At 34.5% G+C, this 72,089-nt stretch overlaps 3 protein-coding genes across 6 annotated transcripts in view; 1 reads left to right on the forward strand and 2 right to left on the reverse strand.

The window, feature by feature from the left end:
• Positions 1-3,438: 3,438 nt before the first annotated feature.
• LOC142336819 (uncharacterized) lies at positions 3,439-22,941 on the forward strand. Its single transcript, XM_075385758.1, has 5 exons — positions 3,439-3,563; positions 12,155-12,321; positions 14,731-14,918; positions 16,238-16,436; positions 22,686-22,941. Exons 2-5 carry the CDS (start codon positions 12,163-12,165, stop codon positions 22,797-22,799), a joined length of 660 nt encoding a protein of 219 aa, XP_075241873.1. The 5' UTR covers positions 3,439-3,563; positions 12,155-12,162; the 3' UTR covers positions 22,800-22,941.
• A 20,810-nt stretch (positions 22,942-43,751) lies between these two features.
• LOC142336818 (chymotrypsin-2-like) lies at positions 43,752-55,046 on the reverse strand. Of its 4 annotated transcripts, XM_075385755.1 has the most exons (5): positions 55,010-55,046; positions 54,420-54,756; positions 51,688-51,904; positions 47,903-48,326; positions 43,752-43,888 (listed from the first exon to the last, which is right to left on the reverse strand). In XM_075385755.1, the coding sequence occupies exons 2-4, from the start codon at positions 54,676-54,678 to the stop codon at positions 47,933-47,935; spliced, it is 870 nt and encodes a 289-aa protein (XP_075241870.1). In that variant the 5' UTR covers positions 54,679-54,756; positions 55,010-55,046; the 3' UTR covers positions 43,752-43,888; positions 47,903-47,932. The 4 variants fall into 4 exon arrangements, with proteins under 4 accessions (XP_075241870.1, XP_075241869.1, XP_075241871.1 ...); XM_075385754.1 differs by lacking the exon at positions 55,010-55,046 and having other exon boundaries at positions 54,420-54,771; XM_075385756.1 differs by lacking the exon at positions 55,010-55,046 and having other exon boundaries at positions 47,890-48,326; positions 54,420-54,771.
• Positions 55,047-61,230: 6,184 nt separating this feature from the next.
• The window catches only part of LOC142336127 (uncharacterized), an 18,423-nt gene continuing 7,564 nt past the window's right edge, over positions 61,231-72,089 (reverse strand). Inside the window, exon 3 of the mRNA XM_075384677.1 lies at positions 61,231-61,715. Coding sequence (XP_075240792.1) covers positions 61,231-61,715 — 485 coding nt within the window. The remainder of the gene's footprint in view (positions 61,716-72,089) is intronic.

The following is a 72,089-nucleotide window of genomic DNA, read 5'->3' on the forward strand; positions in this document are numbered from 1 at the left end:
AAATAGTACTAATAAATTTTTTTTTTTAAATTTTAATTAAATTGGTTGAATTCAAATAAAACAAGAAAGTTATTAGAGTGCATGCAACAAATTTAAGCTATTAAGACAATCAGTTTACCCTCTATTACAAACAGCGTAGTATGGAGTGTTATTCTTCTAAGTAATAGCAGAAGGAGTAGTGTATTTAGGTAAGATTTCTCTGCAGTTGGGATTGCTAATTTTTTTCAGACCTTTATATAATGCTATGCATTTATCTTTAAAATATTTTTTTCAAATATCCAATAAAGGAGTTAATTGAAATAGAAAATGCGTGTTACCTGACATGTCATTGTTTCAATTCCTACGAATATAGATATATCAATGAATTTTTTAACGTCTAGTTCACTTTTTTCTCAAAAAAATTGATTTCATAAAAAAGGCTGAGCCGTGTCCTAAAAATCACTGTGGTATAATCACTATCTTAAAAAATATGTAATCTATTTATTTGTAAGATCTACATGACAACAAATCTCAGAAAGTACTGAAAAGAAGTCATTAAAACATTGCTTTTTAATTTTTACCCTGGCCAGCATATTGATATCCACCTAACAATGATTTGGCGAATTTTTTATTTGCAGGATTGCAATCTCTTCTAAGAAATAGTCAAATAAATTTGAAATTTGGGGGTAAATTTTTTCCGTAGTTTTGTGAGTGAGTACAAATTGCACAATATGTTCACGTTTGGTTTGGAAACTCAAAATTTTACTCGAACAAAGTGTTCTACACGGCTTTGTAAGTCTTTTAAACAGTTATTTCTACGACTGGATAAAATAAAAAATAAGCTTTTTCTGATTAGCTTTTAAATATTTTTTGCGAAAAATAAATCTGTTTTTTTTTCTGATCAGAAAGTGGATGTCAAAATATTAGATTTCTTCCTTAGAAAGTATATTCACTGCGCTGCTCATTCAATTCTTTGTTTCTTTGTCATTCTTCCTATCCTCGGAATACACAAACTTTCATCACGAACACTTATGCCCTTTTACTTTGTTTAAAATGAAATATTTATTCATATATATATATATATATATATATATATATATATATATATATATATATATATATATATATATACATACATATATATATATATACATATATATATATATATATATATATATATAAAATTATATTCATATATATATATATATATATATATATATATATATATATAAATATATATATGTATATATGTATATATATAATATAAATGTAAGTACAAACACACATATATATGTATATATATATATATATATATATATATATATATATATATATACTTTTTTCGATATAAAGTTCAATTCATTCATTTTTCTGAAATTTTTTTATTTAAAAGTATGTATAAGTGTATTTTTTTTCTTTAATTTTTTTCAAATAGTATATGAAATTCTGATCTGAATTCAACTTATTGACTTTCACATTTCTTGGCAAAATGAGGAAACCTAAATAGTTCAATAGTTGTATCTCGATATTTATACCGCTCAAAAGATTACTTTTTTCCTCATAAACAAAAATTGGAAAGTTAGGTTGAATAAGTGGCAAAAGCAATTGGCAATAATCTCTAAAACGTAATATGGTTGATGGATTTGGTTTGATGAGGCCAGGGCACTTACCGTAACTGTTGTCAACTTCAGATTTTCTTTCTGGTCTTTAAATTTTTTCCTTTAAAATTGCTTCAGATATTTAAAACGATAACAAAGACACCTATGTTCAGACTCTGCGTGTTCAATGTGCCAATCTCAAGAGTTTCCTTCGTCCAAAATGCATATGTCCAGACTTTCGTGCGTTCAAAGTTACAGATGTCGAGACTCTTGTGTGTTAAAAATTACTTAAAAAATGTTTTAAGAAATGCCTATTTTTTTTCTTAAGTTCATAGCTGTTTCCAGACTGCATAATTTTGAACACACGATGCCCCTTTGTGCCTTCAATTTGGTCTGGTTATAAAACTTGTTGTCTACGACCTCAGCTTGGGATTGTTAGGGCAATTTAAGAACGGAAGAATAACATAACAGAAGAAAATCTGTTTTCATACATACGCCACAGATAGCAAGTTACTTCATAAGTATGAAAATCATATAGCAGAAATATTTCTAGCTGAAATTAATTTTTGCCACTCTTTTCTTTATTTGTTTTAAATGAAGAAGATTTACCTGCCTGAAAATCTTCAACATGAAAACAAGAAAAATTTACAAAAACTTTTGGCTTTGTTGTCTAGAACAGTTATTTTTGCAAACACAACTAATAAATTATAATGCCCCTAATAAATAACACAGCTCGAATAAGTTTTTCGAATTTTCAGCATCATTTGATCTTCATTTCACCAGGAACTTCAGCATAAATATTGACTTTTATGAAAAATTGTTCAAAAAAGTCTTTTTTTTTGGTGATTCAATCGAAGAATCATCTTCAAGATCAACTAATTTTAAATTATGGTGTTTCAGTTATGATTCGATTTAAGACATTTTAAAGAACTCAATTTGAAAATTTTCCTTTACATTTAGCCGCAAGTGAAATTTAAACATAGAACTCGTAATCTTGTGTAAACTTTTAAGTCGATGTTAGATATGATAAATTCCCTAATTCTACTGTCAAAGTGACTTGCTAACCGATGACCTATTACAGTTGCCATGGCGAGATAGCTTGAACTTTGCTAAAAGAAACAATTACAAAATCGGCACTTAGTGTAGCTAGCAAAAAGACCTAAAATTTTTTTAAGTCTTGATTTTTGTTGTGACAACTTTGTTGCATATTGAAGTCAGTTTGAAATAATTTCTCTCCCATAAACTTGAAACAATCAAACGTTTGAAAAACACAAAAACTTGCAATTGAGCTTGTAAATGAGCTCTGTGGACTCCCAGGCTTAGTTTTGCGACCCTAGACCGCCCTGATCAGACCATTTGGGTCGCACACCGGTGGCATGATGCGACCCAAATTACATGGTCTGGGAAACGCTTGAGCCGCACGGTGGTCTGGACAATGGCCGCGCTACGGTCTGAGCAGAGGGCAAATGGCCTGTGAAATGGTCTGATGAGAGCGGTACACGGTCACACAACTAAATTTGGGCTGCATTTTTGAAACGTACATTATTTCAATTTCATTGGAACACTCTATATGGTCGAATGACGCAATCAGGAATTTAACACTATGTGTATGTAATGATTCGTTCTTCGTCGTCCTGAAATTTTAGGTAATTAACGACACAATTCTGGTCACCGATGACCCCGACAGTATTATAGCAGACTACTACTCGACAGGCACCCGGGCTATCAATGGTGTCTCAGCATTCATCGCTATTTTTGGGTTCGTTGGCAACATTCTCACCTACGCCACAGCTACCAAAATGGGAGAAAAGGACGGTTCTTCGGGCAATTTGTTCATGCGTAGCTTGGCAATTGCTGATTTGGTAAACCTCGTGAGGTCAGGAGTTGTGGTGTCGGCTTTGTCTCTTTTCGGAATTGACTGGGTGCATGTCTATCGTGTCGTCTGTAAGGTTCAGGGGTTCTCTGCCTGGTTCGGAACTATTTCAGGTGACACAAAATTTCATGCAGTTCATTCCAGTGATCTAGTATTAACAAAGGTTAACCTTTTGGCGTTAAGAAGTTCATAACAACCTTGCGAGCTATTCTGCCCCCTCCCCTAAAAAATGGTTATTATGCTCCCCCCGATACAAACTATGTGTTGTTATATAGCACTTTACTATGTAAATAGCATGTGCGGGGGGGGGGGGGGGGGGGTTAAAACTTGTGTGATTCTCGCGTTCGGGTATCGGGTAACTTCTGCGACAAACTGTTTCTAAATTAAGACAAGAAATTACATTTTTTAAACAGATTAATGCAAAAGTTTCGGAATTTTTGTAAAAATTTCTTAAAATAATGGATCTTTTTTGGAAATATTTATAAATTTTTCAATATTTAGAAACTTTATTATTTTTCAACTAGAGTAGCGGTTAATCCAATTGAGTAGTTTTTTTTCTCGCAGCTTAAACGGCGTTCACTGTATTCAAACTATTTCACAAAACATTTTAACCAACTTCTCAATCTTTCAGCACCCTTACCACAGTTCAAGCGCTTTGCAGCCATTATGCTCACTGTAATTTTTGATATTTTGCTTACTAAGAAGAAAAACGATTCGCCACTCAAAGGACACCACCTTGTAGGGAACACTGGACATCAAGTTCCGATTCATTTCGTGTTTTGAGATCTACTCTTATTCTAACGATGAGAAAAACATAGTTGTTTGTTTTCCGTTTCAAATTCAAAAATGAGAATAGAGAGTACATTGTATTAACCCCGAGCCAACTTTATACCCTCAATTATACCCTTAAAAAGTCAATCCTGGATGATCGTTTTCTTTTGCTGAGAAACATAAACGTGACACATCTACAAAAGCCTTGAAACTTTGAAACAATTGTTGAAAAGAAGTTTACAATTATTTGAAATCTCGAAAAAAAAGTTGGTGCAAAATTTCACGCAATGCGGTTATATAATTAATTTCCAACTTTTCTTCTCGTGCTTCAAAATTTATTCGGCCATTTTTTGTGCTTGTTTTAGATAATTATATGAAATGAAAGGATACAAAGTTTCAAAAAATTTTAATCACCTATTATTTTAGATCCACACAAGGAGGCTCGGTAATGTGCGTACTCACATAATGTTCTGACCCGCTCATCCACATTCTTGACTTATTTGGCTACCAAATGATGAAGAGATTGAAAACTTTCTATAAAAATACACATCTTTCAATAAACAACCAATGAAATACGATAATGCCGGGCCATAGCCGATAAAAAAAGTGTTGATAATAGAAAGGACAAAAAAATCAAACAACAAACATTATTTACGACCTGAAAATCAAACTAGCCTCAGATAAAAATCAAAACAATTTAAGTTATTCGTCATTGGAAAAAATATGGGACCTGTCCCCAATGCCACTGTTTAACAGATCGACAAAAACAGCAAATAGGTGTGAAGTTCAAAAAATACTTTTCCATTTTTGAAAACAATTAATTTCACAGTTATTAATGTCAATAAATATCAACTGAAACCACTAAAATGTTCTTTTATAGCCACATAGGAAGCAACTTAGACCTGCCATTATGCAAAGTTCGATTGCGCAAAATTTCAAAGCCAATAGGATCAACGATTTTTGTTATAACTGAAAAAAGAAACCAAAAATCTTTTGAATTGCAAAAAAAACTAAACTTTTATGAAATCTCAAATCAAAATTTGTAATAAAGCCGAGAAAAATGTGTTTGAAGCTAAAACCGTTAAAAAAATAGTTCACTAGAAACGGGTTGTGACCTCTATTTACAGATACTTAGCTACAAACCGACCGAAAAACTATTTTAAAAAGACGAAGCTCGCAAACCCAAATTTATATTTGAAAACAGATTTTTTCAAAAATTACAACAGACTTAGCATCAAAACCAAAAATTGATAGACTACATTTCAACACCTCAGGAAGCTAGTTGACTTATTCATAAGGAGACTATGTCACGAGCACACAAGAGAACAAATTCATAAAGAAGCCAAAACTTCAAACAATTTTACAACATGACACTGTTCAAGGCGCTATAATTATAAGATTTTACCTTCAAAAACTGCAAGTTATTATTCTCATTTCATCTTTTCATCGACAAGTCTTCCTTATAAAAGGACTACTTATACATGACAACAGAAAGAAACCCCAAAAATTGAACAGTATATAAATCTCGATAACGGATAACCAGTCACAACGGATAACCAAACGGGGAAAAGATTTGAATCAACAAAAATAAATAAGACTTCCAATGAGTGAGATTGAGTTACATGGTGACGAAAATAAAAGCAAAAATGAGACAGATGAAAAAAAAATTTCAAAAAATTTAGTTTGAAAGTCGTTAAAACAAACAGCTATAGACAGAAATCTTCATTTCGGTTGAATTGTACGTCTTGAAAAAGCAATTAAAATCTAGCGTTATCAGATATATGGCGTATAACAACGAAAAGAAAGACAAAACTTACGGAAATCCAAGAACCCACAAAATTTTGCGAAAAAACTGTGTCTAAGCCCAAAAAGCATAAACTAATGAACAAAAACAATTAACGTATACATATATGCTTTTTTCCAACGTTGTGCAGTTTCACTACAATGCCTTTTTTTATTGAGCTTGTCATTAATGTGATAGTGGGACAAGGAAACAAAATGTACACATAAAGTATGCATTTATGATAAAAAAAGTAAAAGAAAAATTGAAAACACGTAGTACCAAAATATAGAAACCATTAGTTTAATATAAATTCGTTAACGAAATTAATTTATACATCAAAGGAAGTTGTTTTCCGGCTGTTTTTACTGAGACTGTGTCCAAAATTGGGAGAAATAATAGAAAAATAGAAGCAAAGGTCAGAAATTCACCGATCTTTTCTCAAAGAAAAATATATTCGAAGTCTTAACAAACCTTAGATATCAACTAGAAAAAAATGTCTAGATTATTTTAAGCTTTCAAAGAAAACTCGATCTTTGATTGGAGACACTAAGCCATTGATCAAAAAACCATAAGAAATGAAAAGAAAAAGCAAGAAGTCCATAAAATTTTTACTAAAACAACTGGTCAGAGGTATCAAAAGCCATGGGCTTAACTCTGAGACTGAAATACAATCTCTTTGGGTCTCGTTAATTGTGAACAGTATATGTCATTAATAGAGCCTTGGTTTGAATTTCATGTCCTTAAAAGCAAACCAAAATCCTTTGAAATGTTAAAAAAAAAATCATATCGTCTTATGAAATCTTGTAGTTACAGTTGTCACAAAGCCGAAAAAAATGTTTGAAGCTTAATCTGTAATAAATTATAGCTCCCTGGAAACAGGTTTTGACCTGTGTTTACAGAGACTGAGCTAAAAATTGATCGAAGAGCAATTTTAAAAAGACGAATCTAAAAAACCCAAAATTATTTTTGAAAACAGATTTTTTCAAGTATTACAATAGACTTAGGATTACAACAAAAAAGGTCGAATTAAATTTCAACACCTCAGGAAGCCAACTGGACCTTTTATTAAGGAAACTAATTCACGAGACCACAAAAGAACAAAATCATAAAGAAGCCAAAACTTCAAACAGTTTTACAATATGAAACGTTCAAGGCACTATAATTATAAAATGTTACCTTCAAAAACTTTAAATCATTGTTCTCCTTCCATCTTATCATCACAAGTCTTCTTTATAAAAGGACTACTTATACATGACAACAGAAAGAAACCCAAAAATTGAACAATATATAAATCTCGATATTCTTTTTTATGAAACTAAAATGTCGAAGCACTCAGTCAAAACGGATAACCAAACGGGGAAAAGATTTGAGTCAACAAAAATAAATAAGACTTCTAATGAGTGAGGTTGAGTTACATGGTGACGAAAATAAAAGCAAAAATGAGACAGATGAAAAAATTTTTTTTTCATCTGAGAGAGACAAGAGAGACAATTTTACGGAAATCCAAGAAACCATAGAATTTTGAGAGATCACTGTGTCTAAGCCCAAAAAGCACAAACTAAAGAACAAAAACAATTAACGTATACAGATATGCTTTTTTCCAACGTTGTGCAGTTTCACAACAATGCCTTTCTTTTATTAGGCTCGACAATAATGATATTGGGACAAGGAAACAAAATGTACTCATAAGGTATGCTTTTATGATAAAAAAAAATAAAAGAAAAATTGAAAATACGTAGAATCAAAATATAGAAGCCATTAGATCAAAAAAAGATCGTTACCGACATTAATTTATACATCACAGGAAGTTGTTTTTTGCCTGTTTTTACTGAGACTGCGTCCGAAGTTGGGAGAAATAATAGAAAAATTGTTTCAAAGTTCAGAAATTCACCAATATTTTCTCAAAGATAAATATATTCGAAGTCTTAACAGGCCTTAGATATCAACTTAAAAAATCTCTAGATTATTTCAAGCCTTATAATAAAAAACTCGATCTTCGATTGGAGACACTAAGCCATTGAACTACAAAAACCACAAGAAATGAAAAGAAAAAGCAAGAAGTCCATAAAATTTTTACAAAAACATTCGGTCAGAGGCATGAAAAACCATGAGCTTTATTCTGAAACCGAAATACAACCTTTTTGGGTCGTGTTAATTGCGAACAGTATCTGTCATTAATTGAGTCGTGGTTTGAAATTCTTCTCCTTAAAAGGAAACCAAAATTTAAAAAAACCATAACGTGTTGTGAAATCTAGTTGTTACAGTTGTCACAAAGCCGAAAAAAATGTTTCAAGCTTAATCTGTAATAAATTATAGCTCCCTGGAAACAGGTTTTGACCTGTGTTTACAGAGACTGAGCTAAAATTTAACCGAAAAACAATTTTAAATAGACGAATCTAAAAAACCCTAAATTATTTTTGAAAACAGATTTTTTCAAATATTACAATAGATTTAGGTTACAACAAAAAGCGTTGAATTAAGCGTTTCAACATTTCAGGAAGCCAATTGGACCTGTTAATAAGGAAACTAAGTCACGAGCACACAAAAAACAAAATCATGAATTAGCCAAAACTTCAAACAATTTTACAACATGACACGTTCAAGGCACTATAACTATAAGATGTTACATACAAAAACTGTAAATCATCAATTTCACTACATTTTATCATCAGCGAGTCTTCCCTATAAAAGGAATACTTACAGACGACAGAAATAGCAACCCAAAAAATGAACAGTATAGAAATCTCAAAATTATTTTTAAAAAACTAAATGGTCGAAGCACTCAGTCACAACAGATAACCAAGCGGGCAAAAAATTTGAACAACAAAAGTAATTAGGATTTTTAGTGATTGAGATTGAGTTACATAGTGACAAAAATAAAAGCAAAAAAAGACCGATAAATTTTTTTTAATTTAGTTTGAATGTCAGTAAAACAAACAGCTATGGACTGGAATCCTCACTACGGTTGAGTTGTACGTCTTGGGGAAGCAATTAAGATCTATTGTTATCAAGTATATGGCGTATAACAACGAAAAGAAAGACAAACTTAGGCAAAACCAAGCACCCACAAAGTTTTGCGAGATAACTGTGTCTAATCCCAAAAAGCATAAACTATTGAATAAAAACAAATAACATACCCAGTTATGTCTTTTTCCTACGTCGTGTAACTACACTATGATGCCTTTCTTTAATTGGGTTCGTCATTAATGAGATAGTGGGTCAAGGAAACAAAATGAACTCGTAAAACTTTCAATTATGATAAAAACTAAAAGAAAATTTGAAAACGCGTAGTAACAAAATAAAGAAACCATTAGTTGAATATATAATCGTTACCGACATTAATTTATACATCACAGGAAGTTGGTTTCCGCCTGTTTTTACTGAGACTGCGCCCGTAGTTGAGAGAAATAAGAAAAAGTAGTGGCAAAAAAGAAAAATGTACCGAAATTTTCTTTAGGATAAATATATTAAAAGCCTTAAGAGACCTTAGATATCAACTGGAAAAATGATCTAGGTTCTTTCAAACCTTTTAAAAAATACCTGGGTCTTTGATTGGAGACACTAATTGATTGAACTACAAAAACCATAGAAAATGAAAAGAGAATGCATGAAATTCATAAAATTTTTACGAAAACAATTGGTCAGAGCCATGACAAACCATGAGCTTGATTCTGATATCATAATATAATCTATTTTATTTCTCGTTTATTGTAAACAGTATCCGTCAGTAATTGAGCCTCGATTTAAAACTTTTGTCCGTAATTTATACAAAAAACATTTACGCAGCGGAATTTTTCTTTTGAAAAGAAGGTCGCGCCTCCTTAAAATCTAAAAACTTTTTATCATAAGGATTCATCGTGAGATCAAGATATATCCAGATATTGCTGAACGTCTAAAAAACCCTCAATTGTTGAAATGGTTGGGAAGTGGATCAATTATATTCAAAATTTTTGAGTTCATCAAAAATAAATAATATATTTTGTATAATTATTTCAGTTGAGTTGACATTTAAGAACAACTGTCCAAATTTTCGACGGTTGTTTCCAAAAGTATTACATGGCATAGGTAAAAATTTTCAAAAATTTCAAGAAAATTTTTTGTTTTCGATCTTAGTAGACTTGTAAAGAAGTGACATATGAAGCGTGTTCAGCAATATTGATGATAACAGTGGGCTTTTCAGTAATACGAAAAGTATTATACAGTCATCCTTGAGGTATGCAAATCTAAATATGTATAATATCTCACGTTTTGGTTTTCTGCCAATGACGGCCTTGTAGTAGGCGCTTTCCTTAAAGTCCATGTCTTGGTTGAATTTATTCGGTTAAATGGTTGACAAACATTCATCTGAATGCAGAGCAAAAAATAATTGTTTTTTAAATAGGATTCCATTGATAAAAGAACCATGGGTTGATGTCATCTGTAAGAAATTTTCCAAATCTGATTTCTTCTGGCGTGGATGAGAAGGTTTTAAAAACAACCAATTTTTAATTACGACAAAGGAGTCAGTTTGGTTCAATTATTCAGATTACTTCCTAAGACTGTTATCAAGTCAAGAGATCAATTATTATTTTATTGATCTTTTCTGTAAAAAAAAAACAGTTTTTTCAAGTCGCATTTTATCCACAATTTTTGAATATTTAAGCCTTTTTTCAATGAGTTAGTTCTAAAAAGTAACTGAAGACAAGATGCGCACACACAAACACATATATAGCTAGCAAAAAATATAGCTATATAGCTATATAGCTACTCATTCAATGCAAAAATATCTTTCAGTTTTCACACATTGTGTATAATAGATAACTTAAACTGAGTTGAAATTTTTTGTGCGGTCAGCCACAATACTTTTTTTCAAAAAAATAAGCCTAATTTTTCACGTACGAGATTTCGAAATTCCACTGGAATATCCAATAGTTACTGGACCGTATATAAATGGTTCCAATAGTGGAAATCTTAGAAAATCGCTCAAGATCTTGAATGAACAAAATATTGGTAAGAAACTACTTGAAAATTGATAGTGAACTTATAGCATTTCTGACTTTCTACATATTAAATTTTTTAGAACTTGTCAATTTGAAGTTTATTGTAGGCAAACAGCTGAAATATGCAGTCGAGCTTGGCAGTTTTGCAACAAAGTTGCAACTTTTTTGCAATAAATTTGTTTTGACATGCCACTCTTTATTTTTTTTTTCATTAACTGTGAGTAATTTCTCTTTGTGTAGAGAAAGAGTAGCTGTGGGAAGTAATCTTGATTTTATCAAAACATTTGTGATTAACCAATTCAAATCGAGTGCTGTGCTTTATATGTTACAAATAAAGATTAATAAAATTTCATCGTGTATATATCTGCATTTTTTTAATCAAGACTCAATGATAACAACGTCCTGTGTCACTTTATATCACATTATCCATTAGCTGTCTTTTTAGTTGTTTACTCTGATGAATATTGTTCATATTATTCATTTTTATCAGCGCATACCAATTTTAGTTATAATACAAAATTCACATAGAGTTCTTAATTCCTAAATTCACCATGGCGAAAATCAGAGCTTCATAGGATGAATTTTGAATGTGTAAGGTGGAACCATTAATGGCCTTCAGTTGGTTGCTAAGAATCTTCATTCCAGTTGATTTTGAAGGCTGTTAATGAAATCTGTACGGTTCATCGGCTTCAATAATTAGATTGTTTTGTACTGGCGTATTAGAAATCTAAAAGTTAATTCGCTTAAAAATCGATTAAACTTATTCGACTCTGCATTTGTTATTTTTTGGGTGGTCCATCTTCGATGATTTTATTCAACTGAACTTTTGCTTACTTCGATCTTTGGGAAAAATTCCGAGGTGACGTAATTTGAATTTCCCCACTTAAACGAGACTAAGAGTTCATAAAAGGATCCATATTCGCATTGATTTCAAGATTTTTTTTCAAGAAAACGACTGAAAAACAGCATGCAAAAATTCCTATAAATATCGATAGCTCTCCTCTTACGATCATTCACGTTAAAAATCATGTAGTGTTCATTCACACGAGTGAAATCTCACGAAAAGCATTGTTCACGAAAAAGGTGTGATTTTTTTAGCGCAAGAGAAAATCGTGTGAATTCAGCAGAGAGGGTTTTAGACACTAACACATTCACCCCCATTGTTTTTCAGCCAACTTCATGCTTGTGGCTCTCTCCATGGATAGAGTGGTAGCTGTTTGGGCTCCCATTGCTTACTTTCAGAGGGCAAAGCGGTCATACGCACTGGTTGTATCAATCGCGATTCCAATCGTTGCATTCATAATCTCATCGCCAACTGCTCTCATTGTTGATATTGAGGTAATTAATAATCAACACAAACAAAAAGTAGGACTTGAACAGGCATCATGGAAAACAAACACATTATTCTTCTGAACTGACACCGAATTGATAAAGAACAATTTTCTCCCAAAATTATATCCTTAAAATTAATCCTAATACACTATAAAAGTCAGATGCAGCGGATTTTATCACCTGAAAAATTCGTCAATTCAATAGCAATAGTAGCAGTTGAACAATTGTAATCTTAGTTGAGAAAAAATCGTTTTTAAACATAGGAAGTAGTTGGTTTCGTCGTTTTTTTTCTCGCCAAAAACGACAAAATTTCCTGCAATTTTTTGTCGGTATCGTCGGTTTTCTTTGGTATTTAACATAACAAAAGATTTGGTATCGTCGTTTTTAAACGCAAGACACATTCGTTATTGTCGCTTTTCAACCTAAGAGAAATTCGGTATCATTTAGAGAGATACCAGGACTTTTCAAGCTCCGGGTCTGAAAAGCAGATTAGTCCAGCCGACCGAACAATAAAAACTATCGGCATTGGGCGTTTTGAAACGCAACCAACCGTCAAAACTTTGTTGCAAATTTACAAGAACGTATGACAAAGCTGAGTTAATGCGAATTAATTAACAAAATTCTCATCAATGTTCAACAAGCATGTTTTATTTTTGAAATCAAAATTAATCAAGAAGTCTATACTGGTTTACCGACAATTTCTCATGGCAATTTCTTACGTCTTAAACAGAAGATACCGAGGATCTCTCAAGTTTACATACCGAATATACCGCCGAATTTTTTCTACGTTCGAAGCGTACAATACCAAAACAAACCATTACAGAAGCTTTATTACGTTTGAAAGTTTTCGTTTGAAAATGAAGGCTTCTTACAAATTTGTAGTTTTCGTTCGGTCTTCTCAACTAGGGAAGTAAAATTTGCTGTGACTGAACTCACGAATTGGAGGACCCTCAGACAAGAACGGATGATCTTGCACCAATCTGTCAGATTCTGACAGATAAATTGTTATTTTCAAAAATCTGAGAGCTTGGTAAAAGCTGTATCCTGCCAAGCTTAATAGAAAGCTTAATAGTATTTAATTCCTTCTCTAATTGAATAATTATGTAATTTTTCAGAACTTAGGATTAAAAAGATATTAAAATTGTTGCTGATAATCATACCATTACATCGGATATTAGGCAGAGCTTTTATGAAATATAATCTTCGGTTTTTTATAACATTTTTGACGCCTTGTGCAATCAATCTTAGGCAAACGATTTTACTTTCATGATTTTATTAATTTATTTGTAATAATTCAAAGGAAAAATTGTTGAGTTAAAACAGATTGCGATTAAGGAAAGGTTCTGCAGCGGTTTGTTCAATTTAATTTCATTTTTCGTTCTTTTCTGATGATCCGATTTTGTCTCAGAAGAACTAACAGATCTTACAAAATGTCATCAGATCCCATGAGGTCCTTTGACTTGTTGCAAATCTCATGTAATACTGCACGATATACTTTTTCGCCTTGTTTTTAGTCGGGTTGAACTTTATAAAAAACTTATTATTGAGCAAAACTCTCTAAGGCATGTTTTTTCTGCTAAAATCAAAAAATATTTTGAATATTTATTTGAATCAATTCATTCTTTTTTTAAATATAATTAAACCTGGGTGCAAAAATTTCGGTCTGGACATATTCTGGTTTCGGTCTGGGACATCAGCCTGGGTAGTATTTTTGGTTGCAAAAATGCAAAAATGGAGAACTTTACGATAAATCCGAATAATTTAATTGACTTCAGATATCTTTTCGAAAGTTGCTTTTTGCTTGAATCCAAAGTGAATTTTTTCAACGTCCAATAGCATACGATGATCCATTTATGATCGTAGTTTTTTTCTATAATTTTGTATTTTTTAAGCATATCAACATACCTGTTCGTCTTATGTCCAGAGATTTTGCAGGCTTAATGCCAGACGTCTTAGAAAGACCTCTCAGACACATGCACAGACAACTTCCAACCAACCCCCCCCCCATCGCAGCAGTCAGCCCGCTTGCAATCTGAAACTATATCGGACTGAGGACCTCAATCGGGGTATCAATTATCCACTGCAATTTTCGCTGCAAATGATAAATTTAGAATTTTAATTACAATCATCAAGAGTATTTACCTCTACATTTTTGTTTACAGGAAATTAAAAATTTATGAAAGATCGTGGTTTAGAAGTAACCGAATCATGGTCACTCATCAAATATATCATTATATTTTTTAACACAAAAAAATTATCACGATAATATATTATATATTACCATAATATATTACCACATAGATACATATATATGATGTCTAGTCGCAAAATTTAATGAACAAATTTTCTTTTGTTTTTTTTGTAGGGTTTGAAGTAGTAAACAAATTCAAATGGGCAATATAATTGGGTTTTCAGGACAACTACTGCATTGCGAGGGGCTCAGAGGCTTACATTGGACTGTTGACTCTAGTTGTGATGCTTCTTTTACCATTAGTGACAGTTATGGTCACAACTTTGGCCATATTATGCAAAATGAGATCGGTGGCAAACTCGATGGCCGCGAATGATGACAAGAATGAAAACACTACCAACAATAACGCTGGGTCGATTTTTAGGTGCTTCCTCAGTCAGGCGAATGAATTTCAACGATTACATTGTAAGATCTTCTAAGAATCTTGCATAGAACGTTTACCTTGCAATATCTTGCAAAACTCCTGCAAGATCTTGCAAGATGATGCGTAATCTTGCAAGATTCTTCCAAGAGTCTTGCAAGATCTTGCAAGATAAGGGTCCGATTTTGACTAGGGTTAGAGAACAAGGAAAAACTTACTAAAGAGTCGTAAACATAGTCACGATAATAATAGGTACTGAAGCGGATATAAGAGTTTTGTAAAAAAAAATGTTTGTTTACACCCGGTTTATCGGTTCATACTTATCTCACTGGGATTCCCAATTATCTTACTGAAGCCCGAACTTCCGTATTTTCTTGTTAGGAAAAGTGATTTCACATGCATTTCCAACACATCATACTAGGAAACCTTACAATTACATCTCTTTCCTGAGTTCTCTGATCGAATTTTTTTTTTAATCAATTTAATCTTTTCCTTATGGGATAATTATTTCAAAATTAGGGGTCAGCTATTTTTCTAGTGGCTGTATATCTCTTTACGGAGATACATTTGTGCTACAGAATCGATTGAAGAGGGCCAAATTTTAATTTGGCAAGGGAAGTTGTCTCGAGCTGTTGTCGAAATTGATACTCTGAAGATATTGAATATTCTGACGATAAATGTTTCAGAAGAGGTGATGTGAAAAAATGTTAAATAATTATGCAAAAATGTCAAACTATAGCGAAACTAATTGATTTTTCCAAATTAAAGTTTCCCAAATTAGAGTTTGAAACAACTTAAGGGTGAAGATTAATACTGAACATTGAGCATAAAAGATACTTGAGCTACAAAGATCTTGCAAAAAAACTTTTTTTTTATTTGCTCGTAGACAAACATTAACAAAGAATACTATATCAACAACTAATAACTCAGCTCTAAAGTGTTTAAGATGTCTAGGAAACTTTAAGTGCTGACTGTATGATAATTTTCTAGTTGCCGCTAAAAGAGTTTCCCTAATCTTCAACAATTTTTTTACTTGTTTATTATTTATGAATGAGTTGCAGGATACATTTTTGTCAAAATTGAGAGCAATATATGTATACAAAAATTTTGAATTTGAAAAAAAAATTTAGCCAATTATAGTCTTCTCCGCATCATAAATTAATCGCATATCTTCGTGGGTGTATATTTTTTCTGAGTCCACTGGATTGTTTCAGAACAATGTCTCGGTAATAAAAAGTCTTTCTCCATTGCATTTTTTTTAAAAAGTACTCTGATTGAAAACTTCGACCGGTATTTCGACCCCGGCAAAGAAATTCGGTGGCCGTGAGGAACAAACAAGCAGAGAAAGAACTTCAAAGGAAGAAACGGGAGAGAGACATGACCATGTCTCTTCTGTTTCTCTCTGTTGCTTTTCTCCTCAACATGAGTGTGGCTTCTGCTCTGGTGATATTGGGAACTGGCAGTTATGGATTCGAGCCAGATGTGAACAACTTGCTGATCGTTTCTGTGGTAAGGCTCAATCGCTATCAAAATAATTTCAAAAACTCCAAATTTCTTTGATATACGAGACCAAAATACTCTGCACAACGTCCTGGGTCGGGGTCTTAACGCTAAAAAACGCCAATAAAAAAATTGGTGAATGCGTGGAAAAAAAATGTCGGCACTAGAAAACGCATATCTTTCTTTGCTTTCACGGCATTCACCGCTAAAAGACGCGGGTGCTTTGTGTTGAAATTAATTTCAGCCCAATTCACCTCAGTTCCCGCAAATTGTGTTCAAAAAAACCTTGAACCGTGCTGCAGAATGAAGAAAGACTTGTAGCTCTACAAAACCCCAACTCTTGAAGCTTTTTGGGAACCAATCGTCGATAGATTGAAAAATAAAAATTATAATTTTTGCAATGTTTTTTTTTCCAATAGCATTCTCAATAGCAAACTGATATTTAAAACCGAAGTGATTCCTCTTCGCCGCATTTGAAAATTTTGTCCACATTGATAAAAATTTGTCGTTTTTGACTAGTATTTTAGGGAAAACACTCAAAAGTAATTTTGTTTTCGAGCTGAAATGTATTTTTTGACAGTTTATAAAACTTAGAAAATAACTGCTGGTTGTCAATATCGTTACAAATGACTGTTTTAAAGATCATGAAAAAATATTAGCGCGGAAAGTGTAGAGATTGAGTTGTATTCATTTTTAGTTGATTTTTACCAATAGCAGGCTGCTTTTTGAAACCCGCAAACGATAAAATTTGCAACCCCGTACCTAACCTCCAGAGAGAATATCAGTACTGAATCAGAACAATTTCAGAGAAATTTAGGTTTACAGTACTGCATCACAGATAATTCAGAACAAATTCTGAATTTCGATGATTCAGAGAAAAATTCAGAATCAACTTTCGCTGAAAATCTTTGAATCAGAGCAAAATCAGAATAACAATTTCTGAATCAATTTCTGATTCAGAAGAGAAATCAGAATTTTTCAACGTAGCAAAACAAGCAAAAACTTTTAAGAACCAGCTTTGAATTAGGTCTTTGCAACAACAGCAGTGATAAAAATACGCCTTTCTTGTTGGATACATTTTTTTCTTTTTATGTACTGGTTAATATTTTGCAGTTTGAATGGGTTGAAATGAAATAAATTCTCACAATTGATCGGTTACAGACCCTGGCTTTAGACTTATAGTAACAAACAGTAAAACTATTGACATCTGATTTAAATTAGTCGTGTAAAGATGGAATGGCTAAACTTGCCTTTCATCGGGTGTTTTAAAACCCAATGAATATAATTATGCTTTTCAAAAATGCTTAAATGGTTTTTTGAAAACATGATGAATAAACTTACTAAAAACTAGGAAGCGCAGTGATTGATTGATAAAAAGTACTGAAACATTATCTATTTTTCCTACTTTTACACAATCGCTTCCTCGTAAAATTATGTTAAGATATAACAAATATAGATTTTTCTTTTCAAAACATTTTTATTTGAAAATAGAAAATTTATGTTAAAATGGTGCTATTAAGATGGAGAACATTTGGTCACTTACCGCCATTCGCAGCCTAAAGTTTCTTAGATTGTCACCAGACATCGCCTTTTAAATTGTTTCTTCAATTCGAACTCAGCTGAAAATTTTCAAAAATTTTTTTCAAAATTTTTGGGTGAAACAAAAACTTTTCCACGGAAGTAAGTAGAAGGCTCGTTGATGTGCGTTTGCAAATGATGTTCCGACCCGTCCTCATCTAGTTTTTTTACTTGTCTGTCTTTTGACTAACATTTTTGCAAAGAATAGATGTTTGAGTTTAAAAAAATCGCTACATAACCAAACTAAACACTGAATTAAATAAAGCCATGCTTCATTACAACGAGATCTGTCATTGAACAGACTACAAGAAACAACAACAACAGAAAAAGAGCAAAAACCAAAAACTTCTTGGCACGGCAAAAACTCAATATCTTAATTTAAAAGCACCCAGTAACAACGCCAAATTACAATCAGGCAAAACCCTAACTACCTAACTACACAAATTTAAATTTTTCTAACTACACATCAGATTGGTTTTTTTAAAAATGAGGCTAGGTATAAAGTCGACAAAAAAGAGAAATAATCAGGTGAAATTCAAAAATCAATCAGCATTTTCAAACAAATAATTTCAAATGTCTGAAAAATAATTGACTTTTGACCAAATATTTCTTAATATATTTACTAAAAAGTCATAGTGAAACCAATAAGAACTGTCTCTGGTTATACTAAGCCACAGGAATGGACTAATGACGGAAGAGTACGAACAAAAGTTAAAAATTTTGCAAATTTACGAATTAGTGAAGCCGTTAAAATGATTAGCTGTAATATAGATATTATGTAATTTTATGATGAATATATAATGAATAAATGAATATATTCATTTGGGCCACCTTTGAAAATCATTTCGATCTGTGATTACGCGATTGTGTCAAAGGAAGAGAAAAAGAAACAAAACTATAGCACTCACATAACTTTTATGAAAACGCATACTGTCCGACAAACAGAACATTAGTTACGTCACAGTATCAGTAGGCATATGGATTTTTAAAATACAAGCAATTAAATTGGACCTCTCAATGATGAGAATAACATAAACTGTCGAAAAGAACAACGAAAACTTGAAAAAGTTGAAAAATCCTTTTAAATAAAAAAAATATATAACATCATAAAATTTAACTCTAATTGCAAAAACATGGGTTACATCGTTCATTCAATCTTCAATTACAAACTTCTGGGCCGGTCAACATTTTACGGCTATCTAAAAAATAGAAACAAACAAAAACAGCAGATTAAAAAAAATGAGCGAGAAAAGTGTCGCAGCCATTGAGAAATCAAATTTTCAGTAAAAACTTTTCCACTTTCAGTTAATTTTTAACAGCACTGGAATTTTCCTTTTACCGTTTTGACTCCAATAAATCATCAAACATGAACAACTACGTTAAAACCACGAAAATTTTGAGAAAACCCGTAGTATGAACGCTATTAAGTTCAATAGCTTTCAACGAAAATTAATGAATACGCAAAGTGACGCCTCGATGAGATAACAAGGATTGTTTGTTGTTCATAAGTCATCAATAGGACATTACAATAGGCCCTTGACCATAAAATTAACGATAAATAAAAGCAAAATCTGAAAATCAGGTAGAAATTGTGCGAAAAAAAGTGTCGAAGCCATTTAAACCATAAGTTTTTCTCTGAAAACTTAATGTATGATCAATTGAAAAGCATCTCTATGCAAATGCAACTATCAATTGTAGAATAATGTGTTAAGATTCCAAAAAGAAACTACAAAATTGCGAAAAAGCATTTCAAAAAAAATTATAATAAATCGTGCATCGAAGATAAAACCTCTAACTAGAACAATTTTTGTTAAAGTAGAAAAGAAAGGGGAAAAGTAAAATAAGATTGTATAATTTTCAAAAAAAAAATTCGAAAAATTGTTTTTAAAGTCTTAGCAGCCATTAATTTAAATATTAATCAACGGAAGTCAATAAATAAGCTAAATTGGAGCTTACACTTCATTTGGAGAACAAGGAGTTTTGTCATGCACAGGTAATTAGTAAAAGATCACAATAACTCTTATTACTATAGGGAAAACAACAATTACAGGCAAAAACCAAAAATTCAGTAAAGAATCGCGAGAAGAAAGTGTGGTAGCCATTTAAACCATACGTCTTTCTCTGCAAACTTTATCTAGGATCTTAAAATTTTCATCGATGATCCAATGAAAAATTTCAGTATCAGCATAATGTGATCAGATTTCAAGAGAAACCAACATTAGGAAAATATCCAAAAAAATTTTCACATTTTTTTTTAATTTGTGGCATTGGAGTCATTAACAAATATTTACAAAAAAAACTTCTAACAAGAATAATTTTAATTGCAAAAGAAATGAATGGGTCCTGTCATTAGTGAAGCTGACTAATAATTCACGAAAAAAAATGTTTATTATCGGATATTGTTCACGAAAATTTTCGAAAAATCATTTTTAATGTCTTAAGCGTCATTAGCTGTCCACTGAAAGCCTCAGATAGTTTCTTTTATTACGCATTGAGAAACCTATTGCACTGTTAGTCAAAAAGACTAAGACATAGGACTCCAAAAACTTAGTAAACCTTCAAAAAAAAATCAAAACTATATTTAAAATTACGAAAAGTCAGAGTCGACGCCAAAAAAGAAACCAAAGCAATTCCTTGAAATGATTTTTTTGTTCATTGGGCTTCATTCAACTTTTAATCAGTTTTTCCTTCAAAGAAACCCAGATTTGAAACAGAGTAGTGTCTACGTGACCCAAGAAAAAAATGAAAAGTTTTCTAAAAATGTTTTCAAATCGAAATTGAATTTTTTTTATAGTAAATTTCCCTATGAGACTAGAACTAGTCTTTTTTATCGCCTTTGATCTATTACTAAGCTCAGTACTGTTTTATTTTGTTGCGTGAAATGTTATTAAATTTTGTTGCGTGAAATAATATTTCATTATAATATATCACAATTTGAAGAAAATTTACACTAAAAGTGAACAAAATCATGCTAAGTATCCCTTGTTCACACAAAACTTCAATCCTCGATAACTCCAAAAAACGAATGTCAAATAAATCAGTTTTGCTTCGAATTCTTTCGAATTCTACGCTGGACGATAATTTGAAGGAAGTGTGCTAAAAAGTGTATTTGCTCTCAATTTTGACGGAAAAAAATATGAAAAAAAATTAGCATTAATTCTCGTCAAGAACACAATTCGAGCAACTCAGTAACCATACCCTATCTTTAGACATAATAAAATAAAGTACACTACCCTTAACAATTTTAACATATTTTGCCAATAATTAACGAAAAATTTGAAAAAAAAATACGGAAAATGTGAATTAAAACAAGGTAATATCCTCTGCTTTTCACACAACTTTAAACCTCGGTAACTCCCTTTAAAAATCGAAAATCAAAAAATGTTTTATTTCCATGTTCTACACTGGACGGGCTTTCTATTGATACTAATCACAACTCTCCTCGATGATTATATCGATCGGCCAAAAATGTCTGAACAAAAAAAAACCCATTTTAGTATATAGTTCCTCCCGCCACAAGTGGGATCGGAACAATTGGCTAATTACCTAAGCCATTGTCGCAATAGAACATTTTACGGCATCTGATTCCACAAATTTGCCCCAATGGCCAGTTTTGATATTAGGCAGCCCTTACAGCCCTCGAAGCCAAATATAAAAATATTAAAAATTAAGAAAAGGTAACACTCTGTTTCGAGTCGGAAATCTTCAAAATACTAAACGAGATAGCATCTTCTGCACATTAACTCTGCTTCCATTACCACCGATTAGGTAAAATTTTTCAACTTGAGCAACCGGAGTTTAATCTAGTTGCGCGCACTTCACTTTAGTTTTTTTGAGAAAAACGTAAAAATATGCATCATTTTAATTATACGCCTGTTTCTGCTTGAAAAAGTTCTCCAAATATTGTACTGAGATTTTTTAATGCACGAAAACAATAAAAAAAATTGGCGAAAATGACAATCATTTTAGTTCTCAGTTTCTTCAAGTCTATGCGCTCCTAAAACTTGTAATAAGCTAAAAATTTGTAAATTTCAAAGTGAATCGAAGTCCCCAAATGTCACAGGAGCACGAGGAAAAGTCAAAAATAGCAATTTGGGGCGGCTCAGACTAGGAAGCAATGTTGATGTCTCATATATCTAAAGCTTAGTGGGTTCTCTTTCACGGTAGCAAAAGGAGATTGGTGAAAGTTCTAAACCGTTGCGAAGGAACAAAATTGGGCAAAATGCCGGTGCCAACAAGCAAATGTTAGGCCTGGACTTGTATCGCAGCACCACCAATGCAAATATTCAAAATTAACTAAAGGCGGTACCCCCCCCCCCCCCCCCCCCCCCAACAACTGTTGTTTGTTCACAACCATTTTGAGTTATTTTTCCCGGATCATTTCGGTTTGTGCCCCCCAGCTTAGTGGGCTATTTGCACCCCCCAGACGCACTTGCAATATTTTTACATAATGATTGTAATGTAATGGCACGTACTCTGTAACGGGGTCGAGGGGGGCATAACGTACTGGGTGGGCGGGGGGTTCACAAACCGAAAAGATCCATTCTCCATTGTTTATTTCTCATGATAGTGAAAACCCTTTTGATCAATTTCCTATCGAAAAATTCATTTCTTATAATTATCAACAGCCTCTCACAGAGCTTCATACCAAATCGTGAAGTTTCAGTTTTTTGATTTCAGGAGATACCGCTCACTCTGAACAATTCTATCAACTTCTATCTGTACTTTCTGGCCAGTCAGACTTTCAGAGACAAGCTGAGTGTTGTTATTGGAGTTGTAAGCCAGAAAAAATAAATCAGTCAATACCACCAATTCATCCGGCTCTAGAGTCAGATTAAAAATTGCCACCGGATATAGTTCAAACATTTCTTACCATTTCAATTAATCATATAATTATCCGTATAAAAAATTTGCGTTACCCGTTACTTCCCTCTTAAAAAATGCCTCATCCCATAATATTAGTGCAAATTTTCTAATCCACTAATTTTTTTATTGCTTCAATTGTACTATTCGAGTCGGGATTATGGTTAAATTAGTATTAGGGAAGACTACAAAAATGCGTCCTAATCTTCTCAACTAAAAATTGCAGCTGTGATACGTGATATCCTCAAACGGAAAATACTCGCCAACAAAAGTAGTAATCGAACAAAAAAATAATTAAAACACCCATCGTCCATTTTTCAAAGTCAAATTTTGAACGCACAAGAATCTGCAACGTCAGACAGTAAAGTTTGGTGAAGTTCCTAATATCTGAAACGATCTGGATAAAAGTTCTGTAAAGTTTGTAGGTAAGTTCCTAATATCTGAAATGAATCTGGACATAGACACTTTCCTTCTGGGACGGTCTGGGCATACGGGGGTCCACCTGGGACCTCAACCTGGGCGTTGTAAATTGAAAACTTGGATCTTTTCGGTTATTTTTGCGCCCCAAGCGCATGTGCGATATATTTAGTACGTAATGGCACTTGCTCTGTAACTGGGCCAGGGGGTTCATAACGTACTGTGGCTGGCAGAGTCGGAAAACAGTAATCAGTCATTTCCTCATAGACGATTGACTATATCAAAACGTGTTCTGAGACTGTTTGTTCCTCTACCCACCTCAGCTTAGTGTCTGCATATTATTTGCAACCCCAGAAGCGCGTGCCATATATTTGCATGATGATTTACTATGTAAAAGCACATTCTCTGTAACTGGGGGCTCAAAACGTACAGGGGCGGCAAAAACAGAAAACATCCATGTTTTGTTTTAGACAAGGCGGAAATAGAAGTTAAAGAGATAATCGTGCAATTTGGCAATTTTGCCCAAAATCCACCACCAACAACACAAAACAATACTGAAAAAGTCGTCTTTCACTTAAAATATAATTATGGTAACTTTTATTGCAATTTTACGAAGAATAATTTAAAAAGGCTACAATTTAAACATCACACGTAGTATGAGAAGGAAGTTTCGATATATGGTTCAATTTAAGACCAGAAAGTTTTCATAAAATGTATATATGGCGTTTTAAGGTTGGTAAGTTTCTTTTATGGTGTTCAACTTGGGATATCTTTCTGTATTATCATTGAGAAAAAAAATGTCCGGGACAAAATAGAGTGATTGAAGAAAAAAGTTAAAAGAAATTGAAGAAATAGGTTAATTTAGTCGTAGAATCTATTCGTTGTTGGAATATTACATCTTGAATAAAGATGCTGCTAAAGATATCATTCAAAAATGATATAGGTCTGGAGCTTACCAAGCAATAACATGGTGCTAAGGAATCAGTTTTTTCTTTTTTTTCAGAAAAAAGGAGAGTATCTATCACGCATATCTTAGATTTTCTTAAGCAATTATTTTTTAGTAAGGATATACCCAAAATTTCATCCAGAAATCAGATTTAGTAGTTAGTACATTAACTTCGTCATTCTACTCTAGGTGCAACTTTGTGGTCTGCAATGCTATGCTTATTTTTCCGACCCCACTTGTGGGGGGAGGAACTATATACTCAACTGGGTTTTTTTTTGTTCAGTCAATTCTGGCCGATCGATATATTCATCGTAGAGAAATGTTAGTGGTATCATTAAAAAGCTCGTCTAGTGTAGAATTCAAATTTAAAATTTTTTTTCGAATTTCTTAATTTTCGAGGAGTTGTCGCGGTTGAAAGTTTTGTGTGAACACGGGATATTTACATGATTTTGTTCACTTTTAGTGTAATTTTAGTGTAAATTTAGATCTTTTCTATTAAAAAATAGTATATCAAAATTATATTTCAGCCTACAATATGCAGCAATTTTGTGTTACTAATAAACGAAAGACGATAAAAAGGCTAGTTCTGGTCTGATAACGAAGTTAACTATCAAAAAGAAATTCGAATTCAGTTCAAGTGCTGTGTTTTTAGAAAACTTTTCCTATCTTTTTTGTTTTTTTAGTCACTCTGAGACTAGTCACATTCCACATCGAGGTTCAGTTAATGCAAAAAGTAATTTACTGTCAAATGATGCCCAATGATAAAAAAAATCGTTTTTAAGGAATCGCTCATGTTTTTTTTGCTTCGACTCTGAGTTTTCGTAATTTTAATTGAAATTTTGACTTTCACTTTTAGGTATTACAAAACTTTTGGATTCCTCTGGCATAGACTCATTGACTAAAATTGCAATAGGTTTCGCAATGAGCATTAATTGAACCTATCTAGCTTTACATGGACAACTAACGGCTGTTAAGACTTTGAAAATAAATTATCGGAATTTCTTTCAAGATTAACCAATCATAAACCTATCTTCCTGATTTGTAAGTCAATCTCGGTAATTACAGTTCCCCCTTCTATCCTAATGCAACAGACATTAATCTGGTTAGCAGTGTTATCAACTATTGGTCATTTGACTCCAATGCCACAAGATTTCACAAAATTTTTTTCAAATTTTTGGATATTTTCGTATTATTGGTTCTTTTTGAATTCTTATCACAATATTTTAACATTGATATCTTCAACTGGCTTAAAAAAGACTTTCATTGGATCATATGTAAAGTTTCAGAGAAAAATGCATGGTTTAATTGGCTTCGACATTTTTCCTCGCAATTTTCTTCTGATTTTTTGGCTTTTGCCTAAATATATATTGTTGTTTTCATAGTCAGACTCATTGGGATGTCTTATTGATTAGGTATTCTTGACAAACAGTTTTGTCTTCTCATCGAGGTGTAACTGAGCGTATTCATTGACATCCGTTGAAAGCTATTTAATTTAATCGCTGTTAAAACTTTTTTAAAATTTTCGAAATTTTTTTGAACATTAACCAATCGTAAACTTATTTTCGTGAACTGTAAGTCAGTCTCAGTAATGTCAGCTCTCTTTTCCGTTCTTTGTCAGCCAAAATTAGTCTAGTTAGCGGTTTTATCGTCTAACTATTGGTTTTATGACTTACATGCACGAGTTGTTATTATTTTATTTTTGTATACATTTTTTGTAATCCTGGTTCATTTTGAAATCTTATCACATTATCTTAAAAATGATAGCTCCCGTTGGCTTAGAGAAGACGGTCAGTGGATCATAGAAAATGTTTTCAGAGAAAAGCTTATGGTTTAAATGGCCCCGACCTTTTCTTCTCGCACCTTTCTCTTGAGTTTTTGGATTTTGACTGTTGTTGTTTTCATAGTCAGTGATTTGCTGTAATGTCTGATTGATGTCGTCTGGATGACAGACGACGTTTTTGTCCCATCGAGGCATAGTCTAGCGTATGCATAGGCTTCCGTTGAAATCTATTGTATTAAATGGCGTTGATACTATGGTTTTTCTCAAAAATTTCCTGGTTTTAATTTATTTGTTCGTATTTGTTGATTTTTTGAAGTCATTTTGTTAAAAAAAGAATCCAATTGCTTATAAAAAGTTAATTGAAATTAGGAACATGTTAAATGAAACTTCAAGTTTTTTAATGGCTTTTCGCTCGACACTTTTCTCGCTCACTTGTTTTTTAATTTGCTGTTTTTGACTGTTTTTTATTCTTTATGTAACCGTAAATTGCTGACCTGTCTCATAAGCTTGTAATTAAACATTGAATGAATGGTTTTTCTCGAAGCAGTCAGTTTATAGTGAATAGTCATAAAGTTCTTGATATTGTACTTCTTTGAAAATTTTTTCATTTTTTTTTAGTTTTTGTTGTTCTTTTTGTCAACTTGTAATTTATTCTCATGATCGAGAGGTCCCATACAATTCCTTTTATTTTAAAAATTGATACGCTTATTGGTAACTCATGTTTTGTTTGCAGGACAATGTCCGTTTTTATAAAAAGTTATGTGAGTGGTGTATTTGTTTCGTTTTCTCTTCCGTTAGCATAATCGCGTAATAACAGATCCCAATGATTTCAAGTGCGGCCCAAAAGAACTTATTTTTTGCAGTATAATTTCAGCTCAATTAGTATAAATAAAACTGAAACAAAAATACATATTATTCAGATAATAGCTAATAATTTTAATGGCTTCAATAGTTTGTGTTTCAGCAAATTGTTTGTAACTTTTTGAGTTTTTCTGTATCTTTAGTCCGTTTTCATGGCTTAGTCTAACCAAAGTTAGGTCCTATTGCTTTCATAATGGCTTTTACTAATTTTAACCGGAATTGTTTCGCTATAAGCTCATGAGTTTTATAACTTTTGAATTTATTTGGTTGAAAAAATGTTCATAAAAAAAGTCGATTTTTGAATTTTGCCTCATTATTTCCTCTCTTTGTCGAATTGTTACCCAGTATCATTATGGAAAGTCTCCATCTGCTGTATAGTTAGGAAATAGTAACTTTGTGTAGTTAAGGTTTTATCTGATTGCATTTTGACGTTTTTACTAGGTGCTTTTAAATTTAGATATTGAGTTTTTGCCTTGAAAATTTTGCTTCTGCTTATTTTGTTGTTTGTTTGTTTTTTCAATTGTTGTCTTTTTAATGTCAGAACTCGTGAGTGTTGTAATTGGGCATGGTATTATGTATTTCAATAAGTATTTAGGTTTTGTAACGATTTTTTAATTTCAAACATCTGTTTTTGTTATCTCTTCATTTGGTTGACAATTAAGTCAAAAGTAGATGAGCTCGGATCGGAACATCATGTGCGAACGCACATTAACGAGCCGCCTTGTTATGGGTTGTATTTAAAAACAGTCATGTTTGAAACAATATTACATAATTTTCCTCCGGTTGACGAATTTGTAGGTCAATTAAAAAACAAATGGGTAGCAGAGGGCTATAAAATGAAACCTCCATAAGAATTATTTTTGCCTGCTTTGTGGTTGAAAATTTGATTACCAAAAGCTAGTCAAAATCTTTCATTTTTTCATGAAAACTTTGGATCTTTTATTAATTGAATTCTTAACCATTTCTCAGGTGACACTTGCTATGTAGTTTTCTTTCCTTTCTGGATTAAAACTTGAACTAATTTTTTCCTGAAAGTTTTGAACTACTGCATGTCACAGTGTTTTGGTGTATTTGGGGTTAATATTTGTGTACTTTGGATATGGTAGATAAATTAAACAAATTTTTATTCAGTTTAATTTTACAAGTCATCTTTTGATCAATTCCACATAGAAGAATGCCCCAATTAGCCAGTTCAATCCTATATTTTCTGTTCACTAAAACTCTTTCTCAAACTATTGTACAGGAACAAAACTGCTCTCTCGTCGGTCATCTCACATTTAAAATTCCACTTTGAAATTCGGACACTTTATGGCTTTTTGTTTACTTGTGAACTAAATAAGAATGCATTCTTGTTTATTGTTTCGTTTAAAACGTGTAGATAAAAATATTTGACATCAGTTGGAATTCTCATGACAAGCCGGTTCAAACATGCAGTTTTATTTTTTGAACTAATTGCACTGCAAGATTTAACTTTTTGTCTCGCTATTAATATTTTTCCGCTTGATCAATTTTATGAAAGACGTGCAAAATTATGCGCTCAAAAATTGAAATCAGTATATACAAAAAAACAAGTCAATTAAAATTGAGTTGAACGTTAGTTGTTAAATTGCACAGAACTTAGAGTTGATTAATGGTATACGTACCTCTGGTAGACATGAATATTTTGAACAAAAAATGGTCGCCGATTGCTTTCTATAAAATAAATCCGTGTGCTTGAAAACTATTCAGTTCAGCAGTAAAAAATAGTTTAAATTCCAAAAAAACACCTCAGAACTTATTGAAGGTCAAAATTCGTCTATGCTCAGCCTCCTCAATATTAATTTTCAATTCCAACCACTCTCAATTGTAAATCAGCTCAAAATAATTTAAAGAACTGAAATTGGCCAATCAGATTTACCAAATCAAAACAATGGTCACGTATAAAATGAACCAAAAAACAGCAAATCATCATTTTTCGATAAGTTGTTTCTTCAGTTGAATAAGCATTCAAATCTTCACTGCTGAATAAATACATTAAGTTTTTGTAGAAATTATTTAAAGAAAAAATTTTGTTTAGCTCATTTGGTTTTTAAGTGTCGTTGTCGATAACACGGGTCAAATAATTCAATAAGTTGAAGTTTAATTTAAATTTTGAACTAAAAATATCCAAAAATTAGCTTGTATTTATAGTAGTTTTCTATGCGAAATTATACAGAGAAAAATTAGATTAGCTAAAAATATTTTACATGATTGGCATGTGAATAGATCTTAACTCCGAATCCCGGAGGTGATTTTCTATTTTCATCAACATTTCATGAGAATCATATATGGCTTGGGTACAATCGAGTTCATTAGTTGGAGGTCGGTGGATGTTAGAATCAGGTTTCTGTTGGTGGGAGAATTTACTTCTTACATATGATTGATAGGTCAATAAGATAGTGATAGCGCCGGAACAACATTAGAATTGAGTTTAGTTTTGTGGCCATTACTTATCGACACAGCAATTAAGTTCGTCAGGTAAGTTCTTCTTTCGTTCTTTGAAACTTTAATGAAGAAAACTTCTAATTTTCTTGATGTTTCTTTGAAACCATCACATTAAACAAGCCATATGTCTATTATTTTTTCAAAAAAAATCACAATTTATGCACTTATATTTCTGTTGATTTTTGTGAAAAAATATCTCAGACATATAGTAGACTGATTAAAAACCAAATATGATAGACAAAAGTTTAGTATGTTCTTGTCTTATTTTTGAAGCAGATGGTAAAAAAAATTGTGTTGGAGTGAAAATGATCTGCTTTATGTGTGTCCAGGGCTATACCAACAGTCATCTAAGTTTTGTGTTGTTCGACTTTTTTAATTACTTTAGGACAAAGTGACATGCATGTACAAACTGCTATTGTTTTGGTGTTTCTGATTGTGGGGGTGGTGGTGAACGGTGGCTCCATGGAGACGACAACAGAGGGAACAGTGGCAAGCTGCTAGGGGGGACAATAGGGCAACTGTGGAAAGGAGCTGGGCGAAAAGAGATATGGGCGATGTTTGTAAATTTGACGATGAGTGTGACTGGGGCCATCGCTGTGTATGGAGCGGAGGAGCTGACTTTGTTTGTATGCCGCATTAGGATTCAAATACTCCCGCAGTGAATCGAAACTTGATACACCTTGATAAAGACATGATTGTTCTCGACATTTCTTGCAAAACTTGGCTCATCGCCAAAAACTTCAAACACCAACATTATTGATAAAACTCGACTAGATCTTGGTAAGATCTTACCAAGATACCCAAGGAAATTTCTTGACAGCTTTTGACAAAATCTTGACAAATCTTAATTACAGTTTTAATCACTTATGATCGCTGCTCGATAAGTAAACGTAAACTACCTAATCACCAATAGTTTAGAAACAGCAGCTGCTTTTACTGTGTATGCATACTAGCACTTGCACCTCTTTTTCGCCACCTTTTTTGTCATTTTTTACTCACCGGACAAAAGTTAAAAACCGCCAAAAATGAAAGAAAACTTTTCCGAGAGTCTTGAAAACAAAAAAAGAGGTATGTGATCATTTTGCGAAATTGCATGCAAGCTGCTTTGAAGACTTCTGCGATTACTAGGGAACTAAATTGCTATTTAACGGCTTGAAAACGGGGAGACAAGATTTATGTCAAATAGAAAATAGATAGCAATTATTGATTGTAGATAACTGAATAGGTTTAAAATAGGTTTGAATTGTTGATCTATATCACGATTGTGTGATTGTGATTGGTGCATGGACAAATTAATGTTTTCTTTGTGTAGCAATCAGACGGCACTACCATTTTGTAGTTATTTTAACTTGCTATTAATTAATTTTTTTATCTCAGAAAGATCTTCTTAACATTTTAACGCGAAAACAGTGTTTAAACCAGGGATATAGATGAGTTCGTTCATCATTTCGCTGGAGAACAGCAATTATTCCATCATAAAACAACTCCTTTGGAAGGAGTTTTTTTTTGAGTTACAAAAAACGTTTGAAAGAAAATAAGTCGCTTTCTGCTTTCGGACAAAATCAAATTCAGTGTGAACTATTTCCAAAGGTTCTATTTTTATGCACCCCGATTATTTTAGCCTTGCTTTTTTTAACACTATGGCTGTTAAATGGTTCCACGGGCCACTGAGCCACGAGCGTGAACCACCAGGTGGTCCAAATAAAACGTACGTATCAATAATAGTGAAATGATAGCCCGGCTTGTTCATCATACATATTTCTTAGTAGTCACACTGGGTCATATATAAGAGGTAGTTAACAAACTAGGTCATCTATGAGATGTATCACTTCTTAGGAGTCATAAAGGGATCGTATTTTTTTCATTTTTGTCCCCAACTTAAGGGGTGCATATTAATTGCAAGCCCTAGGCGCATATGCCATATTTCTACACAGTAATGTACTATTTAATGGCACGTGCTTTGTATCTGGGGTGCATATCGTACTAGTAGACAAACGGAACAGATCCGAAAGATCAAACAAAAACCCATACCCGGGTCAACGATCATACAACTTTCTTTGATTTCATACTAGGTCATATATGATTCTTAGTAATCATACTAGGTCACATATGATTTGTATGATTTCTTGGTAGTCATACAAGGACCATATATGATTTCCTAGAAATCATACAAGGATCATACAAAAAGATTCAAAGACAAAAAACTGTATAATTTTGATTTTCCATTGAAGTTGAAAAAATTTCTTTGACTTCATACAAAGTCATATATGACACAAAATACATTGACTGGTGCCACAAATTCCCATATAAAGTAGTCAGAGGACTTATTAAATTATTATATCGCTTGTGCAATCCACATTTGATTCTTTGTGTGCGCTAAAAGAATAACTTTGTGGTTTAAACGTATTCAGAAAACGAATTTGACGTTCTATGCAGTTTTTTTCTTGATTAATTTTTTTATAAATGAGCATTTATGTGAATAAACTGGCCTCAGAGTATGTCAAAAATTTTGTTAATTGTTTGGACTTACTCTTTTATTTTGTGTCCAACTTACAATTGATATTGTACGTTAGGGTCTTTTGGCGGATCGCAATGTGATGCCGGGAATCATATAGGTGATGCCCTACCGAATAAAAACAAAAAAACATAAATGTTTAAAGAATTTCAAAAAATAGATGCATGATTCTTGGTATTCGTACTAGGATCATTTGTGATTTCTTGGTAATCATACAAGGATCATATATGAATTCTTTGGTTTCATACTAGGATCGTACTAAGAAATCAAGTATGGACAGTATGAAATCATATATGATCCTTGTATATAATCAAAGAAACTTCAACCCGGGTAAATAGCCCTAAAATGTTTAAATCATGATGCTCTTAACTAATGATACCAAACAAACTCGATCAATGCAACCATTGTCTGAAAAAAGCTTTTTGTGAGAGTTCTGATATGATTTGTATGATTACATAGTATTCACACAAGGATTAAACAAAGTTGGACTTTCTCCGTTTGTGACAGGAGCCCCAGTTCGTTATTCACCAACCCCCGTTGAAAAGCACGTGCCATTACATAGTAAATCATTATGTAAAAAAGTGGCACGTGCCCCCTGAGGATGCAAATAATGTGCACCCGGTAACCTTTGGGGGGGCAGAAACGGAAAAAATGCCAAAAATTTCAGGTGACGGAACGCTTCGGAAAATTCGATAGAGACTTTCAAAAAAACATATAGTGGTTTTTGTTGGTTGCAGAAAAAAACCAGCGCTAATCAATCCAGAGACGTTCTCTTTATAAGGACGGCCAATGTTCTGTTCATGTCACAACTTACATTGGCCAGTTTTGATTTTTGAGTGAAATCTCTTCAAGAAAAAAAATATGTTCAGCTTAACTCCCGCCAACAAAGTTTTATTTATATACTCTTCACAATTCCACGTGTGTGTTTGTAAACTTTAATTTCCGTAACAAGTCCTAATCACTAAACTAAATGGACTTTGCGCTAATTGCCTATGAACTAGCTTATGTATCAATATTGTGTATGCTACTTTAGTGCGTGTGGTTGTGTCTATGCGTGCTCGAGTGTCTGGCGTGGTGTGTGTGTGGTTGACGTGTGTGTGCGTGCGTGTGCAGTTCTGCTTGTGTTGTCGTATGTGCACATGCTTGTGTGTGGTTTCTGTGTTTGTGCTTGCACGTGTGTAGTGTGAGTGCGTGCTTGTGTGGTTGTGTGTGCGTGGTTGGTTGTTTGAGCGGTGCTGTGATTGTTTGTGTGTGTGTGTGTGTGTGTGTGTGTGTGTGTGTGTGTGTGTGGTTTGCATGTGTGCACTCTTTTGTGCGTGCGTGTGGGAAGTGTGTGTTGTGGCCTGTTTATGTCTGTGTTTGGTGATGTGGGTATTTTTGTTTATGTTTGTGTGGTCTTGTCTGGTGTAGTTTGTGTGCGTTTCTGTGGTTGTTTGTTCGCTAGGAGTTGCGTAGGTGTTATGTGTATGTGTGCGCGTGTGCGGTTGTGTGTTGTGTTTGTGAGTGTGTGCAGTTTGCGTGTGTGTGTGTGCGTGCGCTTTTGTGTTTGTTTGTGCGTGGATTGGTGTGTTTGTGGGAGAGTTTATGTGGTTTGTGTGTGTGTGTGTGGCGTGGTCTGCGTAAGTGTCGTTTTTCTTTTTGCGTGTATGCGCGTGTGGCTGTGGATGTGGTGTGGTGTCTGTGTAGTGTCGTGTGTGTGTTTTGTGTGTGTTTGCGTGTACGTGGATGTGGTGTTGTGCGTGTATGTGTGTGTGAATGTGTGTGTGCATTGTGCGTGTGTTTGTGTGCGTGTGTGCGATGTGTTTGTGTGTGTGTGGTTTGTGTTTGTGCGCTTGTGTGAATGTGTGTGGGTGTATGAGGGTGGTTTGTGTGAATGCATGCGTTTGTGGTTATTTGTGGTTTGCGTGCAAAAGTTTTCCGATTGTTTAAGCCATGACTTCCACCCCTGTTCAAACTATCTGCAATCCATCGTCAACGCATCATGAACCCATCGTCATTCAACCCATGAAAAAAACAAGAAATCTGAAAAAACTGAAGTAATTTGAAAAATAGGAAATGAAAAACGAAGACGGAACAACTCCTTTGCTGATTCCTGAAAATAAAAATTATCTGATGTTTTGTTCTTTTTGATGCGCAGCAAATGTGTACATGCACACATTGCGACGTTTTATTTTCTTTCCTACAGTATAGGCAGAGTGGTTATCTTGTAAAAAATTACAAGTTTTTCGGCAGAAAAACTTGCAAGTCGGTGCTTCGTTTTGCAAGATTCTGCCAAGAGCTTGCAAGTGCATACAAGATAAACTTTCTCGAAACGAAGGGTTGTCTTGTAAGAGCCTTGTAAGTTAGCTATTGAACTTGTAAGTAACTGAATGTCGAATGATTATCATGCATGAGCCTTGTAAGTTGAATGGTTATTTTTTAAGTATCTTGCAAGTCGAATGATCAGCTTGTACAAACTTGCAATTTTTTGGAAGAAAAACTTGTACGACAAGGCATCGCCATGTAAAAAGTTGCCAGAAATTTGAAAATTTTTACAAGTTAACTACTCGAATTCAACCCGCGCTCTTATGAAATTTCTGGTTTATTACGCCAGATAAATAGTTACAAAACCAGATCTTCAGCAGGTAACAGACGTGAAGTAAAAGAAACAAAATCAAGAAACTCTAAGCGTATCTGAATCTAGCAACGTGTAAAATAAACAAAATACGGATAAACGAGATACAGCGACAGCTTCACGAAATAGAATGAACATAACAGACTAACATTGGGCGAATTGCCCTCAAATGACCGGCGAGCGGTTGGCTTCGGTATTAGCCAGCTGGAGCTCAGCGATGCTAGCATTAGGATGGAGGTGACCTGAGGGTGTAGGGCGGGGAAAGCGTTGGGGATGAGGTCAAGCGATAGGGGTAGTGTTGCTAGATGAGAGGGGGGGGGGGTTTAAATTTACAGGTGGAGGATGGTGGAAATCGGAGGTTGGGGGTAATGGGGGTAGAGGGGGGCTGATGGCGGGGTGGGGAAGTGACTGAGGGTGACCAAATTTTAAAGATTAAAAACCGCAGGACTAATATGATTGCTATAGACTTAGTTTGAGAGCAAATAAAAGGGTTCCAGACCAATAATGGCTCAGATTTGTAGATAGTTTAGATCGGATTGTTTTAAGAGCAATTTCATTGTTTAATTACGATAGCGCAATCTGTAAAGCAGTCCCGGGTTGAGGTTTGGTTTTAAAAAAATGTAAGATTTGCAGTGAATAGCGGTGACAAAAGAAATTTTTATCACTGCAAAGCACTCGCATTTTTTAGCGTTGAATGCGGTGAAAGCGGTGAATTTTTTGAAACATTTGCGGTTTTTAGCGGTGAGTATTTTTTTTCACTTAAATTACCGGATTTCTTACAAAAAGAAACTGCCGGGCATGGGTTCGCTCCTCTCACCTCCTGCATGTCAACAACTTCTTATTCCACTGCGCAATCTGTCACTTACTTCAATGATTTTTCGTGCGAATTTAAGATAAGCGTTGAAATTAGCGGTGAATGTTTGTAAGATTTGCAACTTTAGCGGTCCTGCGATCTGTAAAGCAGTTCCCAGGAGCTGATTTGAGCAGTTATCTGAGCACTTTAACCAGTCCTTGCTCATTTTCATTTGACCACTCTCGTTTGACACTTACTGACGCGTTTTTACACTTCCTGCATTTGCTAAATAAAAAAAACGCGCTCAACATTTACCTCGTGGTCACGACAAACGATAGATATAAGAAGAGAACGTTTTCGATATCCACATATAGAAGACAGCCAAAGTTTTTTGGAAATTAAGCTGACGTAAGCTCGAAGTGACAAGAATCCAACTGGTCATCTGGAAAGTGAAGACTTTCGATTTGATTTAGGTTTATTTATCCTCCGCTCGCATTTACGCAAACACCCATGCACCAACTACAACATCATAAGCAACTCCACCACAGCAATTTAATTTTTTTTTTGATATATGGTATTTGGCCTTTGAACTTGATATTTGGTATTTAGCAAATTTTCATTGGCTCAATCTTGATGCCCGCGGGAAGTTAACAAAGCACTGCGACCTTACTATTCGGAAGAACGCAGAGAGTTAGAATAAACGGTCATTTTGCTGAAATCGTTCACATTACAAGTGGAGTTTCGAAGGTTTCTCTTCTTCCATGTCTTCTGGTAATTCCGATTCATATTTGTAAAAAATCGGCCATTAGTTAGATCCAAAATGAAACCCCCTTAGAGATTCTAAATACAGATTGTTCTCTTCTAAATACGTTTACTGAATTAAAACATAAGATATTTGATAGCAAATAGTTGGACAATTTTTTAAGAAGAATGAGGGGATAACATCTCATCGACCATTGTTGAAACCCCCTACATCAACAGGGAGAACATACCAAGACGACAAACCGAGGGCAGTCCACAATATTTCTAGCAGCAGTCGTAATTTGGACCTGATTTTTCAAAAACTTAGTCTCCCTTCAAAAACTTAGTCTCCACGAGTCGCATTTATAGTCTATATTAGCCATTAACTTTCATGTGATGAAACAACACATATTCTGACTCATTCCCATTAGAGAATCTGGTCATGTTACGATTACTATGATTGGGGGTTTTGATTAATACGACATCCTTTCACCTTGTGCTAATCCACCAAAATTTAAAACTTATACCCTTGAATCTAGCACAGCTAGTGCTTGAATATAGGGATGAATTTTGAATTTACAAAAGCTGCATATGCAAAAAATTTTCATGGTTCCAGTATTCGGCAAAATTTTTTTGACTCAATCTTGCTGTCCGCGCCAAATCATCAAAGTACTGCAATCCTACAATTCAGAAGAAGGCGGAGAGTTCGAATCAACGGTGATTTGCTGAAAACGTTAACGTGGAGTTTCGAACGTTTCTCTTCTTGCATGTCTTTCTTGTAAATCCGATTCACATTTGTGATATCTATCTTTGCTTAGATCCAAAATGATCCCACGGAGGAGATTCTCAACGCAGATTAATCTCTTCTTAAAACGTTTACGGAACTTGCTGGCAAGGCCTACACTAAAGATGAAATTGCCAGAAGATTGTTTGGCATTTTCTTTTTAATCATCTTAATTTTTGTTTGAGTTCAGTTTGCCTGCCTTGCTCCACAATTTTCTTCTAGCCCGCTAAAGAGTTAGTAAAGCCTTTGGAAATAGCTTTATAGCGTTTTGAAATTGATGCGTTAATTTCTGCAGTGGCCTTTTTGGTAAGCGATTTTTCGAGGCTTCTCTTGATCGCAAGAATATGATATTTCAACCTCAGCAAATAATTGGACAATTTTTTTAATAATGGTTGAAACGACCGTGGTTGAAACCACTACATCAACAACAATAGGATTTCTTTGTTCTAATTTTTTCAAAAAATTTTCTGTCTGGTTTTAAAAAATGAAAAATTTGATTTTCCCCCCTTGAGTTGAAGTTGTCGATGTGTTCGTTAGCAAAAACGCTTTCACTAACAAATAAAAGACTTTGGAATTGGAAATTGGGGTTCTTGAGTGAATAAGAAATGTCTGTTTTGCAATCAGTTTTAGTTATATTGTCTGACTTCGAAAACATCAGGGGCACCCATATTTCACATTCCGACAAAAAATGAAAAATGGACAATATGGACCGCAGTATGCTTAGAGGACGTTTTTGATCCAAAGTTGTTCTTGAAGAACATGAAGAGATGGAATAGAGTGATATGTGCTAACAAAAAAAAGGTTAAACAGCTTCAAGTCTGGTGCATCTTTTTTTATTTTTTTATTTGAAATTAATAATCGATTCCTTCAAAATGTTTGAGTAAATCTTAAAAGCATATCGTTGGTAAAAAGAGAACAAAAAAATCGGTTATTTCATTTTTTCTGTCGTAGAATCGTTTTTAGGTAATAAATTTTTGGTGTTTCTTTTTTTTTTATCTCATATAGATTTGGCCAATATGGAGAAGCTTCATAAAGGATAAACCAGGTCAAAAAACACTAACAATAAATACATAGTCGCTAGCAAGTGCCTCGATGACGCAAAAAAGAAACCTTCTGATCAAATTTAGTTCTTCTAGGAACACTGCATTTGTATATCAATCTTGAAAAATAAAAAATTTTCAATGATTGCATTGTTATAAACTTCTACAGTTGAGCACGTGAAGTATAGGCACAGTTACCTGATAAAAGTTTTATTACATGATTTTTTGCATTGAGATTTGGATCATTGTTCCGCCACCTTTTGACGGGGGGGGGAACTATATACTCAAATGTGTTTTTTTTGTTCAGTCAATTTTGGCCGATCGATATATTCATCGTAGAGAGTTGAGACTGGTATCATTAGAAAGCTTGTCCAACGTAGAATTTGGAATTAAAAAGATTTTTTTTTTATTTTAGTGTTTAACAGGGAGATATCGAGGTTTAAGATTTCGAGAAAATAGAGTGAATTCCGTTGATTTCATTCACCTTTTTTCGGAATTTTTGATTAAAATTTTGCCAATTTTGAAAAAATTTATTAAAACTCTTCAAAAAAATGTTGTTGATTTTACGTTTAAAGACAAAATATATTGTCGGCTATTTTCACTGATTTTTTTGTCACAAATTCCGGCTAAATATTTCACAAAATTCAGACTTTTTAATCAAAAACAGCACGAAATAAGTTTCTTTAGTCCACTCTGATTAAATTTGCAGGAAGTGCACACCCAAACACCACTAACATAATCTTTGTAGAATGAATAGGTGCTAATTCTACTTCAACATCCGTTGAGAGTGTTCTGTAAATAAATCTTTGCCGTTTTATGCTAACTTTATTCGTTGATTATCAAAAACGCAGTATTTATTTTTAATTTTTTTAACTAACAAAACATCTATATCAATGACATTCCAAAAATTAAATATTCCTAATGGACAATCAGCATTAGCGGGACTAGTTCTGTACCAATCTTGGACCGTTACAATCTAAAAATAGTTCGGATTGTCTTCAGTCGGTTTTTTATAAAAAAAAATTGGATCTTTTTTATTAATTAAATAACAGAACATTTCAAATCAAAGCTCAATTGTGATAGGTCCTATTGGCTTCCTAATAAGCTCAAAATTATTTTATCTAGTTGATTGCTGGAAAGCTTTTGGTCGTTTTGACTTTTAAAATAATTGATTTTTAAACAAAAAATGGCTTAATGAACTTTGCCTCCATTCTTCTCTTAATTTGGTCAACTTATAGCTTATTGTCAGCAATCAAAGAGTGTACCTTTTTCATGCTGAATTCAAATTTAGTCTTTATTGCGGTTTTACGCCTTAAGTTATAGTTTTCTGGCTTTGATACTAATAGATTTCACATTTTTTTTAATTTTTAGTTATTTGCACATTTTTCATGTTTTCTAGTTTTGTCAAATTATCACGTTATTGTCAGTTCATATATCACGTTTCTCGCGTTCAATATAACGCACAATCGATAATATTTAAATCCTTAAATATATAGATTGTGGTTATTTACCGCTTCGACAGTACTTCCTCGAAGAATTTAATTGAATTTTTCAAATTTTGTCTTTAACTGTCGTTTTCACTTTGTATTTTTAGCCGTATTTAATTTCCTTTATAATGACCCGGTTTGATTGGTTTCTTCTGGAAGAGTTGATCAGACGATGTTCTGATATTGGAAGATAGATAATGGCTTTCATGACTTTGAAAACAAATATTTTCCAAAATGAAAAAAAAAGATTGCAACTTCGCAATTTTGTTCCTTTTATTGTCTGTTTGTTACCTGGTCTCGTTAATTAAAGGTTATGGATGACATTTTTTTTGTCAAGGGAAGGTGTCAAAAGGGATTGGTGTCACAAAATCTAATGTTTTTAAAGATTTCGTTATGACTTTGCTGGCTTCGACACGTGTTTTTCACAAAAAAAGTAAATTAATTTTTGATTTTTGTCATATTTGACGTTCTTTTTGTAGACGTAAGACTTGTTCTGGATAATTGCGGGTCCCGGGGGCTTCCTTTGGAAGAATAAACGAACCTATTCAAATTTTTCATTTTGGAATTAACGGCTTTCATGTCTTTGGAAACAAATTTTTTTCGATAAAACTAATACATTAAAAACTTACTTTTCTTCTTTTTGGTCTAACTGTTACCTAGTTTCATTAATGAGAGGTAACATAATACATTTCAAGGGAAGGTGTCAAAAGGGATTGGTGTCACAAAATCTAACTGTTTTAAGAGAATTCGCTATGACTTTACTGGCTTCCACGCGGGTTTTTCACAAAAAAAGTAAATGAATTTTTAATTTTTGTCATATTTGACGATCCTTTTGTAGACGTAAGACATATCCTGGATAATTGCAGGTCTCAAGGGCTTCCTTTGGAAGAATGTACGAACCTATTCAAATTTTTCATTTTTTAATTAATGGCTTTTATGTCTTTGGAAATAAAATTTTCGAAAAAAAAAAAACAAGTATTACATAATTTTGCATTTTTTTCTTTTTTGTCTAATTTTTGCTTATTTTCATTAATGAGTGGCCACAAAATAAATTATCGGTGTTCAAAGAACGAACATATTTTGGGGGCCAAAGTATGGCTTTACGTCTTCCAAAGCATTTTCTGGCAAATTTTAATTGATTTTTAGTTTGTTGTCTATTTGTTGTTCTTCTTTTAACTGCATAAAAATTGAATACCAAGAGTTCTCAATTCTGTTCTATAGAAACATTGGTAATTTTAAACCTATGGGATATTTTAGTTGATTCTTAATGGTTTTCATTACTTTGAAATTAATTTTTTTTTTAATTTCATCGAATTTTCTAACTTTAAAGTTTCTGTTCTTTTTTGTCTAATTGTTGCCAAGCTTTGTTCTGAACTGGTGAATAACCATTTTTGTCTGGTGAATTACAAGTTATTTTGTCTATTTTCAGTTTTATCTGACGCTATTTTCTATTTTGACTTTGTTATTAAGTTTTGTTTTTTAAAACGGACATAAATTTTTTGATGTAATTATTGTTTGTTGTTGTTGTTTGATTTTGCCGTTCGTCTTCGCTCGCTTTCTTAATATCACCATATCTCATCAGTCTAATGCGTCATTTTTTACCCCACTGAGTTATTTGCTTTGGAGGCTATCATTTCGTTCATACAACAGTTTTTTTTTAAAATACCTGAATATTTTGTTTTTTTTTTCCATCTGTTCCTCATTTGATAGACAATTATGCCAAAATTGCGGATGAGCGGGGTCGGAACCTTATGTGCGATCGCACATTACCGAGCCGCCTTGTCTATTTCAAATTAGACTCCTCAATTCTGTTTGACACAATTAATTTGATCGCCAAATAGAAGTCGTAACTATATCGCCAAATAGAAGTCGTAAATATTGGTTTTAATTTTACCAAATTCAGTCTAAGTAACATGTTCTATTAAAGAAAAATGTCCCGGTGCATATATGAACCCCATGTGTTTTTTTGTGAGAAAGATATCATTCTCTAACTGCCCGCGCATGGTTTTGAGCATTGCCTCACTTTTTCAGTTTGACACAGCCACTGGGAGATTATTGACAAACAACCCAAATTTGATGTCGAGGTCCCAGCAAATGCTGTGAATCGGTTTAAAAGTTGCTGGAAAACATTCAAGATTTTTTATGACTGCGTCTCTGACATATAAATTACATTACCGTCTGTTCCCTTGTTGACCCTCCCCCCGGGTCGAGGGGTCAGCAGCTGTAGGCGGATATTTTTGTAAGAAATCCGCTGAATGTGCTGAAATTATGTAAGGTTTGTGCTGATTGATAAAAAATCGATAAAAAGGTGCTGAATCCGCTGAAATAAAAAATTTAAGCACATTTCAGTGCATCTCATGCATAAAATCAGCATTTGATTAAGGACCTTTCTTACATAATTTCAGCACTTGTAAAAATTTTAAATTCAGCGCATTCAGCGCTTTTCTTACATAATTTTACGTGCAATTTTTTTGGTCACTATTGGTTATAACGCAGTCAGCATTTAGTCTCGTTCAACTTTTGCACTTATGAAGAGCCACTAATCAATCAAAACTCTGCGTGGTTTTTTTAAAATGAGAATTCATTTTTTTGAAAAACAGACCGAGTGAAAAGCGTCACACTTTCAACATATGTAACGGAAGGAAGATAATTATACTTAAGCTACCTGGTTTCATTCTATCAAGTTATTTGGTTTTATACCTCAGCTGCAATAACTGCTTTACCTTAAGGATTGACAAAATTGTTAAGTCTTTTGGCAGATATCCAGCTGTTTTTAAGTTGAACATAAGTACTGAAAGTTGTCTAAGAAATGCGCTGGCAGCCGATGAAAAATTATATTTTCAGCAGTTAAGTCTTACATAATTATCCGCTTAATGTTCTGAAAAGTGCTGAAATTATGTAAGAAAGTGCTGAAAAATCAGCAGATTAAGCGGATTATTGTCTAAGATTTACCCGCTGAAAAATATTTTTTTCAGCTGTTGTCACCGCATTTCTTACATAAATTTTGACGAATTCCTCGACCCGGGCCTGGCAACCATACAAAACTTTTTTTTGATGATCGTAGATTAGTTGCCATTTTTCATAAAGTTTCCATCGCGTTTCAGGGACTCCATGGAGGGGTTGGCATAATGGTGCAAAATAAACAGAATGCATCAAAAACAGTACCCTGTTGGTGTTTCTGGCTTTTGTTTTACTCTTTCTTCAAAGTTACAACCGATCCGTTTCATCACCAAACTATTTCAGCCGCAATTATTTCACGCCCATTCCCCAGCCTTAGTTTGTAATTTCTTATGCTCAGTTAAGTGGTTGCCAAGTTTTCTTGGTCGCCATATATGAGTATAGGATATGGTTGCCAAGATTTATTTTTGGTGGTCAACCCGGGATGTTACCATGCTCGGGAAAAACTGTTTCCTGTTTTCACAAATTTTTATAATATTTTATACGGTAGATAGTTCCAAATCTTTTGATACACCCCCCCCCAGCCCCCAAACCCGAAAGATACAGTATTTGTTGACATATCTGTGTGACTTTTCGGGGTTGTTTGAAAGATTTTTCTGCTAGCTCCACAAGCTTAGTTTTGCGCCCCCAATATACACATAGTTAAACATACTGTTAAAGTTAAGTAAGTTTTCAGATGAACATATATGAACAATATGCATTTATTAAAAACTAGCACAACTATAATTTGAAAGTTATTGCCTATTTCAACCAAAATATGTTGCATATATTGTAAGCATCAATAAAAATTTATGTATTATATCAATTTTGGTGTTATCGACTACAATAAAAAGCCAAATAAAGGCAAATACTGTTCTTAAAATTCGCGTAAACTTGGATTTTTTTTTTAGGGGGGGGGGGGGGGGCGTCAAAATGACAGCTATATAGGGCTGAGGGCGCTAGCAGAAAAGATCCATTGATTGAATTGAGGTCTCTGTTGGAGTTTTTGCAGGTGATCGAACAGAAGGGGCGATCATAAACTGTGGATGGGGATGTGTTTATGATTATATACGATACGCAGAAAACAGTATTACATACAGAAAACAGAATTCCTAGGGTAAAAATGCAATTTAATCCTACTTGTAAATTTAAGCAAACTATTTGCTCTGGAAGTGAAAATCAAATAACTTTTCTTTCGCAATCTTTATCTACTTGTTCAGTTCTTCATACTTTCTCCCAAATGACGAGCACATAGAAACAAAGGCAGCTTCCTTGCCAATTGTTTTCTTTGAACAAGTATAAAAGTGACACTCGCAGCACAAAGTCAAAAGTATCATTAAAATGGTATCAAAATATGGTATTAAAATGGTCTCGTTAAAAGTTTTGTTTTCTTTAGTAAAAAAAAACTATTGTCCGGTAATTTTTCGTGAGCATCATTAAACAAAAGTTACAGTGACAGAACAAACTAGCATTCTAATTAATATGATATTGGAAGGTCTTTGCAATGAAAATCTGTTAAGAATGCTTGGTCAACATAGTTGCAGTTGTCTAGCAAAGAATTATTATAAATCTAGTAAAAGCTGTCTTATTTCTATTGGTACTCTGATATTTGTAGCAGATTGATGAAAAAGGCTGACACTTGCTTTTCACATAGGGATCAGTGTTGATCTGTATTCCACTAACTTTTGACTAATTAATTGCACTAATTAACAATTTAACTAAATAACTATACATTGAAGGGATCTTTTCCGTTTGCGCCAACCCCCCCCCCCCCATCATAGTATGCGCATAATATGTGCACACCCCAGACGCACGTGCCTTATTTCTTCACATAATGATTTACTATTCAATGACGGATCTATAATGTTTTGTCACACCCCCCTCCCCGAGCTTAGTGGGCTTATATTTTTCACGCCCCCAAGCTGCACGATCCATTTTTTACATAATAACGTGCTATATAACATAAAATATTTAAGTGGGGGGCGTTAAAAACACTGGGGAGGCGAAACAGAAAAGATCCGTAATCCCCAGATATTTGAGAATTTTTATCGTGTAAGATCTTACAAATTTCTTACAAAATTGTCTCATAAGTTCTTATAAGATTATGCGTCGCCTGAATAAGACTTTGTAAGACAAGTTATCAGGTCTTACATGATAAAAATTTTTTATCACGTCTGATAAGATCTTACACGATAAACGTTCAATTTTGTCAGATCTTACAAGATAAACATTCTGCTTGACAAAAAAATCTTATCGTGTAAGATCTTACAAAAATCTTATAAGATCTTGTACGACAAACATTCGGAAAGCTACGACTCATCTTTTTGATAAGATTTTTACCAGATCTTATACGCTTAAAATTCTTGAGGTACGGCATGTTCTTCATATTGAAGACAATTAAGAGTTGCTTTCAAGAAATAGCCAAGAAATTATGACATGCAACACTTAAGTGTCAGAGCAACCAAGAGAAAAGTATCTTATACTGTCTTTTGAGATATAAGATATTGTGAAAATGTTTATTCGAGTGCCAGGGGCGTTCTCTGAAGCCGTGATTATAAAACTAGGCTGAAATATTTTCTTCAACGATCAAAACTATCTTAGACTGCTAAGTATAGCAATAGTACCTAGTTAAGACTCACAACAACACTGCTGCCACAACAGAATCAACAAAGTTTTTTTGTTTCATAATTGGTTAGTTGAACGATTATTTTTTTTATTCATAAGAACTTGACTACGTTATACGGTTATTTTGAAATCGTTATCGTTAAAACATGTCTTATCAGATCTTAAACGATGAAAATTCTGCCCTACAAGAACTTTTTGTCGTGTTAGATCCGATAAGATACCTATCAGATCTTGTAAGATAACAATTCAGCAAAATTAAATTATTATCCTATAAGATCTGATACGTATCTTATCAGCTCTTACACGATTAATGTTCACGTATGGCAGAATTTTTATTGCATAAGACCAGATAAAACCTTACACGATAAAGATTTTTGATCAGCATCTTATCAGATCTTCCACGATAAAAATTCCAGAATCACTAGGGATGACACGTGCTCTGTAACTGGGCGGCGCATAACGTACCGGGGGGCACAAACGAAAAAGATTTCAATGAAGCAAAGGAAGCGAATTATTTTGATTCCGTAGACGATTTTTGTGTCTTTCCCTTTAAATCCCGCCCCTCCCCAGCTTAATTGTCAGATAACTCATAGCCCCTCAATCATGGTAAATTATTTCTTTGCTGTAAGTTAGCTCTAAATTTTATCTTGGTTTCCGCAGTTCGTCAAAACAATCCAAAGAACTCCGAAAAATTTTCCAGATATTTTCCCTTTGAACCCCCAGTACATTATGCAACCCCCAGACAAAGCACGTTCCACTACAATTGTTTTTAGTAAATCATTATGAAAAATATGGCACGTGCGTCTAAGGGGAGCAAATAATATGCACCCACTAAGCTGGGGGCACAAATGGAAAAGATCCAAGTTTCCTCAAGTTGTTAAACATTCTTTCAAAAAGAAGCAAATTATGGAGTTCTCTAATATGTGCTGCAGCTAAACGGGTGCAAGTTTTCCAAAAATGGATTGAATCAAAACCAGTTTTACGACCAGTCTCAGAAAAACAATAGGGGTCTTTTTTGACTTGATGCCAGAAAAAACATTATTTTGCTGCTAAGGCGTTGTATATCAGGCAGTTTTTAAGAAAAATTGAAGAAAAAATTAAACAAGATAGCGTCTGCTATTGGTGTTTTGAAATACATTCAAATGAAAATTGATTTTTTTCCTTTTGTCCCCCGCAGTACGTTATACCCCCCTCCAGTTATACAGCAAGTGTCATTAAATAGTAAATCGTTATTTAAAAATATGATAGCTGCGACTGAAGGGTGCAAATTAATATGCTCCCACTAATATGGGAGGGTAAAAACGGAAAAGATCCGAAATTTTGTCACTAAAGGTATGTCTTTTCTAGAATTACATATACTGGGTCATGTAAAACATCAATTTTTTTTTTGGAAATTTTCTTAATTAGAGTTTAAGACTTTTTGAATTGTTAAAAAGCCGAAAGCTGAATAACCTGATAAGAATGAACAAGAAAAAGCTCGCAGGCTCATTTCAGAAAAAACTGACATTATTGCAATTTTTTTAAGTATGCAGCGGTTTTCGTAGTTGAATGAGCACTTTTAGTTTTCTGTCAATATTCAAAAATCTACTCATCTTTAAATTTATACTCAAATATGTTTTGACTATTGGAATGCCGACTTATTGATCAAATCAAAAATCTATATTTTCGCTGATGGGACACATCTTAGAGCAACCAAAAGCTTTCAAACTTTTTAGGTAGGATTCATCCCCTGACATTTGAGAATTTTTATCGTGTGAGATCTTACAAACGTCTCAAATAATTGTCTAATAAGTTCTTATAAGACTATGCGTCGCCTGACTAAGACCTTGTAAGAAAAGTCTTGCACGATAAAAATTTTTTTATCATGTCTGATAAGATCTTACTCAATAAAAATTAACTTTTGTCAGATCTAACAAGATAAAACTTCTGCCTTATAAGATCTTACACGACAAAAACTCTGCCTAACAAAAAATATTTATCGTGTAAAATCTTATAAGAATATTATAAGATCTTGTAGGATAAACATTCGGAAAGCTATGACTCATCTTTTTGATAAGATATTTATCAGATCTTATACGATAAAAGTTCTTGCAAGTTTTTGCTTGCTCTTCATATTGAAGACAATTCAGAGTTGCTCTCATGTGATAGCCGAAAAGCTACATCATGCAACACTTAAGTGTCAGGGCAACAAAGAGAAAAGTATCTTTTATTGTCTTTTGAGACTTATAAGATATTGTGAAAAAGTTTTTCGGGTGTCAGGCTTTCTCTGAAGCGGAGATTGTCAAACTAGGATGAAATATTTTCTTCAAAGACCAAAACTTTATCGGACTAATAAATTTACCTGATAAATTTACGGAGAGATGGTACCTAGTTAAGACTCACAAAAAAACTGCCGCCAAAAAAGAATCAAAAACATTTTTTTTTCATAAATGTTTGGTTGATCGATTAGTTTTTTTTTACTTTCATAGGAACATGACTACGTTATACGGTTATTTTGAAAGCCTTAAAACATGTCTAATCAGATCTTTCACAATAAAAATTCTTCCCTGTGTGAACTTTTATCGTGTAAGATCTGATAAGATACTTATCACATTTTATAAGATAAAAATTCAACAAAGTTTAATTTTTATCTTATAAGATCTGAAAAGTATCTTATCAGCTCTTACACGATTAAAGTTCACGCATGGCAGAATTTTTATCGTGTAAGACCAGATTTGATCTTATACGATAAAAATTTTTGATCAGCATCTTATCAGATCTTACACGATAAAAATTCCATAATCACTGGGGATTTCTTGCAAGACTCTTGCACATTTTATACCGTCTTGCAAGCTCATCACCAGGGTAGCAAACAAAAGGAAAATATAGATTTTTTTCTGTTTTTGCACTCCCCTAGCTTGGTGCATTTGCACCCCCCCCCCCCCTACACAATGATTTAATATGTAGTGGTGTGCGGTGCATGACGTACATGGGGGAGGAGCGACAAACGGATAATATTTGATAACTATTCACTGATACCTGTTTGTATTACCCGTTTAGTAGTAATAACAAGTTTATTGAATCAACCACTCATTATCTCCATATTTTTCTTAATCCAATCTGCGTATGCTGAAACTCGAGTGAAAATACCACTTTGTATTCTGCAGTATTCGTCACCGTTGCTGGTCAGTCCGTACAGACACACTGGTTTATTTTGTTCATTTAAGGGGTAAAGTGGCCCCCCAGAATCTCCATTACAGGTCGACTCGAATAACCCGTTATCATTGCTGTCTTCTGTACACACTTCGGTTTCTGGGTTAAATTTTATTTCCGGATATAACTTTAAGTCTGTTTCTAAATTACAAGTTTTGAAATCTAGGCTTTCGGCCAGTTTAACTTCTTGCAAAACGAGAGGTAATGAATCATTTCCATCCTCTGTTTTATAAGTTTTTCCCAGTCCACATGCAGCAAGGATTCCTTTCCCAACAGCTTTTTCGTTTGTACCCCCACCCAACTTTTTGAGTGCCTAATTTTTTTCATTTCCAACCCACAGACGCAAGTTTCATATTAATGCAATTCATTTACGATTCAACGGCTCGTATACTTAAAAACGTAACCTACTAAATTCTGGCGAACTGCACTTAAGAGACTGGCGAGAGGTTGGCTTCGTCAGTAGCTAGCTGCGGTTTAGGGAGTCATTTTAATTGACTGGGGGGGTTAGAGGTGCTCTGGGGATAGGGGCACAGGTAGGTTTTGGTGAGCGCGGGTGCGGTTATAAATTGGAAAACCGGCCTTTGCACCATGAAATTAATTCTTTTAAACAATTTAGGCGAATATCAAAATTAGAGAAGACTGAGCTCCAAGGCAACTCAAGAACTTACTGCCAACCGGCTTTTACAGGTTTATCTAATTTTTAGAAATAAAAACTCAAGAGGCTTAGACGAACAAAATAGTCACCCGGACCCTTTTAGGATAACATATAGTACTGAAATATTGCATTCTAGTTGTGTATCGAAGGCGCAGTTTTGTATCGGTGTATCCATGGAGTATATTGCTACCTAATTATGCACAGTTTATTCGCATAGACACTTTTTTTTCTGAAAATAGACTACATTGTTGGTTTTGATTCGCATAATGTTCATTGAAAATGTTCATTGGAAAAACTTGAAATACAAAAAATGTCTAAAAAACTGAAATTTTGGACGATGCACTTTTTAATCATGATGATGACCTACAATTTTTAGGGGTTGCGAAATTTTGAAAAGTGGGACTTCTGTCAAAAATGGGACACAATACGCATTTTTAGCCCACTTTCTTTATACTTTCTGGAAATACACAGCTCAAAAATTGAGTTAATATCCTTCGCAAGCTCAACAACAGAGCTATTTGTACTCTCCATGGCTCTAATAGCTTCTGAAATTCTAATTTTGCCAGTTTTTGCAAATATAAACTCGATAACTATACAAAATGCAATATTCGTTTTTGGAAACTTTTCAGTTTTTACCCCCACGCTTAGTGGGTACATATTATTTGCTTCCCCCAAACGCACTTGCAAAATTTTTACATAATAATTTACCGTATAGTGACACGCGCTCTGTAGCAGAGGGGCACAAACGGAAAAGATTCTATTTTTGATATACTGGAAAATTTTGTTTAGAAATGGATGTAACTCACAACCATTGGAAGTTTAAGTGTTTTCTTAGACGCGCTGCAATATCAGAGCTTATCTTAATTTCAACAAGGACTTTTACAGTAAAATTGTTATGGAACATATTATGGTTTCATAGTTAAGCTTTTGGCTTTGAGCAAATGTTTTCGTAGAAATTTATAGGCTTCTTATGTTTTTCTTTCATTAGTTATACTCTGTTGTCCACAGACATTGTCCTGCAAATCCAAGATCCAATTGGTTTATTTAAAAGTTATAAGCGAGCCAAGACAATGCTTTCAGTTGTTACCTAATGTCTCGTATGACTTTGAATACATTTGTTTTAGGAAAACGTCTAAAATTTTTCCATCATCACATATTTGTTCTCTCGCTTATTTTCTGTTAGTTCTCTCAACTTCCGGCGTACTATAGGTAAATTCAGGCCAAAACACATTTCTTGTGGATAAATAATCAATGTTTGTAACGGTTTTTGTTTTGTTTTGTAATGGTTTCTTGGTTTCGATAAAAAGAGTTTAAAAAATGATTTTTGATTATAATTGCACAATTTATTGGTTCGTTTAGTTTTTTTATACTGCCGCTTTCTGATAGATCCAAATGATAGAAGGCAGTGTTGCAAAAGTTTTTAACGCTGCAAAGAAGAGCAACTGCATATGGTAATAGTTTTCGTGGAATAGTTTGTGTTTTATAGGCTGAGACACAGTCGTCTAGCAAATTTTATTGGAGTTTTTGAAATATTTTGCCTGTGTTTTTCATACTTTTTGATGCTATGCGACATTAAATTGATAATTATCGGTCTCAATTGTTTCCCCAAGACGTATAATGGAACCACTTAACGATTCAGTTTATAGCTAATTGTTTCTCAAAAGAATTTAAAAAAATTATAAGAACTTTCAACTATCCTCTTTATTTTCTCAATTTTGTCATCGTGTAACTCAACCTCATTGATAAGAAAACTCAATTGCTTTTATTGATCAAAATTTGTGTTCCCTGTTTTGACTGATGGCTTAAAACATTTAATTTTGTAGGAAATTTTCGAGTTTTAGGAAATTTTTGAACCCTTTGATATTCAGATGAGACCTTTAAAAAATTTACATCTCTTGCAGATAACACCCTATTTTTTTCACAGTGTCTTCAACACTGTGATCTAAAACCGTTTGTGACATTTTGGCTTCGGCCTGTATTTGTAGTTGTTTTATAGTCTTTAGACTTACTCTCATTAAAAACATGCGCGATAGGCTTCCTGAGGTGTTGCAAGTTAATCAGTCCCTATGAGTTGAAATCTTATGTCTGTTTTTTGAAAATATTTGTTTGTAAAAACTTATTTTCTCTTTCTGAAATCCAAGTATCCATCCTCGCATTTTTTAAAGTCATTCTTTGGTCGATATTAATTTAAACTCTGTAAAGAGAGGTCATAACCCGTTTTGTAGTCGGCTTTTATTTTAATTTTTTAACGGTTTTTTTTTCAACCATTATTTCTCGCTTTTTGACTACAAGATTTCATAAAATATTTGTGATTTTAACATGTTTGTACATTTTAGAGGATTGATAATTTCTTTTTAATTTATAAGTTTAATGATAGGTCCAAATGGCTCTGCAAAAATTCGCAACTGGAGAATTTTAATTTTCTTTTTGAAATACCTATTTTTTTATCAGCTTCATTGCCTTTCTTGCTCAAAATTTGAACTTTTCAGTTTTTCGATGTTTATCTTTCTTTTTTGTTGCCTTTTGACGTAAGATGGACAATGATAATTGCCTCCTATGGAGATGAAAATGAACATTTTTGTAATTTCAGTTAACATATAATGATTTTAATCACTTTAAAATTAATTTCTTTTTCAAAAACAGACACATATATTTGAAATTCGCCCCTTTTTGTCGACCTGTAACACAGTCGCATTGAGGGCAGGTCCTAAATCTTTTCTAATGAAGCATAGGATGATTTGTTTTGTTTAGGTTGTATCTGATGCGAGTTTGATTTTACCTTTTCGTAATTGATGTTTGTTATTTGATTTCAATGATATTTGTTTTTTCTAGTAGTCCTATCAAAAAGTTACATTCTTTCTGTTTATTTACTTCCGCTTAAACGTAATTTTCAAAATTTCGAGCGTCAGAAGTTCATTGGAAGATGTTGCCGTGGGTGGGGGGGGGGGGGTTCAGAAGAGAAAAAGATCCCTTCTCCGAAGTAGCTGCGATGACACATTTTAATTATCCTGCTTCTTGGTACTGGTTCAGGTAACCTGAGAATAGCGATATCATTAGCCACTGTATCCATATTGTAATCTTTGTGCACAATAAATTCAGCGGTAAACTTTTGAGAGATTTGGAAAGGATTTTTGGAAAAATCGCCAACAAGAACATCTGGTTTCCCTATTATCATTTCCTTCGCTTCTATAAAAACAAGACTGATTTAGCTTTAAATACTGAAGTATATAAATTTTAAGGGATACAACTTTTCAGGTCCCCAAGCGCGCTTGAAACCTTTCACATAGTAATATTATAGCAAACACAAATAGCAATTAGAGGGTATAATCAACTAGGCCCGAGAAAGAGTAGATCCAGAAGTTGATTCACGGTTGAGTGATTCTTGCTATCTTTTCCCGGACATCTGAGAATTTTTATCGTGTAAGATCTTAAAAATTTCTTACAAAATTGTCTTATAAGTACTCATAAATTTATGCGTCGCCTGACTAAGACTTTGTGAGACAATTTATCAAGTCTTACACGATGAATATTGTTTATCAGTTCTGATCAGATTCTACACAATAAACCTTCAATTTTTGTCAGATCTTACACATTTCAGAGTGTTCTTGTTATGTTCAGCATGGTGACTTTATTTCTGGTGACTATATAGTCATTTTTTGCGTCTGAAAATTTTTCGTGGCATTGAAGCCAACATTGGTCAGGCTGTGGTCAACCTGAAGATATCTTGAAGTAAGAGCTCATCCTAACACAGACAGCTTCATGGAGGCAGGGGATTGAAAACTCAATCATTGCCGTGTGAATCACACACCTTACTTCTCGGCTAGCACACCGTCACATTTTTTTTTTAGATTTTTTATAAGATCATATACGATAACAATTTGCCAAGTTTTGCATGTTACTCAAAATGAAGACAACTCAGAATTGCTTTCAAGCAGTAGCCAAAAAACTACAGCATGCAAAACTAAAATGTCAGAACAACAAAGAGAAAATTATCTTATATTGTCATTATTGTCTTTTGAGACTTCGAAGTTCAACAGTGGGCTTCAATTAACCACATTAAGAGGTTAATATATACCACTATTAAGATTCAAAATGAAAAATGGCGCCAGTTTCGGCGGACTTTTTGTTTGACTTTGAGTATTAAATTGCCGCGAATTGAGTTCAGCTGCTTGAAATTGTGATTGAGAGGGAATTTTAGATAACGCAAAGACGCAACAAATTAATGGCGTAAAAGTCATTCGGAAAGTCAAAACGGTCAAACAAAAATTTTGCCTAGAAAATACTCCCACGTTAACAATAATGGCTTCTCTATGAGAGTAATTAAAAATTCCAGAATCACTGGGGTTTTCGTTGGTACCGCCATCCCAGCTTAGCGGATCATAATATCATCCTCAAGCGCACTTGCCATATTTTTGCATAATTTTTTACAATGTAATAGCAGGTGCGCTGTATCTGGGGGGTGCATAAGTTACTGGGGAAGAAACTCTTCAAGAGAAGTCGAGGGATATTTAAAAATGTTGTCGTTTTCTTTTCAGTGCCTTTTATGCTGACAGCAAAAAAATGGGGTCTTTTCCATTATAGCCTCCCATGAAAATATGCCACCCCCCGTTATGGTATATGTACCATGATGGGGGGCTATAAGTTATTTGACCACTAAACTGGGGGGCTATAATGTGAAAGACCCGAAAAATCTTTCGAGAAAATTGCAAGAGCATTTTCTTAAGTTGAAATACTAGAAATTCAGAATCACTGCTCCTCAATTTTTTAACCGAAAATTAATTACGAGTTTACTGTTCTGCTTTTAAGATGTTCGGGCTTTGCTAGCTTGTGAGAGGTCTAACTTTTTCAGCAAAAAACTACCATTCCTTTTTCAATCTGTTTTCTGATCTTTGAAGTTAAGCCAACACCTAATAAAATTAGTTGACAAAAATTTTTAAAATTGATTTGAAATTTAAAGTACGGAAGCTAAGTGACCGGGTCAACGTTCTGTGACGAAAAAATTTTTTTAAAAGGTGCGACGAATAGCTGTGACTTTATACGCAAAGAGCCCAAATCTCTAGCAATGAATGCGTTCAAAGAGTCAATTTTTAGTAAATTTTTCCTGACTCTAGCGGTAAATTTTTTGTAAAATTTGCAGTTTGTAACCGTGCATTTTGTAACCGTGTGAGTTCTCATAATAAGAATTTTTGTCCTAGGTGTTGAAAGTATGACCTCCTACATGTCAGCAGCTTCGCCTTTCACTGCACCAATTCTTATTTACATTTAAGATATTTTTTTTTTTCAATTTAAATTAGATTCAATTCACTTTAGAGAAAACACAAGCCTTATACTTTGGTGACGTTAGCAATTTTTAGCGCTGAAACTTTTTATTTTACCACTTATGAAGTGAAAAAATATTTCTACGCTGCCATCATGAAGCGGTGAATTTGAAAAATAATCAATTGCCAAAAAAAAACGAAATCCTTACAAAAAAATTAAAAAAGGGATCTTTTCGGTTTGCGCCCCTCATATTATTTGCACTACCCAGACGCACGTGCCATTTTTTTACATAATAATTTACTTTGTAATGACACCTGCTCTGTAACTGGGGGCACATAACATACTGGGGGGGGGGGGGGGGGGCACAAACGAAAAAGATCCCTCAATTCTTAAATTTTTAATGATTATTAACGTTGACACGTCGAACTGTGTAAGCAGTTACCTGGAGCGACGCAATGTGCTGCTGTCACAACGAAGTAACTGTCGATCACTGCGCCCCCGCAAAACTTTCTGACTTCGGTGTGGTCTGTGCTATTGTAGCGAGTCATTTCAATGCGCACGTAAAATTGTCGATCGGGGGAATCGTAACCATTTACTATTGCTCGTTGATTTACCTGGCGAGCTTCGATTTCATCACGGAAGTCCAATAGAGCGAAAATGACCACATAGATAGCTAAGAAAGAATATTTCTGAGCAACCATAGTTCCAGAAGAGTTCGGATATCTGATTTGCGGAAGAAGATAATTTAATTTTGTAGAATTGTTGTCGTTAATAAAACACTCACGTGCACAATTTAAAATGCCGAAAGTCTACAGTGCCAGAAGTCAAAATGCCGGAAGTCGCTACTTAGCCGGAAGTTGAATTCCGATGACTTTCGTCATTTTAAAATGTGCGCGTTTCGTGTTTTAAGTAATGGTTACGTGACTCTGCAGAGGTCACTTCGAAATTCTGACTTAATATCTTGAACCGCTTCGCTGTCCTCGATAAGCGATAAGTTCTCAGCGACTTCAAGCAGAGTCACTTAACCATTACTTAAATCACTTGTTTGACAAGAGAGGTTTGTTCATGCATCACTGTTTTTACCACCAAAAATCTGAATGACTTTCTGAGTTTTACCACGAAAAATTGTGTCACATAATAGTGACACTTCTTAATCGTCATTTCTACTTCACATGGTCTAAAAATTCAACATAAATTGGAACTCTTCCGTTTTGCCCAATATTCCCAAAAGCTTAGTGGGCATAAAACTATTACACCCCCAACACACTTGTTTGCTTAAATTGTAACATGCTGTAAAAACAAATATTATGCAAGAGGTTACAAAAATCTTTTGGAGGCCGAAACGCAAGAGATCCTTAAATCATAGCAACCAACCCAGGTTTTGGTCCAGACCCAAATTGAGCTATGATCAGACCCAATCGAGCGCAGACCCCTGTGTTCCCAGACCGAAATTACAGGGTCTGGAAAGCGGTTCGAGCGCATGGTCTGGGTTCGGTCTGATCAGAGGTCAATTCGGTCTAGAAGGTCTGATCATAGTCTTTTTAGTCTACACCATGGTCTGGGTTCGGTCTGATCAGAGGTCAATTCGGTCTGGAAGGTCTGATCACAGTCTTTATAGTCTGGACTATGGTCTGGGTTCGGTCTGATCAGAGGTCAATTCGATCTGGAAGGTCTGATTTCGAGTGCATTTTTTTCAATTTTTTTTGTTTTTTTTATTGAGGGATGTTGGCTCCGCCAAGAGGCAACCATAAAGCAGCGTTCCGATCAGAGACTCATCTAAAGTTCGAAGACTCTGATCAGAAACCAGGAATCCAGCTGATAGCAAATGCCGGTCCCCTCAAGAGGATATTTTGATTAACTGAAGACCACGACGTTTCTTGTGGAAAGCTGTCTAAGTTCAACCATTGAGTCAGAATTATGAACTAAGGCTATGGTAAATTAAGTTTTTTCTCAACAGTTAGGTTTCGTTTTCATTAGCAATATCTTCAGAATTGGCTTTTCCTTAGATAATCTTAATACTGCAAACACAAGTTTTCACGAAATGAATATATTATAGCAAAATTAAGAGATTTGTTCATATTTAAAATCTTTCTCTGATCAAACGATTTTGAGCGCACTGGTCTGATCATAGTCTGATTAAGATCTGGGCAATAGTCTAAAATTGAGTCTGGATCATGGTCTGAAGATGGTCTGATCATAGTCTGTTTATAGTCTGGACAATGATCTAATTTGGGTCTGATCATAAGCTCACTATAGTCTGGACAGCGGTCTGGGTTCGGTCTGACCAGAGGACATTTTGGTCTGGAGAGTCTGATCAGAGATCATTTTGGTCTGGAATGTCTGATCAGAGGTAACTTCGGTCTGGAAAATCTGATCAGAGGTCATTTCAGTCTGCATAGACTGATCATAGCTCAATTGGGGTCTGGACCTAAACCTGGGAATGGACATTAGATTGCTTGCACCTGACAACTGTTTGAAAAGCACTAGATGGCCCAAATTTATGTTATCACTATCCCAGGTTGAGGTCCGGATCGAAAATGAGCTATGATCAGACCCACTCAAACACACACCCGTGTGTTCCCAGACTAAAATTACAAGACCTGGACAGCAGTTTGAGCGCCAATGTGTCTGAGCCATCGTCTGATTTTGGTCTGATCAGAAGTCAATTCGGTCTGGAAGGTCTTATCAGAGGTCACTTCGGTCTGAAAGATCTGATCAGAGGCGGATTCGAGGGCACTTGAGTCTGATCAGAGGTTGTACGGAGCACACCTCAGTTTTATCAAAGACCATGTCATTCGCACCTGAGTCTGAGCATTTTTTGCATTTTTTCTAATGATTGGGTTTTCTGCCACGAAGAAAAGGAAAAGATATGTGTTCTGACAAGAGACTCAGTTATGCAGTCATTTGCCTCCAATCAGAACGATCAGAACAAAAGTGTCCAACCACTAACCAGTCGTCAGTTCCTTTATAGAAAGGAATAGTAACTGTAGATTCAGGCGTTTCTTATCAATAACTGTCGAACTTCATCTAAGGTGCTGGAAAACTTAAGCAAAGGCATGAAAGTTTTCAATATAAAGTTTCTTTCAATCTTTTATTTCACAAAAACACTTTCGATTTTGGATTGACTGCATTGAACTTTCTGCTGGAGACATCGGTTTTTTTTAAATGCATATATAATAACGATACTTAAAGTCTCATGTGTATTTAAGTATAGTCTCTGATCAGAGGTCACTTCGGTCAGGAATTTCTGTTCAGAGGTCAGTTCTTTCTGAAAGGTCTGATCATAGTCTGTTTATCGTCTGGACAATAATCTGAATTTGAGTCTGATCATATGAAATTCTTTTTATTAACATTTTTCTATTGCGTATAATGTTTTTCCACTTGAGGTTTTAAAATTTTATTAAAAAAACAATTGATTAAACAGCGCATTAACAATATTTTAATACGATGTTTCATTAAAACCACGTGATGTATATGTTTCGCGTCTCGTGATCAAGTTGCTGAGAAAACCTGGCCGTAGTTGAGAACACCGCAAGATCAAAATACAGGCCAGATTGTCAAGATGCAGGCAAGTGATTGTTGATAAGAGTCGCCCACTTAACCTTGCTTCATAGATACACTTGCAAATTTTAATGTAGTAGATCTATGTGGTATCAGCTTCGAGAAGGTTATATAGCTTGAAAAGGTAACATAAATGGTCCCCCATGTTCTTCGAAAAACTGTCTTTAAAATAGGCTTTTGAAGACAGAATAGACTTCAATTTGGTTTTCGATGCATAACCATAATCCGAAATGCCATACAATTTGGGGTAATATAGTTAAGGAGGGAAATTTTAATAAATAATAAATTAAATAAAATTTATAAAATTGGTTTGATCTCTCTTTAAGAGATGAAAATCTCTGGCCTTGTATTTTTGCTTAAAAACATTTGATTAATTTACTCTTGTGTGATCCCGGGTAAACCAAAAGTTGTTATCCTAGAACTTTCCTCTTGTCGATTTTTAATGTCATAGACAAAAAAGTTGTACGAAATTGGTAGGGTTACAACTTTCCCATAAAGGAATGTTCTATGGTTACAACTTTCTCATAAAGGAAAATCTGGCAAATGTGATCTCTAAATCTTTGGTTGCGAAAAAAAAATTTATTATAAATTTCTATGACTACAACTTTTCCTTAAATACGGTATAACTGAAAAATAACTTCTTCCAATTTCCTTCTGATTAATTTTTTGAAACACATTATTTGTGCTTTGTTTAAGTCGTGTTAAAGATTTCTCTAAAAATTTGATAATTTACAACTTTCTTCATATGAAAGTTCTAGGATTACAGCTTTTCATAGACGACATAATAGGAACTTGTAATTTTACAACTTTTTCAATTATGAAGTCAACCCGGGATTGTGATAAATTTTCATGTGAATGCTTCATTCGTACTTTGAGCTCTCCAGAAACCTAAAATTAAGTTACTTTCCGTATTATCAAATGTTCACACTGTTTTTAATTGAGATAACTTCTTTCGTCCAACTCTTTTCATTCTTCCGTCAATTAACTATTTTAAACATGTGTTCTGAAACGATGTTCATCAATCAAACTAACAAATGCTTTTTTTAATAATGACAGTGGAAAAAAAAGCTAATTTTCTTGTATCTGTTTTATTGCCTCTTGTATCATAATCATTCAGCGAAAAAAACTTCATTGGAGAGTCACTTTGTTATCAATGCTTGATATGAAACCTCCTAGTCGGTTAAATGGTGGAGCCTCGGTTTGATAAAAATAGTTCAAAACTAAAACCTCAGAACCACGATAATTTCATTTGTGGCTGGAAAGAAAAAGAAACTGAAGCGTTGCTTATTGAAGTCCTGAAGCGTTACTGAAACCATTTCTGTGTTTTTTTTCGACCAAAAGGAGGTTGGTCCACAATATTTATATAGGTAGCCAAATAAGTAAATGACAAGCCAAATAATGTTCATTGAAACCGTAGATATCGTTGTTTTTTCTCGCATAGATTTAGACCTGGACTTCAATTATCAACACTTCAGCTTTTTTCTCTTTTTCTCGATTACCTTTTTTTTGCGAACAGTATTTTACCTGGGAAATATCAATTCTTTCGTTGCTTTTTGATATCCGTGATAACACTAATACAATTTTTATTTGTTAAAAACCCTCTTCTTTTTTCTTAAAACAAATAGTCTTACCTCGATGCTATTTGAAAGCGATTGTAATCAGTGTTGCTACAGAGGAGCCAATAAACTTTTGAAATTTGGATTTTCAGAGACCAAAATTAGCGCTTAATGATACAATGACGAAACAGAAAATTTGCTGTTTCTAATTTTTTTGTTAATAACTGCAAATTACCGTTAAAAAATTATAGGGGAAACTGTTAAATACAAAACTGTTTGCAGATTTCGATATCCCTGCGTCAAACTGAGGTTATGCTTCCTATAATTGATTACATTATTTTGAAGCGCTTCCAAACAAATCATCTGATTGGAGTGAACTCCAACATGTTCATCTTTTTTTTAATATGGTATATATAATTCGATTTTTTTATTTTGTAATTAACTTTTGGACATGTCAACTTAATTTTTCTCTTGACTCCCATCCAAAATCAACAGCAACAGCCACCGAGTGTTGTTTTTTCAAAAAACTGAGTGTCAGGTGAAAAATGAAGAATTTCTTTAATTAATTTATACGTTTTCATTTTCAGAAAATTGGAAGATCTTTTTGGCTATTGGAGCGACCCAAATCACGAATTGGAGACGGTTGGCGTCACCGAACACGTTAAATCCAAAATCGATTTTTCCAACAGCAACAATCATTTGGATATGTTTTTCATAAAACTGATTTTCAGTCAACAAATGCAGCAGTTTTTTCAATAACTGGCTTATGTTCACATTCACAGAAAAAATAAAAGTTCACGTTGGATAATGGGTCGACTCAAATCTCGTATTGAAGACGATTGACGTCAGCTAAAGCTATTGGAAACGCTTTAGGATTTCGTATATTTATGGCCCAAAATCATTGTCAGACTTTTCCAATTCAAAATCATCAGACAATACCTGCATGATTTTATCGCACAAAAAGTGCAAAAGTTCTAGGCTTCGCTAAAAACCGATTGTTTCGCGTTTAAGCGTTATGACGTAATTAGAAATTAAGAAAAGAAATAGAAAAGTCAATTGATTAGCGGACTGCTCGTTCCAATTGTTGCAGAACTCTGTTTTGAAAAAAAAGGACTCTATATCCGCTGAATTTTCAACATAAATTGTGTTTATGTTCAAGAAAACTGATAAGTTCAGAATTTTCGACGCTCATTTTGAACGAGTCAAGCAAATTAAAAACAATTTCAGTGCGAATGTTTGCGACAGCTGTGGATATTGAATTAAATCCTTTACTAGCGATGAAGTCTGGAAGTTGTAAAAAGTTTGCAGAACGCCGAACGAAACTTATTTTCGCTGCAATGTAGAAGTAGGACAACGGCGTATCATATATGTTTTTGGATTGTATTTCTGAAATGTTGGCTGGCGTAAAATCTTTCAGACGGCTGGAAAATTTCAGAGGTTGTCCGCTGTACAAAAACGAATAGAAACAGACAGAAGACTCAATTTATCAATATGGAAAAATGTTCGCATCGGATGTGATAAGTTCTTTATCATTTCAAGAGGTCCCGTTCTAATCAGGTTTATGAATACCGATCTTGTATTTTTTCTTTAATTTTATTTCATGGCTAAAAAACTGTGCTGCAATGAAAATTATTGAGCACGCTTTACAACACAACTGATTAGTCGATAAGTAACAGGAAGAAAGAGCTAGGTAAGTCCACTTTGCGTGCAGGAATAAAAAGCCCTCTCTCAATATTATCCTTCAGTCCGTAAAAAGAGACGTCCTCGCATCTGCCCCAATGAAATTAAAGGGTAACTTGGGGATTTTAACAAAAATTTTGCAAAATTTTTTGGGCAGATCACGAAAGATGCCAAATTCTAAATAACCTACGACACTTTTTATTTAAACTATTTTACCTGTCATCTTTTCCTAATTGAATTAAATCGACGCTAAATAATGGCTGAACGATAACTTTTTACCTAGTTTGACACTTTGTCAAGCATCTGAATCTCATAGATATCAATCAGTCTGTTTCCTATTTTTCCATAGTATCAGGCTAATGAAAACGAAATCTTGCATTAAACATCAAGTGATAAGCCAAGTTTTTTAATCTAAACGTTTATCTGTCACATTTAAAGCGAAAATATAGCTAATAACTACACTCTATAACAAGAAACTGCAACATACTGCACGATGAAAGTCGTCAACACGCTGTTTTCATAATTCTGCTCATATTTTCCGTCATAATACGTGAATATGTGAATTCTCGCTGTAAACGCTAAACATACAACAAATCCAATAATACATTCCCGCATAAGATTTCGAAAATGAATCCTGAGGTCCACCACGCCCGGTGTTACCATGAGGTACACCCTATGTTTGTTCATGTGCCACAGTTTCCATGGCGCCCTCAAAGAACTGAAAAGAAAGATGGCCGCGCCCAGTAGAAGCAAAACGAACTCCTTGACAACTAAGTAGGCATTCGCTCTTTGCATCAACATGAAATTGCATTGAGGGTTTTTCTCGTGACGGGATTCCAAATTGATCATGATTGAGACGACCAGTTCCACGAAACTGATCAGCAGGAAAACCAGCAGCACCTTTTTGTGTTTTATGTTAGTAACCACCTGTTTGCTGTTCCCTGAAAAAAAAAGATAACAAAAGATTAGAATTAATGCAAAGGAGTGATTGTTTCAGAACCAGATACGTTTCAGTAGCTTTGACCAGTTTTCAGGCCCGAAGATTCAACGTTCGTTTTGCTAACATCCCGTTTCGAAACAACCCTTTTCCAGTAACCTTTTCTGCTATCGAAGTTAACTTTGAACACCAAAAACTTTTTTAATACATGGGAACGTCTCTTGAGACAAAAGCAAATGCACTGTTCTAGATTTCGTTTGAGTGATTTATTATGCTTGATAAAATACAATAAATATGGCATAATGTATGATATTCGATTTAATCGTATGTAACGGCTTCTCTCATATCAAAGACAAGGAAAACTTTACACCGTCCAGTTCGTTTCAGTGGTTTCAAATCTGTCCGGATAATGTCTTTTTGCAGTTAGCTTTGGTGAACTGTGTTAACTGATATACTGTAGATTACCATTGCATTACTTGTTGCTCAGTTAGTCCAAATAACTATCGGTTCAGCTTTGCTGAATAACAGATTGCTTCGCTTCAAAATAGCAAAAGGCCAAAATTTCAAATAAACATTTTTTTCTAAAATTAAAGGTTTTTCAATGATATCTCCTTAACCAAAAACGCTAGTGAGATAAAAGTTTTGCGGGGTTATGAACTTTAGGTAAGCCTACCATCTTATGTAGAAATAATGCTTGGTAAACCGCGTTGGTGGGGCTAACTTTTCAATCTTATACCAAATCTTATTACATGGGCAGAAACTTCAATGTCGAATAACTCCCTAAGTGAAATTTCAAACTTGCGCAAACTTGGCAGTAAACAACATTGTCATACAAAAAATCAGCGAAAAAGAAATGTACGGTTTTGGCAAAAAGATCTTTGAGAAATAAATCATCAGGTTTTTCCTCAGATTTGAATATTCTGAGGTAATATAGAGAACGACTTTTGTTCTGAGTTAATATATTCTGAGCTAAAATAGAGAACTGATATAGAGAATTAAACAATGCTTGGTAAACCGCGTTGGTAGGGCTAATTTTTCTATCTTTTACCCAATCTTAAATCATGGGCAAAAAGTGCAACGCCGAATAACTCTTTGGTAATGATTCAAACTTGTGCAAACTTGGCAATGCACATCACTGTCATACAAGTAGTCAGCGAAAAAATGAACTGTATTGGCTAAATGATCTTCGAGAAGAAAAGAAAAAACTTTTTTCCCCAGATTTGTATATTCTGAGCCATGTAATGAAGAATTTTTGTTTCTCAATTGGCTTCAAGGACCAACAATATCAAGACTATGCTAAGCCTCGTTAAAGCGTAAGAGCAAATGACAATGTGCTTTGCACAAAGTTTCTCTTACTTAGAAACTTTGTTCCTCAGAAAGAAAGTGTTGAGATTATCAAAGTTAGTCCTCTTTTCAACATGGCAAATTTAGTTTAAAATTTACAATTATTAAGATGATCTACTCAAACAAGACACGATAAAATTTAAGTTAATGCTCCAGAATTGTGCTTCAAAACGCTTTGTGTGTCAGTTTAATAAGCCAAATTTAACGAATTTTAACTGATTTTTGATAGTTTTTCAAGATCCTTTTATGATGCTAGTTGCGTGGGTTTACATGCCAAATTGCAGCTCTGATTGGTTGTAGATAAAGATATCAACAAAATCTGATCAGAAAGTTTTTCATCAATAACTTCACTTTTGCAGTGGAAATTTGATGTCATGGGATGTTTGTTAACCATGTAGAATTTTTGTCGATTAATCTGTATCAATAACAGGTTGATTTGCAATTCAATTGTAAGGAATCTGATCCAATATTGTTAAGTCGTATTATTGTTTTGCTTATGTTGAGACAGTTCAAGTTGAGTTTCACTTCTTGTATGACAATTGCTTACCAATTACAGTTACTAAATATAAACGATGACAAAAGTGAACAAATCAATATAGCTGCGATAGAACGTAGCATTAAATTTCTCTTGTCATGCTATTCTTACTTCACCTCTTGATCTGACCTCCAATTTTCTTCTTTATCGTGAAGCGTAGATTCAACTTTGCTGGCCCTGTTTTTCATCTCAAAAACATCTTTTCCAGGTAGTACAGGAGCGAGCTTCACTACTGGTCTCTTGCAAACTCCGTTGTTTGTTCAAATTATCGTTGACCGAGTCACACCGTCAGATCCATCGATGGTCTCCGTAGCTTGGCTCAAACTATAATATCCTCACTTCTTGCTGTCTTCGATCAACAATACGAGGTAAAAACCGTTAGAAGTTGCTTTCCCTGTAGATCGCCAATTCTACCGGTTAGTTAACCCTGGCAAAAACTTTCGAAATCTGTACCAAATGAGATACGCTTAAGCTTGAGTTTGTCTAAAGAGTTTTCCACAAGCAAGAACTGGTTGGGGGTCAATGCCCCTAAGTCACTAACGTCTGAAGTGCCTGGAGTTAACGGCCTTGCATTCAATGTCTTCTCTGCAGTACAAATCGTTGTTGAAAGAAAATTTGTTCCCCAACAGTGCATAATACATTGCTTTTTTGCAACTTCTCGACGACCATTGCCTTACTCCTCCAAAATGAGGTTCTGCTGGTGGGTTGAACTTCCACCTGATTCTTCGTTGAATTAGTCGTTCTTCGATCCCTTCATTAGTTCATGCCGCAACGTACTCTGCAAATTCTCATTTAGCTGCAATAATGTTTGTCCCGTTGTCGCTATTGTTTGTACTCAAATTTTTATTCGCGCATTAAACCGCATAATTGCATTGAGACAGCTATCTGTGTCCAACTTGGGTTCCTTTTTCTATATGCACAGCTCTCATAGTTAGATATGTCATCAGACAACAAGAGCGCTTTTCATTTCATCGCAATCTTTACAGTGAATGGGCCAAACTAATCCACTCCAGCATTTGCCAAGGCTGTGGAAGCATCTAGCGGTTTTGCGGGTAGATAGGCAATTACTGGTGCTATCGTTTGTGCTCTGTCTTTTCTGCAGTTAACACACTTGTTCTTGATTCATCTCAGGGTATTTTTTGGCTAGAATCTGCATCTTCTGCTGAACCATGTTTCTTACAAGCTCAGTGCCTTCGCGCTGATTGTCTTCGTTTTCGTTTTGCACGAATTATTGAATCACATGATGTTCCCAAAGCAAAAAAAAAATTGATGCTGTGCTTTGAAGTCCAATTGACTTTTGCCTATTCGGGCTTTGGTCGAATAGCCCCTCTTTAGCAAGGAAGGGAGAAAAATGTAGGATTTTGCTGTATTTTGCAATTTCCTTTTCGGCTTTCAGAGATTTCATCTCTTCGCCAAATTGTTCTCACTTTAGTGACTTGAAGATGATTGCTATCGCCTTTTCTATTTCTTCAACGCAGACTACAAGTGTTGTTGGTTTGTATTGGCTCAATGCTCACTGTGCGTATGTCACTCTATTCACTTGTGTGATAAAATGGTTCTAACTGTATAAGAGTTTTGTTCTTCAGCCTGAACCATGAAGACCTATAAAGGTATATTTCCGCTGTGAAACCTCAGTTGTATCCGATATGTCAGCTACTCGATTGGCCATAAACAATTGTTGTTTACGATGGAGGCTGTGTATCAACTGCAATACCGCAGTTGAGTCTGAGCAAAAACTGCAACTATTTATCCTCATTTCATGTTCCTTGACCCTCCCTCTGTTCCTTCAAAATCACTGCCATGACTTTCGTTGTAATACCAGTTGTGACATTAAAAGATGTCTTATCGGTGTCACTCTGCAATTGCCAAAGACAAATATTATTAAGGCTGATCATTATTTTGGTTGCGAACGTAGATTGGTCACTGCACTCATTGTGTCTTCGGATGCGTCTGTTTTATCGCTCGGTCCATTGCAGTCCTTGCACTGAAGAACCCTCTGTATTGGGGTCAATATTGACATGCTTTGTGCTGCTGATTGAATTCACGTCTTCTGGGATTGCTTTCGTAACTGCATAGTTGTTACTTAACCACTTCTTCAGTTCAACTCATTGGTGTGAGTGAAGAGGCTGTAGTTGATTGAAGACTTCAACTGATTCTTCAGGGCTTTCTACTTATTTGATGAAATCGTCCCTGATGAATTTCTTTTGTATTGCCTTTGTTGCAATTGGACAGTCATTCTCGCTGTGTAGTCCCACTCGCTTAAGGTCATAGTTTGCAGAAATTGGAAAACTCAGCTTCAGAGACATGACGCTGATTTTTGTATATTTGAACAGGCTCGTTAGCTTTTGCGCGCATTAGAGACCTCGAGCGACTTCTTTCCTTTTCGGGAACATCGATTCAATGTCAGCTGAGAAGTCTATTGGTCCTTCACGAAATCTGAATATCGTTCTAATCAAACCGTGTAATAGATCAGGTCCTGCTAGTAGCCCATCAGTTAGGCCAACTTCTTTATACTTTGATGCAGCATTGTAAACACTTCTTACTTTGCAGGCTCGTTTGGGTTTAGTACTGGATGGTGCCGTTCAATACAGACTCGTCCAATATCTTTGCGAAGCCCTTTTCTACATCTGTTTCTTTTGACTGCTGATACAAACTTTTCAAGTTTGCGTCCCATAAGAATCTTTGCTCAAGTGAGGAAAGCTGACCCAATGCTGAGCTGTAGTCGTTCGGTAGGTTTGGCACTGGTTTACTGCAAATCGCTCCCACTTCATTCCGCTCGCCTGTAAACTTTTCGGTACTCTCCAGCATCTTTTGTGCCTAAGGCTCCGTATTTGAATGACTGACATTAATGATTTTGGAAGCATAGGTTTCTATGTCCCGCCAGTTTTGGATATCCTCAGCCACATTCACATCTTCTGTGAATGCTAAATGACAAATTTTTCCTCTTTTTTGCCTATCATGTGTCCATTGAATACACATCCAAGCTCTTTTTAGAACGACAAAAAGTTCCTATAGTGTTCCTATCTTGCAGTCCATTGGAAGTTCTAGCTCGTAAGCATCTTGAACATGAATGATGCCAATGGGCTTCAAATTGGAGCTTTTATTGGTTAGAACACTCAAGTGATTGAAACTTTGCTTCAGCTTATTGTAATTGTAGTTTGTGTTTCCCAATGAAGTTAAAGGGCGTGCAAACGCTTCGATTGAGTAAACCTTTGAACATATACCTATTTTGAGACGAATCAGTTTTGTCTTTCGAGCTTCCGTACCATGTACGCCCGCTATATTGAGCGTAACATGGGGGCCTTGGGTTTGTAATCTCTAGTGAAATTTTTGATCAATTATTGATTCCGTCGATCCACAACCGAGGAGTTCATATGTGCTCCGGTCGCCACCAGTCTATATTGAGACAAAAACTATCTGAACAAAGCTCTTAACCTTGTTACTCTGATCATTTTTTGCTGCGCTTACGTTGACAAAGTTATTGCCACTTGTCTATTTTTAGTGTTCGTTAGTTTAGCAGTTGTTTTTGCAACCGCACGCATTTACATCACAATCCTTGCTGTATGTCCTTTGGCTATATATCCGTAACATAAACGTTGCTTTCTCACTGCTGCGTACCGATCATTCACATCCATATTCCTGAATCAAGGACATTTCCAAATTTTATGAGTGCCATCAACTTCCAAGTTTTATGAGTGCCGTCGACAATGATCACTTTACGTTTGTTTCGTTTCATTCATCTTTGATCTAGCACTGAACTTTGCTCTATAGCTCACGATCTTCCTCCAGTAGATGAGGCTTAGTTTCCAGTTCGTTAATTTGAATTTCCAGCTCTAGCTTTCTCCGTCCGATTCGTACTTGTTGCAGTCGCATCTTGGTTTCATTTTCGATATCGAATTTTTTAATCCGTTCTTTGCGCCGTTTTTTTGCTGAAGATGTTTTCGAAGCAGTCTCCTTAACTTAGAGTCGATTACTATTGCTCTATTTTATACTGTTTGAGCTGCTGAACTCTTCGTTGGTTGGTGGTTGTTATTCTCGCTGTCGTTCACTGCTTAATTTGCGTTGCTTAGCTCTATATTCTTTTCTGGTTGAGATATTATTGCCTTTGCTCATAAATGCAAGCCAATGGTTTTCCAAACTTGCTTTGCACTTCCTTGCTTTAATAAGATGTTCGACAAAATTTGTTTGGTAGGGAAACAGATTGTTTCGACAATGCAGTTGCTTTGGTACTTCTTACTCTTGCAGATGAACAGTCTGTTGATAGAGGACTTTTAGTTTGTTGGGTCCCTCTGAATCTTCAATATTTTTATAGCCACGTCTCCCTTTAGCGTTAAAATCTTCCATTAAATTTAGAATGTCTTTGTCGCATTTGTGAGTTGTTGATTGAAGCTTTTCTCTGCTGATTATAGTTGAACTGTCTGGATGCTGTTCGCGTTTGCTTTGCTTATTGCCTTAAAATGAGGGTTCGTACTTCAACTTCTGTAATGAATTACTTTCTCTTCTATTCACCTCATTGGCCTTTTGCTGTTAATTCTTTTACTTTTCTTTAGTGGGAACCATCGGCACTCTCCTCATCTGATGGGACAGCAGTTTCGAATCACTGTCCGGGTCGGCGGACGAAAATTACTGGCTGCTCTCCCATCAAAGACAAGGGACACTAAACTCCGCTTCAGTTCGCTTCAGCGGTTTGAAATTTAACCGGATTATTTGTTTTTGCAGTTAACTTTTGTGAAGCGTTTTATCCATGTTAATGTAGGTTGCCATTGCATTACTTAACGCTGAATTAGTTCATATAATTATTCGTTCAGGTTTGCTCTATAACAAATTGATTCGCTTCAATCTAGCAAAAAATCAAAATTTAAAATAACCAATCACTCGCAATCACTCGAATTAAAGGTTTTTCAATCATAATTACTTTATCACAAAATGAGATAAAATTTAGCAGGCTTATGAAGTTTAAGTAAACCTACTATCTGATGTAAAATTAAACAATGCTTGGTAAACCGCGTTGGTAGGGCAAACTTTTCTATCTTATACCCAATCTTAAAACATGGGCAAAAACTGCAATTCCAAATTACTCTTTGGTAATGATTCAAACTTTTGCAAACTTGGCAATGCACATCACTGTCATACAAGTAGTCAGCGAAAAAGAAATGAACTGTATTGGCTAAATGATCTTCGAGAAAAAACAAAACAGTTTTTTCCACAGATTCGTAACTTCTGAGCTAATGTAATGAAGAACTTTTGTTTCTCAATTGGCTTCAAATAACCAGCAATATCAAGACTATTCTAAGGCCTCGTTCAAACCAGTAAGAGCAACTAACTATGCGCTTTGCGCATACTTTCTATTACTTAGGAAGTTTGTTCCTCAGACAAGAAATTTTGAGAATATCAAAGTTAATTCTCTTTTCCTTAAGTCAATTTTAGTTTAAACTGTACAACCACTATGATGATCCACAAAAACAAGACACGATAACAACTAATTTACACTCAACAATGTGCTCCAATGCCCACTGTAAATCAGTTTTATAAGAATTTCAAATGATTTTTGTTAGTTTTTTAAGCTCCTTTTATTCTGCTAGTCACGTGGATTTACATGTCAAATTGCATCTCTGATTGGTTGTACATAAGGACGTCGGCAAAATCTGAACAGTTTTCCATAACGTCACATTTGTATTGTAAATTTTATGTCATGGGATGTTTGTTAAACCTGTAGAAATTTTGTCGAAAAATCTGTATCAATAACAGATTGATTTGCTAGTCAATCGCAAAGATTCTGATGAAATATTGTTACGTTGTAATATTGTTTTGATGTTGTTGAGAAAGTTCGAGTCTGAGTTTCACTTCATGTATGATACTTATGTAATATTAATAGTCATTAAATATAAATGATGGGAAAAGTGAACGACTCAACATAGCTGCGATAGAGTGCAGCATTAAATTTAGCTTGACGTGCAATTCTAACTCAACTACTTTGACTTAACCTTCAATTTATTGTTGTTTAAAGTGAAGTGTAGCATCAACATCGCTACCTATTTGAAATCCAGAAAAAGCAGTTAAATGCAAATGTATTTGTTGTTGTGATAAATATCTTGATAATCGGATAAATAACATAATCCATTAAATCTGTTTTATACCTTTTCCAAAATCATGAGCACATCAGAAAAGCTTTTAAATTTAGCCAAAAGCAAAAAAATCTAGACATTTCAACCGGAAAAAAACTATTGAACTTAAAATTTGCGCATAACGAACTTGCAAGAACGCTCAAAAGTCCTCAAAAGGATTTCTGTCTTTTTGTAGTCTCGCTATTTCTGCCTCACAGCTTCGCTGCACCGAACCACAAATCCGCTAATTTTAGTAGGGGAGCCATTTCGTCAAAGCAACTTATTTTCCAGTTTTTTATTATTTCAGTTCTGCAAACTACCATGAGCTGAAAGTGAACACAATCAACATCCACAACTAATAATGTGAAGCTTGTGACAAAATGTCTGCTTCTTCGATAAAGAAGCTAAATCGATCTTAAATCATTTTAGTTATGTGATCTGTGTTGCCGTTTTCCGGAGCTTTCATGGATTCTTTTCCATACTTAATGTAAACATAATGAAGATTTTCATCAGAATGTCTGTGAAATAACACAATATCCCTAGTTACTATTTTCAGTTAATGCCTAAGAGTATGTGTTGGACTAATGCAAGAACTAAAATATTAAAAGACAAGAATTTGAAAATGTATTTTACTTTTGTCTAATTTTGATTGCGCAATTTTGTTATGATTCAATTCTCGATTATTAGTTGCGCGTCGTTTTCGGGCTGCCTGTTTCGTCGAGTTTTACGCAATTTGCAAAAGACGTGAACATTTTTGGATCAAGCCAAACTCTTGTCTGACATTCTGATAATTGTTTTTTTGTCGGCATCACACCGTCCCTCATGAGTTGTTCGGTTTTCGAGAGATGTTTGTGCTGACCATTTTCGCTGATATATGGACCGTTGATACAAATCTTTCAGGTTTGGATCCGTCTGGAATCTTTGCTCCAGTGAGTAAAGCAGACTCGAGTATTCGATAGGCTTGGCTCTGGTTTACTTCCCAACAATCCCACTTCCTACTGCTCGCATGTACACTTTGTTCTTCTCTCCAGCATCTTTTGTGCCTAAAGCTTCGTCTTTGAATGACTAACAACAATGAACAATGAACAATGATTTTGGAAGCATAGGTTTCTATGTCCCACCAGTTTTGGATATCCTCAGCCACTTTCACATCTTCTGTGAAGGCGAAATAACAAATTTTTCCACTTTTTTGTCTATCAAGTGTCCATTGAATACCAATCCTAGCTCTTTTTAGATCGACGAAAGACTCCTTTTGTGTTCCTATCTTAGACTTCAATGGACGTTGTAACTGATAGGCATCTTGACCAAGGATGATGACAACTTGCATCAATTTGAAGATTTTATTGAATAGAACACTCAAGTGATTGAAGCTTTGCTTCAGCTGGTTGTAATAGTATGAGATTGAGGGGCGTGCAAAAGCTTCGATTGGGTGCACATTTGAATGTAGGCCACTTAATTTGAGAGGAAACTTTTCTGTTTTCAAATCCTTCGTTCCGTGTATGCCCACTATCTTGAGCGTTCAAATGCCTTTTGTGAGGGAAGATATTGTAGTTGGTTGAAGAATTCAACTGCTACGTCAGGGTTTTCGGCTGATTTGATTAAATCGTCCATGAAGAAATTGTTTTGTATTGCCTTTGATACAATTGGATACTCCTCCTCACGGTCTAGTCTTGCTCGCTTTTTTGCATAGTTTGCAGAATTTGGAGAACTCTCAGCTCCAAAAACATGACGCTGATAATCGTAAAGCTGAACAGCTTCGTTAGTTTTTGGGCGCATTAGAAACCTCAAGCAACTTATTTCCTGTTCGGGAACCTTGATTCCATGTCAGCTGTTAGGGCTATTGGTCCTTCACAAAATCTGAAAATCGTTCCAATGGACCCGTGTAGAAGAACAAGTCCTGCTAGTAGCTTATCGTTTAGGCATACTTCTTTGTTCTTTAATGCAGCATTGCAAAAACTTACTTTGTCCGGCGTGTTCGAATTTAGTGCTGGATGGTGTGACAAATACCACTCTTTCCGGAAGGTGACTTTCAATACGGACTCGTCCAATATCTTTATGAAGCCCTACACCTATATCTACTGACTGTTGAAACAAATCTTTCAGATTTGAGTCCCGTTGGAATCTTTGCTCCAGAGAGTAAAGCTGACCCCATGCTGAGCTGTTGTTGTTCGGTACGTTTGGCTCTGGTTTACTCCATATCATTCCTACATCTTTTCGCTCGCCTCTAAACTTTGTCGTGCACTCGAGCATCTTTTGTGCCTGCAGTTTCGTTTCCAACTAACTGACGACGTTGATTTTGGAAGCAAAGGTTTTTATGTCCCACCATGTTCGGATATTCTCAGCATTCCTGTCTTGTAGACCAATGGAGGTTCTAGCCCGTGAGCATCTTGACCAA

Source organism: Convolutriloba macropyga, chromosome 3 (genome assembly GCF_964194025.1).
Source record: "Convolutriloba macropyga chromosome 3, txConMacr16.3, whole genome shotgun sequence".
NCBI lineage: Eukaryota > Metazoa > Xenacoelomorpha > Acoela > Convolutidae > Convolutriloba > Convolutriloba macropyga.

Bases quoted from the DNA above. Each gene is read 5' to 3' on its own strand.
- LOC142336819 (XM_075385758.1), top strand. From the start codon at position 12,163: ATGCTTGTGGCTCTCTCCATGGATAGAGTGGTAGCTGTTTGGGCTCCC. The intron at 12,322-14,730 runs GTAATTAATAAT...TTGGGTTTTCAG, and splicing joins CTCTCATTGTTGATATTGAG to GACAACTACTGCATTGCGAG. The intron at 14,919-16,237 runs GTCGATTTTTAG...ACCCCGGCAAAG, and splicing joins ACTACCAACAATAACGCTGG to AAATTCGGTGGCCGTGAGGA.
- LOC142336818 (XM_075385755.1), bottom strand. From the start codon at position 54,678: ATGGTTGCTCAGAAATATTCTTTCTTAGCTATCTATGTGGTCATTTTC. The intron at 51,905-54,419 runs GTAACTGCTTAC...TTGTTTTTATAG, and splicing joins AGCACATTGCGTCGCTCCAG to AAGCGAAGGAAATGATAATA. The intron at 48,327-51,687 runs GATCTTTTTCTC...TGTTGGGAAAGG, and splicing joins CGCAGCTACTTCGGAGAAGG to AATCCTTGCTGCATGTGGAC.